This window comes from Podarcis cretensis (genome assembly GCF_951804945.1).
Source record: "Podarcis cretensis genome assembly, chromosome: 11".
Lineage (NCBI taxonomy): Eukaryota > Metazoa > Chordata > Lepidosauria > Squamata > Lacertidae > Podarcis > Podarcis cretensis.
Window position 1 is genome coordinate 43,924,036 of NC_137180.1, and position 72,089 is coordinate 43,996,124.

The 72,089-nt window shown below is 43.7% G+C and overlaps 1 protein-coding gene across 2 annotated transcripts; it reads right to left on the reverse strand.

Moving 5' to 3' along the window:
* Positions 1–22,853: 22,853 nt before the first annotated feature.
* On the reverse strand, positions 22,854–43,703 carry FST (follistatin). Of its 2 annotated transcripts, none has more exons than XM_079995069.1 (6): positions 43,465–43,701; positions 41,156–41,347; positions 38,047–38,265; positions 35,714–35,938; positions 27,005–27,235; positions 22,854–26,207 (listed from the first exon to the last, which is right to left on the reverse strand). In XM_079995069.1, the coding sequence occupies exons 1-6, from the start codon at positions 43,544–43,546 to the stop codon at positions 26,134–26,136; spliced, it is 1,023 nt and encodes a 340-aa protein (XP_079851195.1). In that variant the 5' UTR covers positions 43,547–43,701; the 3' UTR covers positions 22,854–26,133. The 2 variants fall into 2 exon arrangements, with proteins under 2 accessions (XP_079851195.1, XP_079851196.1); XM_079995070.1 differs by having other exon boundaries at positions 25,395–26,495; positions 43,465–43,703.
* Positions 43,704–72,089: the final 28,386 nt, after the last annotated feature.

A 72,089-nucleotide genomic window follows, 5' to 3' on the forward strand; every position in this document is an offset into this window, starting at 1 on the left:
TCAAATATTGTAGCAAGAACAACCCAGGGTTTCCTGCCTAAAATAACTGACGTGGACCTGAGTGAAAACTACATACACAATACTCCTGGTGGCCTGAGTGAGAACTTCAATACATAACAGTTTTCCCCAAAGAATCCTGAGAACTGTAGTTTATCACTCACAGAGGTTTGAGTCCCAGTACCCTTAACAAACTACAGTTCCCAGGATTCTTTGGGGGAAGTAATAATCTATGGTGTGCCTACAGTCTTCAATTCAAGTGGAATTGCCGTAATCATCTTAGCCTTGAAAAGCCCATAGAGCTGAACGATGAAGTGTGAAAGAGTGTCATTTGTTCAACTTCCTCCTTCAGCTCTATCAGCTTTTCAAGGGACAGAAAGGCACTTCCCCCTCACCAGGTCACAGCAGTGGGTTGTCACTATTGCTAATTTTTTGGGGGGAAGTTGGTCACTATCCTTCCCAGAGCCCTTATTAGATAATAATTATTACCAATGGAATACATTCTGTTCACCAGATATTTGCAGTCACCTGCAGTTATTATACCTACTGCACTTTGTAAACCTTTTAATGACATCTGCTCTTACTCAGTTCTCTGCATGTTCATTCAAAAACAAGACTCCCTGTGAGCCAAAGAGCTGATGAGGCGGGAGGGGGGAGGGGTGGACGCTATTTGTTACGGCCTGCTGGACTGCATATGAAATTTACAATGAAGTCAGAGCTGTCTGGTTTTAATTCCCCCCCCCCTTTCCTTTTGTATGAGTCTTCAATAAAACATCACAGCCCATGGAGAAAAAGAAAAATTAAAAACAGGCAACTTCTGCTACATTGTCCGTTTCACATGCAACTAAACAGACGGCACAGACCTACAGGGAAACTCCACCTTTCCCCCATAAGTCTGCAGAAAATCATTTTTAACGGGCACTGCTTTCGTGCTGGCTATTGATAATGTGGTTTGAAATCTACTGTTTAAATGTTACTCTAGACTAGAGGCAAGTAAGAATTCCAGTCAAACCCCTTGTTATCAGAATGAGTCAGGGTAGATTGTTTGTGTTGCAACTTGTTTCCTGTGGCTTCTATCAAGCCCACCCTTTGGGCTGTAATCAAGAGAGGGCTCATAATTCTTTTCAATGCAGCTTGAGATTGTTGTTACTCCTGCAAGTGACAACACTACAGTTATAGCGTAGAGTCCATCACTGATAGGCCAGGAATACCATGAATGCCTTCCTTGCATCACTGTTGCTGTTACAATTGCTCACAACTCCTGTGATATTTGGTCATAGCAAATATTGATATGATATTCGATACAAGGAAAGGTCCTAGAACAGATAATTAAATGGTCGGTCTGTGAGCACGTAGAAAAGGATGCTTTGTTTACTAAGACCCAGCATGGGTTTCTAAAAAACAAGTCATGCCAGATGACTCTCATTTCCCTTTTTCGTAATGACAAGCTTGGTGGATCAGGGGGAATCCTGTAGACATAGTGCACCTTGATTTCAGTAAGGCTTTTGACAAAGACCCCCATGATATTCTTATAAGGAAGCTGGGCTGGACAAGGTAACTGTTAGGTGGATTTATAGCTGGTTGACTGACTGAACCCAAAGAATACTCAAGTACAGTTCCTCCTCACCCTAGAAAAAAGTGGTAAGTGGGGGTGCTGCAGGGTTCTGTCCTGGACCTGATGTTCAACATTTTTATAAATGACTTGGTTGAAGGTATTGAGAGGATGCTGATCAAATTTGCAGATGACACCAAACTAGGAGGGCAAGTCAATGCCGCTGAAGTCAGAACTGGGATTCAAGATGACCTTAACAGATTGGAGAATTGGGCCCAGACTAACAAAATGAATTTCAATAGGGACAAATAAAAGGTTCTACACTTAGGTAGAAATAATCAGTACATGTGAAAAGTATCTAGGGGTCTTAGTAGACCACAAGCTTAACATAAGTCAACAATGTGATGTAGCAGCAAAAAATGTGAATGCTATTCTAGACTGCATCAACAGAAGTATAGTGTCCTGATGAAGGGAAGTCATAGTACTGGCTCTATTCTGCCTTGGTCAGACCACACCTGGAGGGCTGTGTTTAGTTCTGGGAACCGCAATTTAAGAAGCATATTGACAAGCTGGGATGTGTGCAGAGGAGGGCAACCAAGACCATCAAGGGTCTGGAAACCAAGCCTTACGAGAAACAGTTGAGGGAACTGGGTATGTATAGCCTAGTAAAGAGGAGACTGAGAGGATATAAGATTTCACATGGGAGGAAGGAGCAAGCTTGTTTTCTCCTGCTCTGGAGCTTAGAACCCAAACCAATGGACCTAAACCAAGAAAGGAGATCACAACTCCATCGTGTTTTTATTCTTATTCTTATTCATTTAGTAAATTTATATCATGCCCTTCCTCCCAAAGGATCTCAGAGTAGCAAACACATCAAATGCATGGTTGTTAGGAAACTCCTCATGGAGCTAAACCTACCGAACACCTGTAACAAACTACAGTTCCCAGGCTTCTTTGGGAGAAGCCATAACATTGAAAGTGGCATTATAGTGCTTTAAATGTAAGGTGTTGACTTCTATATGTCTCCCAGGGGTTAGTAAGGCTTTGTTTGTTTGTTTGTTTGTTTGTTTGTTTGTTTTCAGAGACATTTTAGAATTGAATTTATTTTGCTTCCTGGCACAAATAAATAAATTGTGTCACACAGTTTTATTGTTCTTTGAAGTAAGATTATTGATTATTTTACCCAGGTTTTCTTTGTGTGCTTATGCACATCACCTTGGGCACACACTGGAAAAATGATTAAAATATTCTTTTACAATTGCTTACCTAGCAGACAGGGAACTGTGATTTTTTTTATCCCCCACCCCACCCCCACTTTAGAAACCTGCAAGATGAGTGGAAGGCAGGGCTGCGAAGCCTTTAAAAAAAATAAAACTCATTTCAGGTTTGTTTAGCGGCCAATGCTGTTAAGAAAATGTTCATACTGTTTGACGTAAGCAGGGATTTTCTTTTCTTTTCTTGTCTTGTCTATGCAAAAGCCCCCTTCTTTTCTCCACCCCCACCCCCCACTTTATAGTGTCTTCTGTGGGTGTAAAATTGGTTATGTTTTCCATGAGAAGAAAGAGGTAAAACAGATTTTTGTCTTTGAATTTTTATAGCCATATGCTCCTATGTTCTTTTTTTTCAGGTTTTCCCCCCCTTTAAAAAACTTTTTAAAAAATATTGGGTGTGCCTGACTGATGCTTGAGCCTTGTGAAAATAAAAAAAGGGTGCTGTTCATAATGGCTTGAGTGCCTCGAGCAGGATAAATCAGACACATCTTGGTAGATAATAATGTTAAATGCTAATCATCCTTTGCTGGGAAGAAAATGTCTCTTTGTTGTTCTTTTTGAAGTCTGGTGGTGAAGAGAAGCAGGGACTTTTGAGGCTGGTTTAGCAAAGACCCCACATATTGTAAATTTGATGGGTGCCTTGTCTATTAGATCTCACTGCTCAAAGTTAAATAGGCCCTCTTTACTTGTTCCATCTTTAGAGTGTGTCTAACATTCTCAACAGACTGTTGCACACACATACACTCTGCCTTCTCTCAAGTGGCGTCTACAAGTCTTGAAGACAGGAGTGCTATGAATCCTGAAATCTGGTATCCCCCTAAAAACTCATGCCAATGGCTTGTGCTAGTTTTCTGAAGTCATATACTACCACCACCAAGTGGAGGCCAATATAACCAGAGTTCCTGGTTAACATCCTCCTCACCCCCCAAAACAACCCAGTCATATCAGTTCTAAAACTAAACATGCCAGCTTTGGGGAGACTAAGTTTCACAAACATCTTTCTGTTTATTAATTATTCACTGATAGTCTTCTTTTCCCCAGTGATAAAAGAGGGAAACAGTTTTTTTCTCTCTTATAAAGTGTCTTCATGCTGTTTCCTCAAATAATTTTATGTCATTCAAAAGTCACAAATAGCAAGAATCTTTTAGCTTGCACATTAACTTTTAATTAGGATAACCAGTGCAAAATGTGATCAGCTCAGTAGACTGAGTATTTCAAAGAATCGGCTTCATACAGCTACAGGTATCTTAAGCTCCCGCTTGGATATCTTCTATGTGCTGTAAATTAGTCGGTGGGGAATTATTTCTCTTTATTATATACCAGTTTCTTGTTGCTCAGACCATTGTACTCCTTCCACGTCATTTTTTCTGATGATAGTCCATATAATGCCCTGTGGCACCCCTTCCCCCCCAAAAACCCCACCCCAACAGTACCTTTGAGGATATGTCATCCTACTAAGATTGACCTAGATTGATATCTTCCCAAGCTGCACAATGCACTGGCCATCACTGGTCACCAACTTTTATGAGAGCTGCCATTTACTTAAAATGGCTTTGAAATGGTACTATGTCCTCATGAGGTGTCACCACAAGCAGTGGCAGACTCAATTTGTTACAGAAAGAAAGCCCATGGAAGTTGGGCTGCCACTTGTAAAGCTGTCTACCACCAGTGGGTGAAATTTTTATCTTGACTCATTCTAGGCTCAATTTTTCCAATGTTTTCCTCACTTTTCAAAAAGCATTTTTTTTAATCGCTTAGTCTTGTCTGCTTCCTGGAAGCTGTCATGCCTTTAGCATCTCCAGCCCATTTGGAGCCTAATACTGGACAAACAGTATTATATAGAGCTCAAAGTATGATGAAAACTTTATCAGTACAGTGGTACCTCGGGTTAAGAACTTAATTAGTTAGATCCTTCTTTTACAGGAAGAACTATATGTTATCAGATACATAGGCTGCCACATAAAACACCAGTTCTGCATCCAGTTTTCCCTGTCCCAGAGGCAGAGCTAGCGAATGTCCCAGGGGGGTAGGGTAAGCGTCCCAGGGGGGTAGGATGGCGATGTCACCCCCCCTCAGGGATGACACCTGGGGTGGACCACACCCACTGCACCCATCTTCTTCTGCCAGTGCCCTGTCCCCTCTATAATACATGTATGATTTAATCAGTTTCCTGAAATCATGATGCCATACCCTGCAAGTGTTCAGAAAAACCATGGCAGCCATTTTGGGCGCCATGATACAATCTGATCTGGTGTCAAGATCTTACCCTGCAAAAGCTACACATCTAGCCTGGTTTTGGGGTGTTGAAGGGGCAAGTAAAGGTAACCTGAGAAACCTCCATTATATCTTTAATCCATGTTCCCCCCCCATAAAAATATTTCTATACTATTGTTCCATAAATATATATATCACAGCTGCTTAGAACAATATAAAAACACACAACCAAACAATAAATTAATAAAAAGTTTAAAACACATTAAAAGCAAATAGAAATTAAAAACAAACATCAATAGCCCATTGTAGAGGTTGTAGAATCATGGACGTGTAGAGTTGGAAGGGATCTTGCAGGTCATTTAGTTGAACCCCCTGCAATGCAGGAATCTGCCCTCAGCTGTCCCTGGGTGGGCTCCAACCACCAACCACAGGAGGCATAGGATACTCTCAATTGCCTTCATTGGCCTGGCTGAAAGGTTTTCTGCAGGTGTCTGAAAGTTGGCACAGAAAGCACCCATTAAATCTCTTATAGCAGGGTGTTATACAGGTCTGGGCTGGAGGCTCATTTTCTTCTTAGAATCATAGAATCATAGAGTTGGAAGAGACCACAAGGGCCATCGAGTCCAACCCCCTGCCAAGCAGGAAACACCATCAGAGCACTCCTGACATATGGTTGTCAAGCCTCTGCTTAAAGACCTCCAAAGAAGGAGACTTCACCACACTCCTTGGCAGCAAATTCCACTGTCGAACAGCTCTTACTGTCAGGAAGTTCTTCCTAATGTTTAGGTGGAATCTTCTTTCTTGTAGTTTGGATCCATTGCTCCGTGTCCGCTTCTCTGGAGCAGCAGAAAACAACCTATCTCCTTTCAAACAACCTTTCAAACAAGCTTCACCAACTCAAGGAGTGACCCAAGATGCTCCTGCAGATGATCTCAGTGATCATAGCCAACTCCTAGGGGCCAATGTCCCTTCAACCCACCCATAAAATATTTGAGGCCCCCCCCCCAAAGTTAACGAGCATTGCCATTCAAAGGGTGTCCATTTACCACACCAAGTGACCAGGGTGGGGCTTACTTGTCCCCCCCACCCAATATTTTATTCAAGTTGGCAACCCTGTCAGTAATCGAGCTGGAATATAAGGATTCAGGCAATCCCTGAGGTATCCTGGACCCAATTTGTTCAAAGTTTTGTACATCAACCCTGAACCAGGCTCAGTAGCAGATTGTAAGATAGGTCAACCAACACGATTACCTGCTAATGTGACCTGTTTTCAAAGGCAAAGAAGCAGCAACAGCCTGTAAAGCAGGTGTGGAGAACCCCCAGCCCTCCAGAAGCTGCTAAATCACAACTCCCACCAACCCTGGCCATTGGGCATTCAGGGTGGAGCTGATGGGAGCTGTACCCCACATCTGCCCCTGAACTTTAATTGAAACATGGGAAGTCAGCGAGGCTTGGCTACCAAGCAGTTGCTGATTTTGTTTTTGACGGAAACCCTTCCTTCTACCATGAAAAAAAAAGAGAGTTCCACACTGATTTCTTTAAAAGTAGAATTACTTAAAAACAGCAACAATTGTGTATACACGATTGTTATGATGTTTAAGAAGAAGAGTTTGGATTTGATACCCCACTTTATCACTACCCGAAGGAGTCTCAAAGCAGCTAACATTCTCCTTTCCCTTCCTCCCTCACAACAAACACTCTGTGAGGTGAGTGGGGCTGAGAGACTTCAAAGAAGTGTGCTTAGCCCAAGGTCACCCAGCAGCTGCATGTGGAGGAGCAGGGACGCGAACCCAGTTCACCAGATTACGAGTCTACCGTTCTTAATCACTATACCACACTGGCTCTCAAGAAAGCCCAGCTGAAGATGTCAAATGGTTTTCAGGAAACCCCAGAAAGCTGCCAAGTGCAGACAAGTGGAGAGGGGATTTGAAGAATAAGGGGCAAAATGGGAATGTGCCGCTTCCCCCTGCTGTCACCCTGCCCCCTTGTTGTCACCCCAACGCCAGCGTCACACCTCTTTTACCTGCAGCGCAAGTGGTATCCCATCTGTGAAGTGCCAGCAGCAGCTTCTGGCAAGATATCGCCGAAGTCTATAATTTGGATAAAAAAGTTGGCTTCCAGGTGGAAAAATCAAAATTGGAAACAGAATTGTTAGATCCCAAAATTAAGAATTTGTCAAGAATGTATAATTTGCTGTTGAAATGGAACACTCAGGATGAAACGGTGAAATCTGCTATGATTAAATGGGCACAAGATGTTGGACAGAACATAATGATGGCTGACTGGGAACAGTTATGGACCACAGGTATAAAATTTACGGCATGTAATGCCCTAAGAGAGAATTTAATGAAAATGATTTATAGGTGGTACATGACACCAGTCAAGCTTGCAAAAATTTACCATTTGCCCGAAAATAAATGTTGGAAATGTAATGACATGCCCAAGGATTAAGACATTCTGGGAGATGATTTATAATGAAATGAAAAAGGTATTTAAATATACCTTTCTGAAGAAACCAGAGGCCTTTCTCCTGGGCATGGTCGGCCAATTGGTGCCAAAGAAGGACAGAACTTTCTTTATGTATGCAACAACAGCAGCAAGAATACTCATCGTGAAGTATTGGAAGATGAAGTTGATGCACTATATGGAATTGGCGGAAATGACTGGCAGAATCCGAGACCAGGGAGAAGAGTCGGTGGAAGAAGATTGGAAAAAATTTAAAGATTATTTATAGAAATATTGTAAAATTAATGAGCTTTAGAAAAATGGTGGAATGAAGTTATATGGCTTTGGCAGAAATGTTATAAGTAACTAGGTACAGATAGATTGTTAATGTATTAAAGGGAAAAAACAAGGTTAGAATATGTTAAGATTAATTACAGGACAGAAAACAGAGGAAGATGGAAAGGAATTGCTGAAACAGTTAATTGAAGTGGAATACAAAAAGGGAGGCATGAGGAAGTCAATGAAACAAGTGAATGAAAGATAAGCTTGAAAATATTGGAAGTGTTTTTAATTGTTCTTGTTTTGTTTTCTTAATTCAATGTTTTATGTAGTGTTTTTGTTTCTGTTTTTGTATTGTATTATATTGATTTGTTTAATTCTTTTTTTCTTTTTGTAATCTTTAAACTCTTAATAAATATTATTTTAAAAAAGATATCGCCGAAGTCTCGTGAGATCTCACGCATTCCGTGGGATCTTGTGAGATTTCAGTGCACCAGAAACCACTACCACTGGTGGTAGAGACAACAGGGCAGGTGATGGAGGCAAGGTGAGGTGAGGCAGGCTCCTCACCCTGCCCCATCAGTGGCCGCACCTATGTAGATATCTTTGTAGATGAAAGGACATGTATAGGTTTGCACTGTTGGTCTGCAATCCTATATGCACTTGCTCAGGATTAAGCCCCCTTGACCTCTGTGGAGGCTTACGTCTGAGCAGCCTTGGACTGTGCTGTATTAGAGCTTATTTGCTGGCAACTAGAACCACATTGTGCCCTTTGTCAGTGGGGTTTTCACCTGTCCAAACACTTGAAAATCCCTCAAACCATTCAGATAAATGAGGTGTACTCCAACATCATGAATTTCTGACTGAATTTTTATAACGCGTAATAGACACATCACTAAAGCTTGCAAATAAAAAGCACCTCTCTATATTAGCTTATTGTGGTGGAAATCTAAAGTCTCAAAAGTAATTGCTGATGATGTGAATTTCTTGTTTCGGTAGTTGCGTTGGGATTTCCACTTTATTGTTTAAAAATAATATTATCTGGCTAACCTGATAAACAAAACATTTTTTCCCAAACAACAACGGTTCTGATATTTGAATAATAAATGTTAAAGTCATTATGCAGCAGAACTCAGGCCTTTAAAAGAAATTATAATTTATCTTAAATTCTACCCAGTTGGAAATGTTCAGATTCTTCAAGCCAAATTATAAATTACGAAGGACTATTGCAAAACTGGGGAGAACAGGATGGTGGTATCCCATGCCATTAAAAGGCTTAGCATATTAATAGCCCTTTGACATTATCAACCATTCAGCTGCAGGATTCTGTCATAGGAAAGAAAAGGCTTCTTACGCCAACAGGAAGCACTGGCAAAGCAAAAGTGACATTAATTCCCTGTCAAATGAAACCTAACTCTTGTTTCTGAGATGCACAATGCATGAAAATGCTTGCTTGTTTGTTATTATTTTTTATGTCAACTTCTTCATATATTAAGAAGCTCGTCCTTTAATTCTGAATCACTTTTTTATGAATTGTGTTTTCATCCTATTAAGTTTTGCAACAAAGACATTCCCATTAGCCATTACAGTTCAGATCACAAAATGTCACCTCCAGCAGAAATCCAAATGTGCGCCCCCCCCCCTCTCTCTCTGTGTGTGTGTGTGTGTGTGTGTGTAACACATCTATTGAGGCTTTCTCTGCCCAAAGTCAATACTTCCACTTATATGTCATGACAAAAATTAAAATCCAAAATTAAATTACTCATCAGGATCCATGGATTGCTTGTGTTGCTGTTGTTTTATAAGAGTTTAAATTTTGTGTTCCAAAGAGGCTGTGTGTGCTTGTTTTTCTTTGTTTTTTGTTTGTTCCAGAGCTGTCACTCTAAATTTGGTGGTAGTGGCGTGTCTTTGCACAGTGAAAACTTGATCCTTTGCTAATTTTGTTTACGCGTGTATTATTTTTACACACCCGCTCCTACGCTGTGCTATACACTTTATATTGTCAATTATTTTTTCTTTCAGTTAACATTTCAAAAGAAGGGAAATAATCATTTAAGGGAGATAATCTCTTCTGTAACAAAGAGAGAGAATCAGATTTAAATGAGGCAGAGTTCATCAAAGAGACTTGTAATCCTTATTGTGTCTGTGTATTCCTCCCATCAATTCACAAAACGTACTTTTAAAAACCATAACACAAATCGCAGCAAACCTAATACATCAATTTATATTCACACACAATGTTTGACGTTTTCATATATTGCAAACTTAAACATTACTTTAAATATCTTATTCTTCCTTGCCTTTTCCATGCACCACATGGAAGCTATGGGTGCAGAATTTAGATTTTTGTTTTCTTCCATTGAATTTAATTGTATCCACAAATGTATCCGTAACAAAAGTAAGAAACATTTTGTTGCTCTAGACAGAAGTGCACCAATAAAATAAAATAAAATAAAAATTAAGGTAAGTTTGGAACCCTAACCATATCTATTCAGGCATATGCCCTATTGAATTTAATGGATTATTGCCAGGTAAGTAGAGTTAGGATTGCAGCTTTAGGCATCTGTATTCTATATGATTTTTATTCAAATCTTTTGAAGAGAACTAGACAATCTGATAAGGGAAGCTTTAATTTTTCTTGAACAGCTGAGCTGATTTGCAACCAATGTGATATTAGTGGTTTAATTTGCATCAAGCTAAATAGATTAGAATTTCATTATTTTATATAAATCTTTTTTATATCTCCAGGTAGTTCTGGTAATTCTTATTAATCTAAAACTTGTTTCACATACTCTTTTATAATACTTAGGTAGAGAAAGCAATAGAACTAGGCAATATTGGAACTATAGAAATATACATGTTAACGACACATTCAGTTTAAAGTTTTCAAGTCCAAAACAGATACAAGTATAATCCCCTTTAAAATTCTTCATTCTACATACTTTTAACCATTTACCAAAACAAAAAAAAGCATAGGCTAAGATTTAGATAGAAAGCAGTGGAGCTGTATAAAACGCCACATGAACAGGTTCCCAGAATAAGGTACCCTACTTAAAGAAAAACTATTAGCTCCTATTTAGACACTGGCTATGTTCACAACAAGGGGCGCGGGTGGTGCTGTGGGTAAAACCTCAGCGCCTAGGACTTGCCAATTGCATGGTCGATGGTTCGAATCCCCGCAGCAGGGTGAGCTCCCATCGTTCGGTCCCAGCTCCTGCCCACCTAGCAGTTCGAAAGCACCCTTAAGTGCAAGTAGATAAATAGGTACCGCTTTATAGCGGGAAGGTAAACGGCGTTTCCGTGTGCTGCGCTGGTGCTGGCTCGCCAGAGCAGCTTCGTCACGCTGGCCACGTCTTCGGACGGCGCCGGCTCCCGGCCTCTAGAGTGAGATGAGCACACAACCCTAGAGTCTGTCAAGACTGGCCCATACGGCAGGGGTACCTTTACCTTTACCTTTATGTTCACAACACGGGTGACACTGTGGGTTAAACCACAGAGCCTAGGGCTTGCCGATCAGAAGGTTGGTGGTTCGAATCCCCATGACAGGGTGAGCTCCCGTTGCTCGGTCCCTGCTCCTGCCAACCTAGCAGTTCAAAAGCACGTCAAAGTGCAAGTAGATAAATAGGTACCACTCCGGCGGGAAGGTATCCACAAATGTAACTAACTAACCATGTGATTCATGTAGCAAGGCAGAAGATATTAAAGTGTCCCTGAGCTGGTAAGGGACGCGGGTGGCGCTGTGGGTTAAACCACAGAGCCTAGGACTTGTCGATCAGAAGGTCGGCGGTTCGAACCCCACGACGGGGTGAGCTCCCGTTGCTCGGTCCCTGCTCCTGCCAACCTAGCAGTTCAAAAGCACGTCAAAGTGCAAGTAGATAAATAGGTACCACTCCGGCGGGAAGGTAAACAGAGTTTCCGTGCGCTGCTCTGGTTTGCCAGAAGCGGCTTAGTCATGCTGGCCACATTACCCGGAAGCTGTACGCCGGCTCCCTCGGCCAGTAAAGCGAGATGAGCGCTGCAACCCCAGAGTTGGCCATAACTGGACCTAATGGTCAGAAGTACCTTTAACTTTATGTTCACACCACACTACAATTTCTGGAGTGGCTTAACATCCAATCCCATTTCAGAGAACATTGGGAGGGAAATCAGGTCTTAACAACTCTCAGTACCCTTAACAAACTGCAGCTCTTGGAATTCTTTGGGGGGAGCCATGAGTGTTTAGTGTAGTGCTTTAAATGTATGGTGTGAACACGGCCATCTTGTGGTCCTGGAATGGCAAAGTCCAGTGCAATCCTATGCATATTTACTCTGTGGGACCAATTCCCAGAAAAGAGTTACAGGATTGACAGAAGCTGTCATGAAACGGACAGCAGCTGTCTAGGGTTTCAGACAAGGGTCTTTCTCAGCCCTGTCTGGAGATGCCAGTAAGGTAAAGGTAAAGGTACCCCTGCCCATACGGGCCAGTCTTGACAGACTCTGGGGTTGTGCACCCATCTCACTTAAGAGGCCAGGGGCCAGCGCTGTCCGGAGACACTTCCGGGTCACGTGGCCAGCGTGACATCGCTGCTCTGGCCAGAGCCAGAGCCGCACACGGAAACGCCGTTTACCTTCCCGCTGGTAAGCGGTCCCTATTTATCTACTTGCACCCGGAGGTGCTTTCGAACTGCTAGGTTGGCAGGCGCTGGGACCGAGCAGCAGGAGCGCACCCCGCCGCAGGGATTCGAACCGCCGACCTTTCGATCGGCAAGCCCTAGGCGCTGAGGCTTTAACCCACAGCGCCACCTGCGTCCCTGCCAGTACACAGAGTCTAATCAAACTCTCATCAGGGCACATGGCACAGCAGTTGTAGTATGATTTTCATGTATGCACATGCTACGTTAAAATATCTGCAGAATATTTTTTGAAATACTAAGCTTTGGTTTAAGGCAGTCTGCCCCAACCTGGTGCCTTCTATATATCTCTGAGCTACAATTCCAACCATTCCTGACCCTTGGCTTTGCTTGTTAGGATTGATGGGAACTGGAGTCAAAATACCAATTCAGGCATGCACTATACTGGGGATGGGGTTTTTAACTTAAAGCATGGGGATTTTAATTCAAGGCACTTCTCCTCCTTGCCATAACATGTGAACGTGGGGTGAAGAACCTATGTCTCTCCATATATTGTTGGGCTCCAGTTTCCATCAGTCCTAGCCAGCATGGTCAATAGTCAGCAATGATGGGAATTGTTGTCGTTCAACAGCTAGAGGTCCACAGTTCCTTATCCCTGGTGCAAGTAGTAAACATATCCTGCAGTCTCACATGTTGTGTTCATGTACGTCTTGGCCTCCATGCATCTTGATCCAGGACCGGCTTCACTTTTGAGAGGACCCCGGACAAATTGTCCACTGGTTGGTCCTTCTTTTGTATTGGCAATGATCCAAGCAGTGCTGGGCAGCTTGGTCTACCCATCCTTTAAATTCCTCATGACCAATGGCCATCCTGGCTTGAGTTTATGAGAATGTAGCCCAAGATAGCTGGCGGCACCAGATTGGGGAATGCTTATGAACACATTCTTTTAAAAATGGATAATATGCAAAGCTCAGCTCAGAGTACGATAGTGAAGAAGAGGAGGAAGATGAGGAAGAGGAAGATGAGGAGGAGGGGGAAGAAGAAGAAGAAGAAGAAGAAGAAGAAGAAGAAGAAGAAGAAGAAGAGGAGGAGGAGTTTGGATTTGATATCCCACTTTATCACTACCCAAAGGAGTCTCAAAGCTGCTCACAATCTCCTTTCCCTTCCTCCCCCACAATAAACACTCTGTGAGGTGAGTGGGGCTGAGAGACTTCAGAGAAGTGTGACTAGCCCAAGGTCACCCAGCAGCTGCATGTGGAGGAGTGGGGGATCGAACCCGGTTCACCAGATTACAAGTCCATCGCTCTTAACCACTACACCACACTGGTGGTCACGGTTTACAAAATTGCGTTTGGGAGGAAAATGGATTTCCTATTGCTGAAATATGATGCCATGCAACCATGTAAAGTTCTGCCAACAATACATTCAAAGCATCATCAGCAAAACCATATTTCTTAATTATATCTAATGGATGAAGTAGAATTAACAGCAAAAGTTGACAATTTAACATTTAATCATTGTCAATTTAACAATTTAACCAATGTCTCTGAAATAAGGATTCAGTTCTCATAGACTTGTTGCTATGTATTTAAGAATGACAGTATTAAAATTAGCAACATGTTTCCTGCTCCGTGTTCTGCCTCATCACAGTTTCCTTTGACACGATCTATTCTTTTTAAAGTCTCTAAAATGAGACAGGAAATGTGTGTGCGTGAGTACAGGGACGGGGGGGGGGGGGATGAACACCACTGATTTGGATCCTAACTTCATTTTGATTTGTCCGTCAGTTCCCTGGATTCAGAATCTTCCATCACAATTAGCACTTCAGTGTCCGGATTTCCTTCTCCTTGAATGCCCACAAGGTTCTGCTGTGATGGCTTTTCAATGTGAAGACCTGGAACAAGAGGATGAATTCAATAGCAACCCAAACTGGTGAATGAATGGTATTCCCAGGCCATTGTGCTGGTTAGTCGCATGTGGGGAGGTAATAACAAGGCATTCTAGTCTTTCTTAATGTCTCATCTACATATCAGTCTCATGGGACCTGAAGCCTTTTCAGCCAAAGCTTTCCAAAATAAGAGCTAAGAGGTGTAGATTTCCCAGGACTGCCAGCATGAACATCAGTCATCTGAAATACGCAAGATCCCATCTACACTTCACTCCCTTTCTCTTTCCCAACCCCCAAATGCTTGGGATATCTGTAACATCAAGTACTAGCCAAAGTTTGAATATATTTAGACAACTATAAAACTGGAAACCCAGCCCCAGCTTAATGCTGAGCATGGGTATTTTGATTGAATAACATGTTTCAGTTCGCTTTTGAAATGGGCAAGCTCTCCCAAAGTTACCTCGGATTAACTCTGAAATTCTCTGAACTCTTCTGGGGAAATAAAAAAAAAAATCCAAACAATTTTTCTGAGCCAATCTGAGAATTTGGAAAACTTACCTGTCTGTCTGCTGTAAAGGTAAAGGTAAAGGGACCCCTGACCATTTGGTCCAGTCGCGGACAACTCTGGGGCTGTGTGCTCATCTCGCTTTATTGGCTGAGGGAGCCGGTGTACAGCTTCCGGGTCATGTGGCCAGCATGACTAAGCCGCTTCTGGAAAACCAGAGCAGCGCACAGAAATGCTGTTTACCTTCCCACCGGAGCAGTACCTATTTATCTACTTGTACTTTGACATGCTTTTGAACTGCTAGGTTGGCAGGAGCTGGGACCAAACAACAGAAGCTCACCCTGTCGCAGGGATTCGAACCGCCGACCTTCTGATCGGCAAGCCCTAGGCACTGTGGTTTAACCCACAGCACCACCCGCATCCCCGTCTGTCTGCTGTATTTTATCAAATTGCCCATTGGAAGAGAAGTTGCTTTGCATGCAGCAGGTCCCGGGTTTAATCCTTGGCATCTCTCTATAGGGCAGGGAGTGGTACCTGTCCGAAATCCTGGAGAATTTCTGCCAGCCAGTGTAGTCAATACTGACCTGTGATCCAACTCAGGATGAGGCAGCTCCCTTTGTTCTTAACAACATTCAGCACTGGCTCACACCCCCAAAACACGTTCTTCCTCCTCCCTATCCTCAACTGTAATTGGCCAATAGGGGCTGCCATCACCTGCCCCCACCCCACAAAATAATGCCTCTGGGAATGATACGACGTCATGGCGTGGCTTTGTTCTTTTCAAAATTACAAAGTGGAAAGCTGCTGGGATCCTGAGGGCAGGAAAGTCCCCACCCCTCCGTGCTGGGAGGGAGGGGGGCTGGTGCAGGTTTGTTTTTAATTTATCCTTTTTTATTTTTTAAATGTATAATCCACTTTTCATCATATCGGCCCCAAAGCGGCTCATAAAATACATACAGAAAATATACAAAATGAAAACTATAAATTAAACTCCAGAGGATTAAAACACCGGTGCAGCATTTGTGGTGCAAAGGCGCCTTGGAATAAAATGGCTTTAACCAGGCGTCCGAAATTTAGCAGGGATGGTCCCTGGCTGATTTCTACTGGGAGAGAGTTCTGTAGAGTTGGGCCAACTGTACTGAAGGCACAGCTCCTCATTGACATGAGTTGCGCTTGTGGTCCATGGGAGACAACTAACAAGGCTCCACCAGATGATTGGTTTTAGACCTACCAACAGCCCAAAACATCTGGAGGGCAGCACATTGGCGTAGGCTGATCTAGGGGGTCCTTCGGTTTTCCTTCATTAAGTCTACACAGTCTTTCCCCTCCCAGACAAGCACATTCAGAGCCTGCCAGGACAGTCAAAATGCAGCTTGCTCCTCTGCTCAGTTTCTTCCCTGTGTGCAGAAAGTTATTGTAAGTACATGTGTTCATGTTTTGTATTGCTTTATGATTTATTGTACCCCTTGATATTTAATATGAGCTGGCAGTATAATAATATTTTTTTATGAATAAATATCATATTGATTCTCACAGGAGCAGAGAATTGTCGTGGAGGGAATGTTGCTTTGAAACAGGAAATTTAAAAGGTGCAAATCCTGCAGAAAAGAGGTTGAAGGCTAACATTTTTGTGTGTGCGGCATGAACTTTCATATAGTTCTGTGGCTTTTAACTACCAAAGCTCATACTGCTGTGTAAGTGTGCTACCCTTTGAAGGTGCCACAAGGCTCTTAGTTGCCCTCTTCTGTGGAATTGTATCTTTTTACACTCCCTGTTGCAAAGTATTCTGTAAATACCTCTATGTGCCATACAGCAAACTGAATTTAACAAGTCAGTTTCTTTCAGAATAGCATATAACTGAAGCACAGCACTCCTGCGTCCAATTACTCCCCTTGATTTTCCCAGCAAAATTCACACAATCACGGTATGAATATGAATTCAGCATGGAACAGTTGGCAAGTTAATACATTTATGCGCATTAACATGGACACCTCATATTCAATGCATCTGCAGCTTTGTTACTTCCTTTAATCTGTCTTGCTTATGCATTCAGTTAGTATCCCATAGGAATAAATGTCTCACACATTCCAAGCATTTCTGAAACAGACTGGTATCTCTTAAACATATGGCAGACTTGATTTCATAATGGGGCTCACCCATTCTAAGCTTCACATCACCTACCAATTACTATGTAACTTAATTGCTGCTCTGATTATGGAATACTTTGTTTTTTTGGTTGTAGTAATATGAAATATAATTACAAGTTATTTGGCAGGGGGAGGTGGAAGAAGAGGTGATAAATAGAACTTCTTTTGGTTTCTCATTTTCCATATAAAAATGAAGCTCCATCAAGCATACTTTCAGGGTAACGTGCTCGTTTGTTGGTCCACAAAAGGGGATAGAGAGAATGGGTCAAGCGACTGTGCTTTCATATGACATATGTCCTCTTTTTCCAGGACATGCCCTCTTTTTCATGGATACAGTCATACCTCATGTTACAGATGCTTCAGGTTATGCCTTTTCAGGTTGCATCCCACTGCGACCCGGAAGTACCGGAAAGGGTTACTTCCGGGTTTCGCCACTTGCGCATGTGCAGAAGCGCTAAATCATGCTTCACGCATGTGCACAAGCACCGAATTGCGCCGCACACCTGCGCAGCTATGGAGCTTCAGGTTGTGCTCTTTTCAGGTTGCAAAAGAGCCTCCGGAACGGATCCCGTTCGCAACCAAAGGTACCACTGTATATAAAAGGAAAGTCATCATAAGCAGTCTGTAGTTAAAGGCAGAAGTCGGCAAATGTGTCTTCTTTTTTGCTCTTCAAAATACGTCAACCCCATCATAGGTCCATTTATTGTCTCAAAGGCTGTGGCTTTCTTCACGTATCAGATGCTGGCCTATCTCTTCTTCTATTCTCTTCTTGGGAACCTTTCACCAGCTACACCTGCCTATGTGACATGGGTCTCCATGGGGCCATTTTGTGAGATGCATTCTGCAACTTGTCATGGGCACAAAAATGCCAAGAGAGAAGTGGTGGTAAGAGTGTGAGGATGGCTGACCCCTGAATCGGAACAAACATCAATCTGCATAAAACCCATTTGGGTTTTCTTTGAGAAAGCAGCAGGGCAAACAAAACTATTGGACCGATGCCTAGAAAGTATGGGACAAGCAGATGTGGATGAGCGATCAGTCTCAAACTGGACACATAGTGTTGTATCCCCATTCATGCAAGGACTTCCACATGTGCAACAGAACTTCTCCTCCCTCTCCTCCTGCACGCCCCCCATCTGTTCTAGGGATTCCCCCAACTCTCTGGAGGGGGGGTGCAGGGGCACATGGGTGGGGGGGGGACAACCGATATAACCCATTGCAGCAGCTTGGAATGAATAATCTCCATCTAGAGCAGAAATGGGGAAGCAGTGCCACTCCAGATGTTGGGGGTGCCAGTTTACATCAGTTCCAGCCAGCATAACCAATGGTCAGAGATGATGCAAGTTGTAGTGCAGCATCAACTGGAAGGATACAGGTTGCCCACCCCTAATCTAGAGCCTGACAGAGGCAGTGAGAGTCTGTTAGAGCTTTCGGATCTCTCAGCATCTTTTGACACAACGGATCATCAAAACTTTGTAAGCTGGCTGAAGAAGTCGGGTGTACGAGACATAATTGTTTAGTGGTTCCATTTCTAGACCAGAATTCCATGTCTGCATCAGGACCAGTAGCAGAAGGTAAAATCGGATGAGTACTGCTCTGCCTCATATAAATGGAATGAACAATAATTTGGAGATATAGATACAGATGTTAGAATTCCTGCTCCATGATTGCAGTCATGGGATTTTTGTCTGTCACATGACAGTTTATATTTTGACTCCACAGAGTGGGAAGTGATGGAGACAGGATATTTGTGTTACTGTGTTCCGTGAAGTGGGACTATTGTCCTTTGCTCTTTCTCTTTGCTGTCTGGCACTAGAGAGAGAGGGAGCCATGTTGCAGTGCTCTGTGTGTGTTTATATGTAAATAAAGTAGATTAGCCAAAATGCTGGGTTGCTGAGGTCTGTTACGCAAACTGTGAACACTTTGCGGATCCTAAGTTTGCCGATGTCTGTTGGCATCAGTCACTGTGACGTTTGGGCTGAAGAAAGCTTTTGAAACTCCCAAACAAAAGACCAGGAGAGAGAGAACATGCCAGTCGGGCATGTGTCTCTGCCAGGGTCCTACTCGAGCTCCTGACAATAGATATGTCAGGTTATGTATCCACAGCAGTAACCAGAGGAGGAATAACCGCTGGGGGAAGTGCAGAAAGAAGAAATGCCATGGTACACCTGTAGCAGCTGTAAGGGATGCGGGTGGCGCTGTGGGTTAAACCACAGAGCCTAGGACTTGCCGATCAGAAGGTCGGCGGTTCGAATCCCCGCAATGGGGTGAGCTCCCGTTGCTCGATCCCTGCTTCTGCCAACCTAGCAGTTTGAAAGCACGTCAAAGTGCAAGTAGATAAATAGGTACCGCTCCGACAGGAAGGTAAACGGTGTTTCCGTGTGCTGCTCTGGTTCACCGTGCTGGCCACATGACCCAGAAGCTGTCTGCGGACAAACGCCGGCTCCCTTGGCCAATAAAGCGAGATGAGCGTCGCAACCCCAGAGTCGGTCACGACTGGATCTAATGGTCAGGGGTCCCTTTACCTTTACCTTTTTACCTGCAGCAGCACAACTGGGTGCCTTCATCTGCTCCAGCTGCAACAAATCATGTCTCTCCCATATTGGTTTCTACGGCAGCAGCAGGCACTGTAACTCTCCAACGGTTTGACTTCACCCTCAAAGGCACACTCTTCTGAGACAGACAGATGCCAATAGATACAAATGAATTGAAGTAGCTTTGGAGGAAGCCTAAATCCTGAGCTGAAGCAGGGTGCTTTGGAGCAAATTGGGACTTGTCTGAGATGAAGGGGATTCAGTACAAGGCACCCCAACTCAAACCAGGAATCTCTGCTAAGCACCTTGCAGTGCTTGAATGAATCAGATGCCCCTACCGACAAGTGTCTGCTAAAAGTGGAACTCATTTCTCTAACCTTACCTTATAAGGAAAACAACAGAATAGAGGAAAAAGGGGGAGATAGGGCAAAAGGGAGATTGTAGGGGAGATTGTGACTGTCAGGTCAAGCTTGTAATCAGGAGAGATGATTTTACCCAGACACTCCAATCCCAGTATTTTCAGAAAGGAAAACCAATAGATTTTAGTTTTGCCTCTCTCTGAAAATCAACTATAATGGTAGTCGGTGCTAAGACTGCTGGACCCATTTGCTTGCAGTTGTCAGGTTTCTTAACTAGGGGACCTCTCGCATGCCTGCTATATTCCAACCAACTGGTTGTTGTTGTTGTGTTTTTTAAAAACCAAACATTAAAGGTGTCATTGGACATGCCTGAAAATTTGATCTAATTCTGCCAAAATTAAAAAGTTATAGAAGGTACACACACACACAAACACACACACACGTGCACACACACACACACACACACACACACACTTTTAAAGACATCTAGCACAGCACACACCCCGACCTATTTGTCTGTAATTTGGCATGTTTCTTTCCTCAAGGCACCTCTCCTATGTCTGGTATTTGCAGACCAATTGCCCACAGATCACTTGGGGAGATTAAGTGAATCCTTTTTATCCACTCCAAGGCTACAAAGGCTGCCCTTAAAGGAAAGCACCGCCACTATCCTTCTGAAATTTGGCAGGATTTATTCCCTTAGGAAGGGCTACCATGTCTGCAAATTGTATCCCATTTCAGTGTGTGTGTGTGTGGCAGGCACCACAACCAGTTTCTGCAAAATGGCCTTGTTTCTAGGGAAGAGGGGTGAGAATGTGAACTCCGAAAAATACCTCCTGAGAAATTTCAACTTGCACTGCCTCTAAAGTGTCAGAATTGCAGTCTTGGTTGGTATCCTGCTCTGCTGCTAGACAGACTAGTAGCAAAAGTAGCCAGGATGGCTGATTACCACCTTTGATTTGTATTATGATCCTCTCAGATCACGAGCTGGCATCCATTCTGCATACATTGATAATCTCCTGTGGATTGCTGTAATGCACTTTACGCAGGGCTGCCTTTAGAGACGACTAGGAATGCTTTGATTATTGCAGAAACCAGCTGCTCTTTTACGGAAGAGAAATCATAGTCCTGCTAAGATTGGCTGCCTGTTTGCTTCTAGGGCCAATTCAAGTGTTAGGTCTTACCATTAAAGACTCAGATGGCCTGGTTCCTGCCTATCTTCAAGAGTTCCTCTTCCCATATGTGCCTTCATGGTCTTTCAAATCTACCCAAGACGTCTTGCTCTGTTTTCTATCATTATACCAAAGAGCACAAAACAAGGCCTTCACTGTAGCAATGACCCTTGTGTGGAACTCCCTAAAAATTCAACTGTTACCATTATAGAACTGCTCGGGAGGGCAGGGCCTGAACCAATGGCTTCAAGATACAGGAAAGGAGATTCCGACTAAACATCAGGAAAAACTTTCTGACAATAAGAGCTGTTTGACAGTGGAAAGGTCTCCCTTGGTTTGCCTTGGACTGCCCTCCCGCAGAGATTTTTAAGCTGTGATTGGATGGCCGCCTATCAGGGATGTTTTAGCTGAGATTCCTACCTTGCAGGGGCGAGTTGGGCTAGATGCATAGCTGTTTTTGTGTGTGTGTGTTTAATTTATTTAATCATTTTTTCAATACAAACAGCAACCACAAAAAACACATACAACAAAAACCACAGTAACACAATTTAACAATTCAGATTTGAGTACTGATATACCTATAACTACACCTTTTTAGCAGTATATTTCCCCACCTCTCCTCCCCCTACTTCCCTCCACTTTCTGCCTTATCTCTTAAGTACGGTAATCCTTCCAGATTTCTTCATATTTATCCATTCTTAATTTGTGTTAATATGCAATTCGTTCATATGTAACTAGTCTGTCCATATTGTCAATCCATGTGCTCAGTGGGATCTTTTTGCGGCTCTTCCAATTCATCAGAACAAGTTTTTTTGCTTCTAATAATGGCATGGTATATCCATTTTTTTTGACCCCTTGTAATCTCCCACGTTTCTGGTATATAATTTAGAATTAAATTCAAATCCCCTAAATAACATTTTTTGTTATTAATCTTGCTATATATATCCTCACCTCGCACCAAAATGATCTTATCATCGGGCAGCCAATCATCATATGTACTATGTTTGCATTTTTACTTCCACATCTCCAGCAGTTGTCTGCATTTGTTATTTTCTTCTGGTAAAGTTTTGCTGGAGTCCAATGGACTCTGAATATTATTTTCTGCTGAATAAGTCTTAGTCTTAGATCCATAGAAGCTATTTCTGTTGATTTTATACATGATGCCCATATATCACTTGTTATCTGCACCCCTAACTCTTCACTCCATTTTTGTCTATCATATTCTAAATCATACTTGCATAGCTGTCAACTTTTCCCTTTTCTTGCGAGGAATCCTATTCGGAATAAGGGAATTTCCCTTTAAAAAGGGAAAACCTTGGCAGCTATGACTAGATGACCTTCGGGGTTTCTTCCAGCTCTACAATTCTAAATACAAATGTCACAGATCTCCTGGACCTCTCGCATTTCATGGCTTTTTGGCCTCACTGTTTACAAAATTAGTTTCCCTATCTGTCTGCCAAGGGAGGATAACAGTTCATGCATCCGATAAAGCTGATACTTTCCCCCCTGAAGCTTGTGCCAAAATAGACCTTGAAGGTGCTTCAGAAGACTAAATTGTTTTTGCTGTACCAGACTAATCTGACTACCCTTCTGGAGTTCCCCAGAAGTTAGGCATTCTTTATTTGATAAGGGTTTTGCTGGCATTTTGCTCATTGCACCAGAGTGTTCCAGAGGCTTCCACTGATGGAAGTCTTATTGCCAGCTGAATGACAGTGTTGGATACAGCCCAATGGTGTCTATTCACATATTTTTGTGTAGACCACCAAGTATAAATGAATCCAGCTATCATTTTAGGTTTGCATAGAACTACTAGGTGCAAGGAATTAATTCCTCAGCAAGTAGACCTGTTAATACGCGATTAAAACTTCACGATCCCAGTGTCCACCAATAAAAGCTTTATTGTATGCAGGCAAAATACATGGTTATATTGACATTGTATGGTTTTACAGGATAAAGAAAGAGTCCCTGGAAGGATTCTTGAAACTGAACTAAGCTCTTAACGACATAAAGAGGAACAAACGCTGTCACTGTTGCAATATTTATTACAATATTTCAGCCTTCCTTCGAGAAGCTGAGGGCATTGTATAACCCACATTTTATTCTCACAACAACCCTGTGAGTTGAGTTTGACTGAGAGAACGTGACTGGGCGAAGGTTCACCCCATGAGCTTTGCGGCTGAGTAAGGATTTGAAACTGGATCTATGACGTTCTAGTTTAACATTCTAAACACTACTGCACACTGGCTCTCAGGTGCCTCAATATGAGACGTTGGAAGTAAGTTAGAGTACAATTTTCTAGAATCTAAATGTGACTTTGCACCAGAATGGAACGTTTATTCTGTGTGGAACAACCCTTTTACTCAATCGTGGTTGAATAAATAATAGCAGATAAAATTATTTGACCTGTGCTTGTTTACCACTTTCCCATAACTCTAATAGATCACTTTTAAAATGTCAGTATTGCCGCAAACCCTATTCCTTTTACCGGTACATGCACAGTGGCATAGGGAGGGTGTGTGTGGAGAGCCGGGTGCCACTCTGGGAGGGGTGACAAGATGGCCCCTGCCTCCCCTCAGCTGTAGAGCGAGCGAGGGAGCCCGCAGTCTGTATGGGCGCCACTCACGCACCGTCCGTACGGACTGTGCATATGCGGCATTCTGTAGGGAGTGCGCACACATGGGATGCTGCACATGAGGAGTCTGTATGGGCTGCGCCATCCTGGTTGCCGGAGAGGGTTCCTCCGCCACTGAATATCCCCCGTGAACTAAAGTTCAGATTTCATTTCTTCAGGTTTACTATGGCTCAGAGCTGTAAAAATGGGAAACCAATGGTTCCTGCGTTGTTGGACCTCAACTCTCATCCTACAACCTCTGTCCACAGTCAGTTCAGCCAATAGTCAGGGGTGAACAGCTACATCTCTGGAGGGATGCAGTCCTATGCTAGGCATTTTGCCAGAGGCCTGCAATCTCATGGCGATTTCTAATGATCTACTGGAATCCACTATGTGAATTTGTACCATCACACAGTGAATTTTTTCCTTTGCTTTCTGCTACTGATCATCACCAATGTGGCCCCAAATCACACGGTGAGTTCAGTAAGTGATATGGCTGGGAGTAGTAAATTCACCATTTGAATATAAGGTTTAAAGCAGTGCTGCAAATAAGTCTCCAGAAGACCACTAGTGGCCAGTGTAGTGGTACGGAACTTAACTTGAGAGGGCAGAGCAGTGGGGTTGTAAACATTTTGGGGGGTGGCTCACTCAGGTGGGAGTGCTGGATTGCCTCCACCATAGCCCTGCCCAATCCCCATCCAGGTTATCTGCAGCAACACTGGTGTTTGGAAGGTGACTCCACCCTTCCACACCAGCCAATACTGCAAAAATTACTTAGCCCACAGATTATTATAGTCCACTTCTATTTGGTTCATCTGAAAGAAAACCACCACCACCAGTTTCCCAGCATATAAATGCTTCCCTTCCCAATCATGTGACGCTTATTCCTGCTCACCACATGTGATGAGGCAAGCAGCCATTTTGAAACCCTGTCAGCACCAACTCTTGGAGTTCATCCAGCACTAGATTGGGATATTTTTTTCACACCCAAAGAAAAGTACAAATTTGCTTCCATGATGGAACTCAAAGTAGCATATAAGGGATTTTAATGCTGTATTGTTTTTAATACTCAATTGGGAGCCACCCAGAGTGGCTGGGGAAGCTCAGCCAGATGGGCGGGGTATAAATAATAAATTATTATTATTATTATTATTTACCTTGTGGTCTTCCATTCAGACACTGCCCAGGGCTATACGTCCTTAGTTTTAAGTTGACAGGCCTTCAGACAATTCCCGGGGCTCGAAATAACAACCTGCATTTGCAAACTTGGTGCCCTCCAGCTGTTTTGGACTGCAACACCCATCCCTCCCAGCCAGCAAAGCTAATGGTGAGGGATGATGGGAATTGTAGTTCAACACCTGAAGGGTACCAAGTTGGGAAGCCAGCTCTGAAACTAACTCCCTCCACATTCAAAAAGCCTTGGTGGTGGTGGGGAAGAACCACATTAAGCAACCAATAACTGAAGCCAATGTATTATAGGGAAAAGAAATCCATTTTTTTTATTTTTTTCACTCATAATTTATTTACAAATACACATTATAACTTTTATATACATTGCACATTTACATGGTAGAAAAGTACAAAACTATATATTTAAATGAATTTATATTTAACTCGCCATGTTTGAAAATATAAAATTGCCTCAGAAAAAAAACGTAAGCAAGAAACTTGAACTGATAAAGCTTTGATATAATATTCTGTGAACACTTTGAATGAGAAATGAAAAGAACTTTTAAAAATGGAACTGCAGGACTATCTTAAAGGAAACATCAAATAAAACGTTGATGCATGTGACAATGTATTTTTTCCCCAATAAAAAATTATGCTCTCATTACATTTAGCCATATAGCTATTAACGGCCTTCATAATCCGATCTTTGGGTTTGGATTCTCATAGTACAGTAGAAATGTCCAGTACACTGAGATCACCTCAATAACATGAATCAATCAGAAGAACACAACCAAGGGATAACCAAGGGGAAGAGGTTTCCTTAAAGAATGCCTCATTGCACCCCGAATCTATAGTTAAGTCAGTTTACAGCGCCTTTTGGTCAGTCAAGATTCCTTGTAAACAAATACCCGAGGGATTGTGGATGTATGTACAGAACCGGCAAGGAAATGCAATAAATAAAAGTGTAACAGGAAACTGACATGCAAAGTTTTGTTAAAGTGGAAAAGAGTTAACACTGGCAGAAACAAGGCTATGAAGAGTTGTGACGGGGATGGGGGGGGGTAAGCTCTAAGGAATGGATTTATAGTTTACAAGAAAAAAAAGAAGAAGCTTTACTATACAGGCAAGAGACCTCACAATAAATAACACTGTTCATCCCATAACGATTAAATTTCTTCCAAAAAAAAAAAAAAAAAGGTGTACAGTCAATCGGACATTTTTTATGTATAAATTATAAAACATGACACAGTATAAATAAATGTCTACAAGATTCAACTATATGTATACTTTTTTCTTCCCCAAATAAATAAGCATACATTTATGTACAGTATGGACATTGTATTTCTTGCCCAATGGCTGTTCCAAAAGTGATGGAAGTTTTACCACTGATTGGAAGATAAGCTGTAGTCCTGGTCGTCGTCTTCTTCGTCTTCTTCAAGATCTTCATTAATGGCTAGATAGGAGAATACAGGGGAGCTGTTGTTTAAACACGGACAACAACAGCGCAGAAGCAGCTCAGAGCATGTTTTCAAAGCCCCCTGCATAGCCGTGATAGAGAGTTTCATTTTTACTCTTTTTTTGTTTTGTTTTTTTAAGCGTGGCTTGTAGTGAGATGCGCTTTGGCATCTGCTGTTACGCAATAAAGTTTTTGTGTGCATGTGTGTGTGTGTTACATAATCTATGAAGTCATAACTGCAGCAAGTTCTGAAGACTCAATGGCTCAGGTTTTATTGGCAGATTCCTGAAATTAGATAAAAAGTGCTCTTGTGTTCTAGGTTTTTTAAACTGCTTTTTTATTTTTATTTTTTTGAGTCCTTCATTCAGAGGCAACTGCAAGGAGACAGCAGCCCACGTGGTTAAGTGTTAAGCTAGGGGGGTCGCAGGAGGGAGTGGGGAGGGAGGGTGCGATTAGATTGTAGCCAAGTGTTAATAAAGCAAACAGCAAAGCACACTGAAGCAAACGATATTAAGAGAGGGCAGGAAATCGCCCGAAAGATGCATTTAAGGCAGCCCTCTGATGTTAAGCAGACCCTTTCCTACAATGAGAAAAGGCTCCCCAAAATGTCCGCTGTTGGCTATCTGTTATGCCTTACGAACCACAAGACGTCTGTATAATATATAAATCTTTTTGCATAAGATCTCTCTCATGTTCCCTTTCATGTTTAATAAGGGTGTCAGTCTTCCCTAAACTGGGGGCTGTTTTGCCTTCAGAAGATAACCGTTCCTGGGAAGGTTAAAAATCTCACTTACAGTTGCAAGATCCTGGGTGCTTTACTTCCAAAAGCACACCCAGGGAACACGCTGCCTCCTTCATAGCACATTCACTTGGGTAAGTGGTGTTATCGCTGGCACAAACAGATTCATCCGATTTGCTTTCGGGACAGAGCTCGTCGCAGAGGGCACACCGGCCTCTGCCCACTTTTAAATCCCACAAACATTTCTTCCCGGTGCTGCATTGGATGTCTTCGCAAGATTTGGCCTCTACAAGAGATTTTCATTAAAAAAAAAGAAAAAAGAGGGGAAGGGGAAAGAGGTTGACGTTTGCTTGCTTTTTTTTTTTTTAAAAAAAGAAGAACAAAAGCAAAGTAACTGTGAAATTATATTCTGACAATTTCTGCAGGGTCACAAAGATGATTCCAAAAAACAACAACCCTGTAACTGCCCAACAGGAGGCAGTGAAGCTGGAGGTGTGGAGAGAAGCTAGGACTTAAAATTGAGTTTTACTTGTCTCCTGGTTTTCTGATGGAGGGTGGGGCCCTGGCTGAAAGTTTTAGCTAGAAGAGGGAGAGTTTCAGCTAAAGGCACTGGAGGCTGTGAGTGCAATCTCAGAGAGCTTTCCTTATCCAACACTCTCAATCAGCAGAGGCTGATGCCCCTTAGGACTGGCAGGGAGGCCAACAGTAGATGCAACCAGAGTCAACGGCAGGTAGAACAAGAGACAATGATAGGCAGGGCCAACTAATTCTAGTTTTGTCTCCATCCTCCTCCCTACTGAATTCTGCAAGTAGAAGAGATGAAGGCGGAGGAGGAATCTGACTGCTAGTGCCACTCTCTGGACTGATTATTAGGAGGTGGGGGCTGACAGAGGACAGACTAAGATTGGTAGAGCAAAGCTCCATTCATCCCAGCAGACCAGCCTCCAGTGCTGTCTGTTCAGGCTAGGTAGAGAGACAGGGTCACGATGCTGGATACGGAGAGGCACAGCAGTCAGGTGATGGATGACAGAGCTGTGTGGGCTACCTAACCTGCCCTGTACCCCATAAGCTATACTGCTATCCTCCTGTTTGGTGCAGAATCATGCTCCTTCTCCTGTTTTGAAACAAGATTCATTTGCTAGCCTGATCTACTTTCTGAACATGGAAGGTTGAGGAGTGCCATCTGTTCCTCTACTTGCCTTTGGGTGTAATGGCTCAAGCTGAAACCCTTGCCATGGCCAAGTCCAAATCCTATAAATCTGATTTATCGGCAACAGCCACCACAGAAAGTGTCAGCCCTTAAAATTGTGTTGTCTGGGGTGAAGGACAAGGTGGTGACACTCCTCTACTCCACACACAGAAACCAACTGTGCTGGTGGTTGAATTCTTACTTCCACACTAATGACGGGATAATACTCTTCACCACACTTAGAGAGGCCAGGAGAGGCTGTGTGGCAACACAAGGGAATGGCTGCAGAGCTCAGGAGGAACTTTGGGTGGCTGCTGCTTCTACCCACCAGCATCTGCCGCCTGAGGCGGGTCCCTCACTTTGCCTAGTGGTAGGGCTGGCCCTGACTATAGGGAAGCACTAGGGGTGAGTGTCAGCTCTCTGTGTGGGCTGGATAACCAGGTGAATCAGAGTGATTCAGGAGTCTTTCCCTCCCATACTGAAGTGCCACATCAAAAAGAAAGACAGGCCTGCCCACTCAGGATTATGGATGAAAATGAATCGTTTTTATGTCCCTCACAAAAAACCCCCCACTTGGATCAATTTATCCACAATTTGACAGGCATAATCCACTCTGGAAGGACTACTGTGCCTACAAATTTCATCCACTCTGGCCAAAATAGGGGAAAAGTTTTAGCCAATGTTGGATTCCCCATTACAAGTGAATGAAGAAACACAGAGTTGTTTTAGACACAGTGCCTGGGAACTAGAAACACAACTCAAAGCAGAGAGAATTCAGAGTGACCTTGAAAGGAACCAGGGTTTTAAAAAGGCACAGATTCAAGGTGAATTTTTAGGCCCATTCCCTATGAATAAAAGAAAACACACATGACTGCCTTCAAAATGGCCCTAGGTTGCCTGATAAATGTGTGTTGGTGACACACATTTGCCACTGAGATCCGTAAGCATAAGCATACTCTCTAGGGAGCAAATCCCATGGAAACCTGGAGGACTTAGAAGTGGGCTATGTGGCTCTTGTGTCATACTGATCTTCCAGGTCAGAGGTAGTGGCCTACTGCCAATGTAACAGCTTCCACATGAGCTGCTGAGCCAACTCTGGGCACAGGGACAGCTCCCAGTGCTGGCACAATGTTATAAATTAGTAATTGCTGCTGGTCCCAAGACCCCTGTGCTTGATCTTTGAGACCAAAGATCAGAATAGGATTTTTAAGGGAAAGGCATGCGAGAAGAGAGGGAAGGAGGGAGGGTGGGAGAGGCATCTTGCTTTCTAGGGCTCAATTAGTCCTCTATTTTTATAAACAGTGGCAGACCCAGCCGCAATGGTCACACTGAATGACTAGCTCTGCATTCTCAGAAGGGTCAGATAATGTAGCAAACCACTTATGACACCAGAAGGAGTTGCAAAACCAGCTCGTGTTACAGCAAGGAGCCCAAACAAGATCAAAGTTTTGTCTCCCACTCTAGGTGTTAGGTTAGCACGGCAAAGCAAGGGGAGATTGCGTGATCAGAAACCTCTCTGCCTTGAACGGTTACTGTATTCATTTTGCCTATGTTTGAATTTGCATAGAAATGTCACAGGCTGTACATTTTGCAAGTCAAGGTCTTTTAGCTTCAATGTTTACAGCCAACTGAGGACAACATTTCACGCAATCAGTACAATGGCTTGTGGTGCATGAACACTAATACCAGGCTAAATTTATTTACCTTGAAGGATCCACTGCAGTCTTTATTGTTTTAGCATGGAGTGTATAGTGTATGTGACTGTATAGGGCAGTGGTGAGGCAGGGCAGGGGGAGAGCTGCTGTTAAAAAAAGTTAAAAATCTAAGATCTTGGCCACATGCAAAGTGCTTTTTAGATTGTAGCTGTTGCCTTTCTTTCTGTCCATAAATTCAGTACAAGATATATAATTTGCAGCTGTTTATCAAATTAGTAAATTATATAGGGAATCACATCAGCCGTTGGCTTCAGTTGTACAACCTTCAGCTGAAATTTGTATTATCTTCTTTCTCTGATGCTATGGCTATTATGCACTCTAACATGGCTGCACTGTTATTCCCCCACTATTGTGGGAGATCTAGATTCCCCCATGCTGTGTCTAGCACTGCGGAAATTGCATTTCTCAATGGTCCAGGCATAAGAGAGGTGAATATGAATGAAAGTCCCCTTGTTTCGTTCATCTTCTGTAGTTCCCCAATTGACCTCCTGATTTGCTTGTGCAGTGTTTATACAGCTTTGTGTTAATTGTTCCTTCATCCCACACTTTTCAGTGTACTTCCCTGTCACTTTCCTAACTGCAGAAAGTCTGTTGATAGTTTTTTTAAGTGGATTTGTTACACTAAGGCCACAGAACACTTCAATCTTCTTTAATTGTGCTAACCTAAATGTCCAATATGTGCTTTAATCCCTTGACCAAACATAAATGGAAGGATGTAGGGTTGCCATATTTCAAAAACTGAAAACCCAGACAAAAAGGTTGTTGAGCTTTTTTTGAAAAAAAATTATTTGCCAAAAAACCCCACACTTCTGATATGGACTGATAGGGGTTTTCCCAGACATATTGACTGATTTCCAAAAATGCCACCTGGATGCCATTTTTGATGGACGTATTCCAGACATATGGCAGCCCTAGAAAGATGAGAATGAAAGTGGGTGGGGAGGGGGAGATGACTTGAAAGCTCACTGAAGCAGCTGAGGGAGGGACCAGAACCTGCCATGCTCTCAGTGGTATCATCAGGGGGACAACAGGCTCAGCTTATTTTTTCTGAATTTGTTTTCTCCAAGCCCAGCGCCATGCATGACCAGGTTTGGTAGTGATGGTTCCCTGTCACTAATTTTGACACTGGCAGATATCACCAATTGGCTGATTTCCCAAGGTATGTTCAAATAGGGTTCTGCATTTTTCACTCGTAGAAGTCACAGACTTAAAATATGAAGTTCTTTGCTTTTTATCACCCATTGTAAATGCTCACAAGTGATGCATTCTGGACTAAAATGTGCTTTTAATAGCACTTAGGAAAGCTGCCTGGGTGGCAGAGCAAGACAGAGTCCTTTAATGTAAGGGAATGTAAGTACAAAGGAGCTATTGAGGTGTAGTGTCTATAGAGTGCCGGATTTAAATAAGTTAAACATACATTCAGAACCCTGCTCAGCTGTGATGCACACTGCTTGATCTTGGGGGGAAAGACACAGGATATGTTGCTAATCTAAAGTCTGAACCCAAAAATGGCAGATGAGGTGGTAAAACTTTGCCAGGACAATGCCTCTTGAGACTGTATATATGAGCTCAAATGGCTGAATGCAAAAGAGAGAGAGATCCCTACAAAAATCCCTAGGAAACTAGAACGCCAGGAAAAAAGGTAGAAGTTCTCTTTTTGATCTACTTTTCTACTACATTTATTTATTTATTGTATGGAGAAGCATTTGATCATGTAAGTCCATAGCTACAATCTGAATTGGTACAGCACTGAGAGTTTAACGTGTTATCCACTGTTTGTGAGAATGAGGTTAAAAAGCCCTTTCCCCAAAAGCCTGCCCTTTTTGGAGAAAGGGGAGAGCACAACTTTAACAAATGACCTGAACTCCCAAGTTTCCCCAATAGGACAGAGTTATAAAGCATCTCCAGGGTTAATGAGAAAGTTTCTGGAAGATGGAGAGGAGCATGTCTTCTGTGGAAACAGGCAAAAGCTGTCTCCTATCACATGCAACCCCACCCCTCTACAGTGGTACTTTGGGTTACAGACGCTGTAACCTTACAGGTTACAGACTCCGCTAACCCAGAAATAGCACCTCGGGTTAAGAACTTTGCTTCAGAATGAGAACAGAAATCGTACTCCAGTGGCATGGCAGCAGCGGGAGGCCCCATTAGCTAAAGTGGTACCTCAGGTTAAGAACAGTTTCAGGTTAAGAACGGACCTTCAGAATGAATTAAGTTCTTAACCCAAGCTACCACTGTATCTTCAAGTTCCATACTGTAATCAGCAGGGAAGTGGGTTTTGTAGCAAAATTATAGAGTTAACTAGGGCTAGAAGTATTAACTGCTTTTGACTGTATTTCTGCCAGTGACAAAAGTCTCAATTCTGGGGGGTACTCCTTGCAAAAAGGTTTATTTCAGTTGCCCTCACTTATCCTGACCCTTAGCTGCCGTGTGTGATACGAATCTGACTGGCTTTGCAAAGTTGTAATGATATCTCATTACTTAATTCCTCAGTGGGTACGGTGATCTATGAGGAAGATGCAAGAAGTTGCAGCAAGAAGGGGAAATGGCAGAGATATAGCAGCCAGGTAAATGGAATTAGAAAAGTGGATTTTCTGTAGAAATTTCCATGCCACTGAAATGGCTAGTCTTGACCAAAAAGAGAAAAACTGGTGCACCCCTTGCGCAACACATTCCATTCCTCATCTTCCACACCAAAACCACAGCAGAAGAAAATGCTAAAAGTTCCAAAATTACTTAAAAACCAAGTAGGAATGTATTCCTGGAATCCAGAAATCCAGGTTTTAGTTCAAGAAAACTTTCTATTTAATTCAGCTGACAATTACTGAGGACAAATCTTTGGCCCACCTCCCATTGGAACCCCTAATACATGAGGATACCAGATCTTTGAAGATGTTTTCAGACCACATGGCTTCAGTGTTGAAGTCAACTGGATTCCAATAGAAACAACTGCCTGAACAACAATTCATGGGGAATATTATTTTACATGGACTGAAAATAGCTTTTCTCCTTTAAAAAAAATCTAGATCTCTCACAGGAGTGGGAAAATAACAGTTTGTAGTGAAGCCATGTAGCGTGCATAGCCATAGCATCAGAGAAAGAAGGGATGAGAAAAACCTTTTTCCAGCCTTGGTGGAGTGATAGGATGGAAGGGAAGACTGAAGGTCTTCTTGGACTCAGGTTAAAATCTGAACCGGAGAAGAAATTTAGGGCTCATAATACCAGCCTCATATTGTAGTTACCCAAATTTGCGTTTTTGGGCTCACAATACTAGTCTCCTGTTGGAGTTACCCAAATCTGCATTTTTCAAGTCTGGAATTATGAATTTCAGCACCAGCCCAACTCCTGAGTCTCTCCCCTTGCTGTCACTTAAACTGCCATCTGCTCCTCTTCTGTTGTAAAGAGATTGTATTAGAATGATTATGGTTGCCGGATGAAGGAGAAATTTTAGGGGATTATTATTACATGATAGTTTAATTGATCAACAGTGCAACACTATAGATGTCTACTTGTCACCACCACATCCAAATACTAGTTGGATCAGCTCATGGATCGTGGGGGCAGGGGACCTTGGGGGATGCACAGGGCTTTGGATCCAGTGGCTCTAAACTGGGTGGCTCCCCACGATGGAAAGCCCTATTTTAGGGCTTTATGAGCTTTTGCGCCCACTTGGGCATAGCACTGACCCTCCAAGTGTCCCTATTTCCCAAGGATGTCCCTGATTTAGAGAAGCCATCCCGGTTATCTGATTTGATCCCAGAATGTCCCACGTTCCCCTAGGATGTCCCTATTTTCATTGGAGAAACGTTGGGGGTTGTGGAGTTATCTGACCCTCGAGCTGTTTGAAGGCAGTCCTATACAGTTGTATCTTGTTTTGTGACTGGGATCCATTCCGGAGCCCCGGCTGCTAGCCGAAAAGGACGCAGGGCAAAGTGCTGTGTCTGCACACACACACACTTCTGGGTTTGCCGTGGACGTTTGCTGGAATGGACGCTAGATGAGGCGGATATTTGCAGAGGTATTACTGTATAAGGAAGGGTTTTTTTAATGTTTAATGTTTGGTTGTGTTTTTATATATGCTGGGAGCTGCCTAGAATGGCTGGGGCAACCCAGTAAGATGTGTGGGGTATAAATAGTAATATATATATATATATATATATATATATATATATATATATATAAAATTATGGAATGGGACCTCCCTAATTTCATTGGAGAAATGTTAGGGGGTATGATAGCATGGGACCTCTGCCACAGTGGAGCCACCCCATACTAGTGGTGCAGAGGCCAGCATGGAGGAATCCATGCAGCTTCCTAACATCTCAAGTCATTGACATGGAGTATATGTATTAGGGTTGACCCATCAATTGATGTACATTTTCCCATGAGAGGAAAAAAGCCACAGCAGTTCTTAAGAGGGAAGCATGCTGAAATTTGGTTTGACTGATGTATACATGCATTGAAGCTGGCAGAATTTTGTAAGAGGCATTTCCTTTTCACATAGGAGAGAATGCCTCTTGCAAGATGATAGTTTCTATCTGCAATAATTTTCAAGTTGACCTCAGGGCACCTTTTTAGTCAATATAATTGTTTAAAATAGATTCACCAAACATTTTAGCAACTAAATCAGGTGTGGAGAACTTGAGGTTCCAACATTGTTGAACTCCAATTCTCATCAGCCCCAACCTACACAGCGCAATGATGGAATCTTTAGTCAGCAGGTTCCTCACCCCTGATCTAAACCTTGCCATCTTAATTGTAACAGAAATGTAGTTTAAGGGCAGGCAAAGGTGGTTTGAAAAAAGATTCCTGTCACAGAATCATCAGGTAGCCTTGATCAAGTCTCTATCTCACACCCTCTTTCTCTCACAGCCTTTAGTTCTTTAACTTTAAAATGTAAATCATACCTCACAGAATCATTGGGGGGGCCAGTGTGTGTAATGTAAATGAATATATATTTGCCTTGCTGGCTTATGCCACCTATTTCTGAGGGGCACAGATACCCTGAAAGCAGCCTCTCTCCACTCTGGAGGGTTCCTCTGGCTTACAGGTTGCCCAAATCCAGGTGTCTCATCCAGCCAATATTGAATAGACACTCTCTGACACTGGCTGTTGTATGGCGCTCATTGCCCTTCTTGTTAAGGTGACTGATGGAAGCTCTCTGGCTCCCAATAGGGTAGCCCCAGAACCATTTGCCGTTCCACACATTGGTAAACTTCCCCGTGAGACAAGAGGATGCAGAATGGGGATTACAGTAACAGTAAATGGTAATATTTAAAGTTTATAGAGCACCTTTTGAGTGTTCAAAGTCCTACATTCCTGCACTGCGGTTCTATAAAACAGTATTTGCATCACTGTTCAGTAGATACAGTTGGCCATCACTCATCTGAGGTGAACTCAGAAAACCTACCAAGATAACTGGTGGAGAGCCCACACAGAAGAGGTTCTGTGTGTCCTCAGATGGGGGACAATCTATTTAAAATGACCTGAAGAGGAGAACTGGTCTGGGTAAAGGTTAAACACAGGATCATAGGAAGTGGCTTATGCCAAGTATTGTCTACACTGACAGACAGCCGTTCTCCAGGAATCGAAACCGGGTTTTCTCCCAGCCCTGCCTGGAGAACGGCTGTCTGCCTGCAGAACAGATGCTCTAGCACTGAGCCAAGGTGCTTCCATAAACACTCCTTCCACCTGCCAGTTCTCTCCTGTGGCTGCCTCTCCACTAGACACCGAGCAGGGAGCCCTGTGTTTCCCTCACAATATCTGGTTCCACCCATGAGGCACAGATCCCAGGTTGGATGGTGTAGCTTCCTTCGTTCAGGCCTCTCAGGTTTTCCCCTCCCCAATGCATGGTACTTACTGATACATTTTCCTTCGTAGGCTAGACCGATGGATCTTCCGAGCAGGCAGGTCGCTTTCCTCAGATGACAAGCGCTTGCATATGTGATCCCGTCATTCCCACAGAGATACTGTTCAGGGGAGGTAGGCTCTGGGCAAATCCGATTGCATGTCACACAGTTGGCGTTATTGTTTTGATCAACCACACAGGTGGAGCTGCCAGGGCACAAAACATCCCTACAGGTTTCTGAAAGAATAGACAGGGAGAACGACCTGTTAGCAACAACACGAGCCACCTTCACCACCAAGCAGCCTAGAATAACATGTGGCACCAACAACAACCATTGAAAAGTTGTTTATTAGCTTTTTATGTTAAATGGAAATGAACACAGCGAAGAGATAGCCACTCTGTCTCAGTGGTGGGGAGTCTCTGGCCCATCTCTGGCTAATTAGGCCTATTTTTCCTCAAACTATTCTGGCCCACCTGCTCCACCCCTACAAATATATCTGTCTGTCCCACACATCAGGGTTTGTAAAGTGTGAGCAGGCAAAAACAAGCCAGACTGCTTAGTCCTCATCGAGTGGGCTCCCACTTCCAGTTTTTGAGGTTGCATATGCATGGTGTTTGTTGCAATCCAGGTGAATCCTCTAGTTTCTTGAGGTAAACTGCTGTTTTTCTCAAACCAGCTTACAACAATAATAGTAATTTGTTACTTATACCCCACTCATCTAACTGGGCTGCCCCAGCCACTCTGGAGAGCTTCCAACAGGATATAAAATTCTGTTACAGGACTGCCTTCAAATGTATTTAGCAGGTTGTGTAGTTGTTTATCTCCTTGACATCTGATGGGAGGGGGCCACTGCTGAGAAGGCCCTCTGCCTGGTTCCCTGTAACTTCACTTCTCGCAGTGAGGGAACCGCCAGAAGGCCCTCAGTGTCCAGACTGAACAGTGGAGGTGGAGATGCTCCTTCAGGTACACAGAGCCAAAGCAGTTTAGGGCTTTAAACATCAGCACCCACATTTTGAATTGTGCTAGGAAACGTACTGGGAGCCAATGTAGATATTTCAGGACCGGTGTTATATAGTCCCGGCAGCTGCTCCCAGTTCCCTGTCTGGCGGCCACATTCTGGATGAGTTATGAGTTTCTGAGTCACCTTCAAAGATAGCCCCGTGTAGAGCTTCAATATGACTAGCCGCATTTACTTCATACTTAAGAAGGATGTGTATGTGTGAGACAGCCACCACACATGAGGCAGATGACAGCTGCAAGAGCAGGAATTCCAGGTGGAGAGGGTTGCAAAGCCATGCGCATCCAGGCGAAGACACATCTGCCTCCTGTCTGGTGTGAACAACACCATGCAAATGTGAATTGAAACACAGCGGGGTGGGGGTGGGGCAGGGAATGAACTTGCTGTGTTTTAAGTCTCCCTTATCTGTGGTGACAAAGGGGACATAAGGATCCGGCCCATTGGCCTGATCCAGTTCCCTACCCCTGCTTGGTTTACTAGCCACAACATGGAAAGCACTGCTGTTTTCAAAACATCATCTGCATCCCAGTGCGTCTTGTGGTGAACCCTTGCCAAGCCAAGAGGGCACAAAATAATAATAATAATAATAATAATAATAATAATAATAATAATAATTTATATGGGTCCCTATTGAGAAGAGCCATAAAAAAGCAACTGTATCAAAAGGAATTATTGTGAAAATAAGAAATATTTAGGCGGGGAGGGCTGTGCGCCAAATTTTGTTCTCGCCCAGGATGCCATGCTACCAACATCCACCCCTGTTATGTGGATGAGTGTGACACTGTGAATGTTCTCTTGTGGAAAAAGTAAGAGCTCCCAGCACATGAAAACAACTAGGGCATCAAGGGGCAGGATCAGCTTTAACTATTCTCCAGGATGATTCTTGCTTTCTAATTGCACATATGTTTTAATTGCACATATGTTAATTGTTTTTTGGTTGGGGGGAGGGTAATTTTCAAGTGGCATTCCCCACCTATAGCCTGAAGAGGAACACTTGAGCCAACTGCCTGAGGACTCTACCACCTCATTCCATTACACATGGGTTAGGACAGACTTCTCGGCACCCTTAACAAACTACAGTTCCCAGGATTCCCCCCCCCCCCTTTTTAGAGGGGAAGCCATGTGCTTTAAATGTATGGCCAGTACACAGTCCTTCTTGGGGGAACTTGAGTTAGAATCCACAAAGCACTTTTCTGCACTGGTATCTCCTGCGTTATATACCATGATAAGTAGTATACCGGGAGCACCAGCAACTTCTGATTTTCCAGATATACCTTCTCCCCCACCAGCATTGCAACCCAGAGAACAGATAAGTTGCAAACTTACTTTTGCATCTGCCCTGGTACTGGACTTCAAGTTCAGGCTGCTCTTTACACCTGGCTTTCAGAAGGGCACACTCATTCTTGTAGGTTTTCCCATCCAAGCCACACACTGGGCCCTTCCATGTGATATTAGAGCAATCTGGAGCACAGACACACCGAGGTTTGTTCTTCTTGTTCATTTTGCATTTCTTCCCAGGCCCACAGTCCACATTCTCACAGGTTTCTAAAGAGGAAACGGAAAAGGGAGCAGGGCAGTGTTGGGGGCGGGTGGAAGAAAAACCCAGAGACATCGCTTTAATTAAACACCCAGAGTCCTCACCACAGCTTCACAAACAACCACAGGCTGACCCAGAATATAAGGAAGGTTATCCCCTCTCCCCTTCGCCGTAGCAAAAAGGCCATAAAAGAAAAACACAGGATCTTCCCGTTTGCTGAGCCGGATGCTTTCAACGTGACACACAAGTCCGTATCCACTCCACTCCTTCCCAAATGCCCCTTATTCTGGTGCTAGAGGCACAAAATAATGTCTGTGCACTCCCCAGTTATTAGCCTGCAATATAGCAAGCATTGGGCAGTAGCAACAGACATTAGAGCCCCCCCTCCATTGAAAAGGTGGACCATGCTATCCTTTTAATCGTCTGATTGCATGCCAAAGGGGCTAATCTCCAACGAGAAACTGCATGCGCAGGACTAACAAGTGAGATGCATGTCAAAGATTGCTTCTTTGAGGAAATCTGCCTCAGCTCCTCCCTTTCTCCAGTCCGTTAGAATAATAGAATTGTAGAGGATCATCTGCTCCAACCCACTGCAATGCAATATTTTGCCCAACATGGGGTTCAAACCCTGAGATGAGGAGTCTCATGCTCTACTGACTGAGCTATGCAGTATCTTCTCTGCTCATCCAGCACTCCTGACCTGTTGGGTTTTGTTCTCTACCCTCTTTCATTGGGGAGGTCATTTAAGTTACAGACAGCCCAAGGTTGCACGTGCCTCTCTGAAAAGCCCTGGCTGTGATCCATTTCTTTTTAAAATTATTATTATTCTAGAATAATCCTGTCCAAGATACTTGGGTAAGTGAGTTGCTGCTACACCTTAAAAGGTAAAGGGACCCCTGACCATTAGGTCCAGTCATGGCCGGCTCTGGGGTTGCGGCGCTCATCTCGCTTTATTGGCCGAGGGAGCCGGCGTACAGCTTCCGGGTCATGTGGCCAGCATGACGAAGCCACTTCTGGTGAACCAGAGCAGCGCACAGAAACTCTGTTTACCTTCCCGCTGGAGCGGTACCTATTTATCTACTTTGACATGCTTTTGAACTGCTAGGTTGGCAGGAGCAGGGACTGAGCAATGGGAGCTCACCCCGTCGCGGGGATTCGAACCACCAACCTTCTGATCGGCAAGTCCTAGGTTCTGTGGTTTAACCCACAGCGCCACCCGCATCCCCTGCTACACCTTAGTTCTTTATAAAACAGCCTTTGCCATCCTGCCACCCTCCTTACGTTTTGGACTACAACTCCCATCTGCTCCGGCCAGTGCAGGAAAACACCTGGAAGGCACCAGGTGAGCAAAAGCTATGGAGCTTTACACACTGTTGCCACTAAAAGAAAGTTCGTAGTGATTGCCGCCTTCCTCCTTCATGCTCACTCACACACCATGTTCCCCCATGTAACCAGAGCTCAACTTGAGTCTTCATCACAGCATGCTTTGGACTCCAGTGGTCAGTAAGAGGAACAGGGGTGTTGTTGTTGTTCCTGGCAGGGGCCCCGTGGCCATAATAGCCATGTGGCAAAAACTGCTCCCAGCATGAAGATGAATTGGCTGGGAAAGGGTGGCCTGCCAAACTTCTGCTTGTTGTGCAGCTGTTAGAGGCACAGGGGGAACTGCTGGCAAGCCTACCTGCAGACTCTGGTATGAAGAGCACATGCAGAATTTATTTCTGCATAATTCTAGCTGCCCCTAAACACATCTAGAATTAGCTCGAGGCAGTCTTAGAGCCCCAGGAACTCTCCTTCAAAAATAAAATAAAATAGCCACGTCTATTATAAGGAGAAGCTGTTACGGTCAATGCATTTATTTTCTTGTAGAGAAGGAGACACTGGATGGCTAGACTGTTTAGAGACACCAACCTGAGATCTGGAAGCCCTCTCTGTTACTGTAGGGCTCTTGCTAGTCAACAAACGGCAAGGAAAATGCACTCTGTACCAGCTCAGGCAAAGGTAAAGGGACCCTTGACCATTGGGTCCAGTTGTGACCGACTCTGGGGTTGCGGCGCTCATCTCACTTTATTGGCCGAGGGAGCCAGCGTACAGCTTCTGGGTCATGTGGCCAGCATGACTAAGCCATTTCTGGCAAACCAGAGCAGCACACGGAAACGCCGTTTACCTTCCCGCCGGAGCGGTACCTATTTATCTACTTGCACTTTGACATGCTTTCGAACTGCTAAGTTGGCAGGAGCTGGGACCGAGCAACGGGAGCTCACCCCGTCGTGGAGTTCGAACCGCCGACCTTCTGATCGACAAGTCCTAGGCTCTGTGGTTTAACCCACAGTGCCACCCGCATCCCTTACCAGCTCAGGGACACTTTAATATCTTCTGCCTTGCTACATGTATCACATGGTTAGTTAGTTATTCAGCATATAACCTGCCCTTCGCCAGATGATCTCAGGGTGGAAAAGGATTGAGCCCACGGCACTGAAAACAGATGCCTGGGCTCTGAGCCTTGGCACAAATTACGAAGCCCTAGGCTGCGGTGGGTGGGGTGAGAAGTCTCCTTCCTAGGAAGGGGCGGCAACTCAGTTTTAGAGCTTTCTATGCAGAAGAACTCAAGCCCAACCTCTGACTGCTTCAGGGATAAGAAGAGTTCTCAGGTTGCAGGACTGGGGGAAATGTTCTGCCTGTGTGACCTTGGAGAGAGAAGCGCTGCTGGTCAGAGCAAACACTACTGGTCAGTGTGGACCAATGGTGTCTCACTCAGCACTGTGCAGCTTAACAGATTCATTCACACGTTACACTGGACACAGGTACAAAGCTGTCACACAACTCATTGAATGCAACATGTGAACACCCCTGGGGAAGAAATGCAGTCCTTTCCTATTTTTATTTTTAAGAGGCCCCCACCTTTGCAAGGGATACAGTTCGGGGCACCCCCGCTGAAAATCATCCACTTGAAAAGCACGTGATCACTGACGTCCTCCTCGGTCCAAGAAGTGGTAAGCCTGCCGGTTTTACAGCACTCCTCCTTGCTGAGACCATTTTTGTAGAGGACCTGGCAGCGGCCGTTCCTGGCTTGCCGGAGCCAGCAATTCCCAGCTGCATTCAGAAAGAGAGAGAGAGGGAGAGAGAGAGACCCAGCCATATCAATGTCAGTTACCAGTGACCCAGACACAACACGTGCGGCTTTCATTGACTTTTACTAGACTGTTTACTTTTTATTTGTCCGGTTTCATAACCTGAAGCTTCTCCTCTGGACCAAATGGAAGCGCTATTCCAATAACCTGATCAAGCCAATTTGACGTCTTACTTTTCCATATGGAGAAAGCGCTGTAGCTTTGGAGGGGAGTGTGGCGTGTAGGGTAGGGTGGGGGCCCGAAAAGACTTGATTGCACGTGGCAAGGGTGCGAAATAGATCTCAGGAATTATTATTTTTTTAAAAAAAGGAAGGAGAAGATCATAAGAAAAAAAAATGACGCTTATTATCTCCCCCTCATTTGTCTATCCCACACTCCACCTCCTTGCTTAATTCATACATAAAAGTTGGCACACACACAACCGACAGGGAAATTTCGCTACAGTCTTTCCCGTTCCTCCACCCAAAGTATAGGATTTGGCAACGGTGGTAGCAGCGATGATAAAACCGTAGTCTTTCGAAATCATCAAACTTTGCTGATTTCATCAATAGAAGAACTAGATGGCTTGTAGTGGAGTAGTGAGTGACCGAAGTGTGCACGCGTACTGCTAAGCGCAGGAGGAGGGAAGCGGAGAAGAATCGGATTAAGCTACACAAGTTTACACAGGTTTACTAGAGAAAAACAATTGGGGGAACATACGCGCACACAAACACAGGGTTACCCGCAACAACAACCTTGAGGCTATCTGCTGCTGCTGCTTCTGGATCCGAACCAAGAACACTGATTAGACCTGTCGCTCCATTCTCTGAGATTGAAGAATTTGGGGGAGGGGGGGCAGTCCCTCGTGAACCACCAATGTGACTCCTCCAAACACTCAGTGGCAATCGATTCTGCTTCTTTATCCATATGGGAATTTTGCCAGAGCAAAGAATTCAGAAGGAAATATCACACACACACACACACACACACACACACACGACTAACGTGGTCCCAAGCACCAAATCTATCCGCCTCAAAACTTCAAAATAGTAATGGTAATAATAATTATCGTATTTTAGCTGCTGCCAGTCTAAGGTTGCAATATAGCACCAAGGGAGGCATAATCATTCACAAAGGAAACAGAAATAAATGCCCCAAGTCTAAACTGTAGAAGTATCCTAATAACCCCTCAATCCACATCTAATCAATACTGAAGTGGAGATGGGGGCGAAAATACGTGGTTACATTGTGGGTTGTTTTTGTTGTTTTTTTTAAATCACCCTAAGATATCCTTTGCCAAAGTTCACAGAATGGCATAAAACTGGAGGAAAGCAGGGGCACATAAAACAATTATCCAAACTTGAAAAAACTCTTTTCCTCTAGGAGTGTGAGCTATAATAATGAGTTCCTTTCGGAGTCCATATTCCCATCCTCGTCGCGCCAAGATGATTTTAGCAAATTAAACAGCAACCTTACCAAAAAGCTGCAACAACAAAAACAAAACTGCACAGCCTCTCCCTCCCTCCCTCTCTCTCAGGCGCGCGCGGGAGCACACACAGATTCACACATGTTCAAAACCAGACCTTCGTGGTGGTCGAACTCAGAAAAGTTCTGAGCTGGTGCAGCGGCTCATTTAAGCTGCAGCGCGTTAGGGATGCAAGATAAAAGCTATTGAGAAAGGGGCTAGAGCTAATGATGATGAAGGCAATCAAGATTTTAATGATGATTGCGCCTAGCTTCTCTGCCCGATGCGCCCGGCCAAACGCGGATCGCCCTGTCACTTCTGCGCCATTTGTGCCAAGGAGCCCGCGCAGAGCGATCCTAAGCACACGTTTCCACCCAAAAAAGTAAGTCCCACTACGAGTTGAACGGACTTGTTTATTTATGTCCGAGACGGCAGCCGTAGACATGCAAAATGCCAGACACGTCTGCTCAGAGGCATGCCCCGTTGAGTTCCACAGTCAGCTCATCTGACGGGAGTCTCTGGAGAAAAGCGTGGGGGAAGAAGGCAGAAAGGGTAGACAGACAGACTCTCTCTAGGCAGACGGATGACAGAATAGGCACATCTGCACATTAAAAATGCGTAAAAGCGCATCTTACCCTGTGCTGTTTGATCTTCCATGAAGTGGCAGAAAAACAGTAGGAGAAAAACCATGCCCGGGAAGATTCTCTGGTTTAACATCCTTAGTTATTTCCCTCCAGAGGAAAGAGAAGACGCAACCTCTCAAGTAGCAGGAGGAAGACGAGGGAAACGAAAGAGCACGCCAGACAGACAAGCCTGCTTATTGAATGAACGTCAGGCTCTGAATGCTGCCTCTCTTTAAATCTATGGGGTCTTAGCTCTGCGGTGGGCGGTCTCCTAATGTGTGTGTGTGTGCGCGCGCGAGTGTCTGTGTGTGTTCGGAGGTGGGGGGGGGGAAAGAGTGTTGGAGATTTTTAAAAGTTGAGTGCGAATCAGTGTGAAACCCTTTCTAATGATCTGACCCCCTCCCCCTTTTTTTGGGTGCGCGCGCGCGCGGGGGCACACACAGACACGCGCGCCCATCTAGTCTTTACGCTCCGCAAGCCAGGCACTCCACTCGCCACACTGGCGGTTAGACCGACCCGACCTACCCAAAGGGACTCGCCTCACCTTGCTTACCGTCTGCGGTAGCAGGAAGGAGCGTGCGTTGTTGTGGTGGTTCGTGTGCGTGTCTGAAGCCAACAACAACAGTTTCTAGTAGCCTTAAAATAAAAGGGGGGGGGAAGCTTATAAGAGCACCCCCTGACTTCACTAATAAACCAGGGCGCAGGGAAAAGAAGGGGGAGAGAGGCGCGTTCAGACAGGAGACGCTACTTCTTAGGGAGTCTGTTTCGAAAGCCCGTTTCGCTGGTTTGCAGCGCCTGCTTTTCCCACCCGAGTTCCCTAGCCCCTTCCCAACCCAACCTGGCCGGGGGGGGGGGTGATATGCGAGTTGCAAAACAGCGATTGCGTTTGGAACGGAAGAGAATTGTGTGTGCAGAGTTATATGCTTGCAATGAGGTGCAGCTGAGCTAGACGGCGACTGAGCAGTCACGAAGTTTTCCTCCCGAGAGGAAAAAGACGAAGCCTTGGCGTTGTCCTCGTTGTCTGTCTCTCCTGCGCCCCTCTCCCTGTAAGTCTCTCCTGCGCCCCTCTGGACGGGGGGGGGGAGTGTTGCACGGTCTCCCCACCCCTCCCGCCGTCTCCCCACCACCAGCACCGCGCCCCAGATGTTGTGGCTACTCATAAATCTCTAACCCTCACACCTCCAAACAGTAGTTAAGTGTCTGGCGCGCACATATTTCGCCCTCTCTGGGACTCGTCAAAAACAAATCAAAGTTTAATGCCCGGTTCAATACCCAAGTGTGAGTCTTTTCACTTGGGGGCGTCTGAAGTATTTGGAGTTGCAATGGAAGGTGGTGGCGGCGGTGGAGAGAAGAAGAAGAAGAAGAAGAAGAAGAAGAAGAAGAAGAAGGGACTGGCGATGGGGAGGCGACGTAGGCGGTCCCTCTTCCCGAAGAATAAAATAATAAGCCATCCTCCTCTACGACGGGGGAGGCGGAGAGACGGGACGGACGCGATTGCAACAGGCCTAATGAACTTTTGCAGCGTTGCTAGTCTATTAAGCGCTGTCTGGCATTCTTCTCGGCTTCTTTCAAGAAGAGTTGGCGGACTCATTTATAATAACATTTTTTGGCACCGCTGAATGAAACTGAGTAGGCGATATTTCCTTTTATACCAAACGATTACTTAACGGGAAAAAAATGGGGAGTGTTGATTCAAAAATCCGCCTCTTTAAAAACAACAATAAAAAAGCCCACCTCCTCCGAGCCTCGTCCAGTGCCCGGCCCTTACCAAGAGGGCAACAGACAGCAAAAAAATTCAGGCAAACATTCTTGCTTACTGCCAGGTCACTGGGATTTGTACCGAAGTCCGGCCGATCCTTCTTCAGACTCCCCCCCCCCTTTATCCCCCCTGTCTGCCCCTTCTTCCCCCCTCCATCCCCAAGTCTCTCTCTCTCTCTCTCTCTCTCTCACTCTGCCCCCCCACCAACCCCCCTTCCTACAACTGCAAATAACTCAGTGATAACAGATTTTTTTCCACCAACTGCAGGAGATAGTGCTAATCTTTTAATAAAAGATCCCATTACAATGGGATCTGTCTGGACAGACTATAATAGATCTAGAAATACAGCCGTGCTAATATTAGAAGACAGTTGTTTGGGTGCCTCAGACTGGGCCACGGTCCCGCCTTTGAAAAATGGGCATGAATCACAATACCACGCCGAGGCATATCCCCCCCTCTCCCCGTCACACCCATTCACAACCAGACTGGTAAATGACTGACCTCTTCCTTGCAATTTATATATATACACATATTTGGGTGGTGCTGGTGGCGATGGTGAGTATAGTCATTATAATCTTTATTGCCGAGCTCCGGGGCATTTTGATAATTTCAGAAGCTTCTTTGCATCCTCCGCCGCGCGCCCCCTCCCCGTCTCACCCCGTCCCCCAAATCAGTTCAGCCGCGCTCTCCCTTTCCCCCCTTTCTCAATAGCTCGCTTGATGCGGGGTTGAGGAGCGCCCTCTTATGGCGGATGCCGTTATGCACAGACAGGAAGGAATAAAACAAGCCAGGCTTCTGCAGGAACCGTCGTTAAAAATGCGGGATTCCTGTCGAAAACAGGTAGCGGCAGAGTCTAGGATGGATCCCGGTGTTCCCGCACGGTTTTGACAAAGCCGGATATTTTATTTATTTATTCTGGCTTCCCTTAAAAAACACGCGCGCACGTAGCGGGTGGTGTTTTCCCAGACACTGACTCTTTTGAAACTTTGCTCGTTTCCTTAATGAATCAGGCTTGTAAATGTTGCCGCTGAAACGTCCTGCCTCTCCGATTTAGCCTTACGCCACCCCCCAAGGGAAGTCAACGGGGGGCCCTCCAGAGCTGAGGCTGGTGGGAATTGTAGTCTAGAACAGCTGGGGGGCGCCTGGTTGGCTATCTCTGCCTTATGCTCTAAGGAAATAATAAGCCATTGAGAAAGCCTGATAAGCTCGCTGGCTTTCCACCCTCTGCTCAAAGTCACAACGGATGAAGATGCAAAAGGGTCTCTTGTGACCTGAGGCTGATTACAGGCCTCACTGCACCCCCCCCTTTTGCTCTGCATATTTGGCTCAGAGTACTGCACACACAGCACCCCAATAATCTATTGCAAGAGCTGGGCAAAGCGAGCTGGTATTGTTATCCAGATGTTGTGGGGGGATATCCACTGCCTTATCGACTTAAGGCCACTTTCAGCGAATTTGTGGCCAAGGAAATATTTGAACTGGGAAGTAGTCACACAGTTACTATACCAGTCAGTGTTTTTTTTTCTGGGGGTACTCAATGGTAAAAGTTAAAGGACCCCTGGACGGTTAAGTCCAGTTAAAGGTGACTATAGGGTTGCAGCACTCATCTTGCTTTCAGGCCGAGGGAGCTGGCATTTGTCTGCAGACAGCTTTCCGGGTCATGTGGCCAGGATGACTAAACCACTTCTGGCACAACGGGACACCATAACAGAAACCAGAGTGCACAGAAATGCTGTTTACCTTCCCATCACAGTGGTACCTATTTATCTACTTGCACTGGCGTGCTTTCAAACTGCTAGGTTGGCAGGAGCTGGGACAAAGCAACAGGAGCTCACTCCATTGCGGGGATTCGAACCACTGACCTTCTGATAGACAAGCCCAAGAGGCTCAGTGGTTCAGACCACAGTGCCACCCGTGTCACTACCACTACTCAATTGTACGCTACTGCCTTTTTTTCCTAGAAGAAAAACACTGGTTTAAAATGTGGCACTTACCATAACAACTTCATGGTGAGTAATGGCACCTTTTTCCCCCCTAGAAGAAAGCATTGTGTTTGATCCTAACAGACCCTTATCTTGCATAACCCCATAGAACTCTATCTATGACACCCTTTGCAAATATGGTGCCCCCCCATAAACCCCAAACACCACAACATCTGGAAGGCACCTGGTTCCCAAGATGAGAGGGTGTTGGATGGAAGTGATGGGAATACAGTTAACTTTCACTTGTGTATCTCCTGCTGGTGCTAAGTATGAAATGAAATGCATTTGGGGGCCCAGGATCTCAGCTTTAATTCCATGTTGGATACTGGATAGATAGATAGATGATAGATAGATAGATAGATAGATAGATAGATAGATAGATAGACAGATGATACCTGAAAGCCATTGCAATTTGTGTGCAAACATATATAAACTCGAAAGATAAAATTGCCATATTAAATGAAAAATTAGGCAGACTAAAACTCTGCATCATCATGGCCTTAATTTAAATGTCATCTGTTGGAAATTTTGTGGTTTTTGGTGTCACCAGCTTATCTTGGTCTGCAAGGAGAAAAGTAATGTAATGAGAATACAAGACATACAGTAATTGGTGGCAAACATAGTCAGGGACAGAACAGCAGAAAACTAGGCCAACAGGATGGAATAACAAAAAATTTAAAATTTAAATTTACCTGCCTTCATTCTTACAGCATTCTGGCAATTCGAGAAAAGATCACTCCCTCTCCCCAATTCACACATGTAGCAAAGCACTTGGTTACGTCAGGTCAAGGACTGAGCCAGTGTGTGGGATCAGTGTGGATAAAAAGGAGGGTTGTTTGCTCTGGAGAATGGTTCACGTTCTCTCACTGAAGCTTCACCCTGATCATGCTTCACCTTGGCTTCATATTGATCCACTGGGCAAAATGTTTATCCCAATTCTAGAAAGTATTTGCTATTACAGGGGCAGCTTTAACAGCCCATATTCCTGGAAGCAAACCTCATAACAGGTCATAACGGTCCCATATGCGCCTCAGATGTGCATCATCGGCAGATCAATATGATTGCCCTGGTATGGAGACTTGAATCACACCTGTTTTCTGACATCGCGTAAAGACAGCTGCAGTTTCCTTTATTGTTTTGGCTTCTTCAAATGCTAGACATTTGGTTTTGCTCGCACCTAAATGTCGGGGAGCAGCATTGTTGGACCTGAAATCTTCCTTTCATATATCAGCATATTTTGACTGCCCTGCCTCCCTCCTCTTGCTTTGTCAACAACAAAATGTAACTTACAGTAAAGGCAACAATGATGCCCACTCTGTAAAGGAATTGTCTCACGGGACACAAGAATGCTGCTATTCTCAAGCTTTGCGTTTTCTCATTAAAAAGCTAGCTTGTTTCAGAAGCCTATACATTTTAATATGTCTGGCTGCATTCTGAGGAAAATAACAATGAGGGGAACCCGACCCTGTCTCATGGGAAAATGGTTCTTTGAGACAACTTGTGAGGAAGCATATTCAGTATGCCTTTGTAAGGAATGTTATTTTTATTGTCATTTTAATCAGTTTTCATTTTAGTAAACATTGGGAATTTTCTCCAGAGCCTGTTCCAAGGCTTATCTTGCCCTCCAGAAGAATCACCATCACTGTCATGGTTCAGTTTTCCTTGATAATTGTTCTTGTTTCTCTGTTGTTACACTCAGGTACAGTGGTACCTTGGGTTACAGACGCTTCAGGTTACAGATGCTTCAGGTTACAGACTCCGCTAACCCATAAATAGTACCTCGGGTTAAGAACTTTGCTTCAGGATGAGAACAGAAATCGCATGGCGGTGGCACGGCAGCAGCGGGAGGCCCCATTAGCTAAAATGGTACCTCAGGTTAAGAACAGTTTCAGGTTAAGAACAGAACTCTGGAACAAATTAAGTTCTTAACCCGAGGTACCATTGTACTTTGCTTCCCCAAAACATTTAACAGATAGGAACAGTATGTGTGCATGAGGTACTATTTCTGCTTGTTGAATGTTTTGGTGAAGCAAAACACCCGAGCATGTGGTAAATAGAAAATCTTTCCTACTAGAGATTAAACACAGTCTAGGCACAGATTTGGAAAATATTATGGCTTCTCTAGCATGAGACGAGTTTTTTTTTTTTTTTTTGGGGGGGTTAATACTGAGCTAACATTTTCAATATGGTTAGTCCCATTTTATAAATGTCAATTGAAACAAAGAGATTTTATGCTCATATCTGAGATACTTCCCGCAAGCAAACTCTTCTCAGTTTTGTGGGGATCTTTGAGAAATTGTCCTTTGAAGGGCCCCCTCCTAAGTTAGTGGATTCCTGGCTACAGGCTCAGTTTGAAGTGCTGGCCGGTGGCTCCGAGTCTCCCTTTAAAATTCCCCACAGTGCTTTGGAGCAATGCTACAACAGGGGCATTCTGAGAAATTTAAAATGGCAGTTCACAGACTCAGAACGCGCTGTAGCCAGGACTGGCGGGGCAGGAATATCATCTTGTAAGTACTTGGGAGTAGGAGAAAAATAGCAGCTAAGAATAGAAACCCACTATCTTTGGCCAATCGCTTTAGGTCTTTTTCGGCTACCTTAAAATGTTCCAGAAAGGCTGCCCTTTTAAAGGTGTCACATGCCCTGCACTGGCCTTGCTTCACACCCCACATCCTCCAACATCCCACTGATCCAAATAGGGACACTCATAGAATCATAGAGTTGGAAAGTGTCCTGAGGTCATCTAGTCCAACCCCCTATAATGCAGGAATCTCAGCTAAAACATCCATGAAGCAACTCAGGTTTTTTTTTGGTTCCAAGCTTTCATGGGAGCTAGTTGACTCATGCCACAGTGCCGGTCCAAAAAATGGGACATTCTGGGATCCAGTCAGAAGCCGGGATGACCTCATCCCAGTATACCTGAAGGAGCGTCTCCACCCCCATCGTTCTGCCCGGACGCTGAGGTCCAGCGCCGAGGGCCTTCTGGTGGTTCCCTCACGGTGAGAAGCAAAGCTACAGGGAACCAGGCAGAGGGCCTTCTTGGTAGTGGCGCCCTGTAGAACACCCTCCCATCAGATGTCAAAGAGATAAACAACTACCTGACATTTAGAAGACATCTGAAGGCAGCCCTGTTCAGGGAAGTTTTTAATGTGTGACATTTTAATGTATTTTTAATCTTTGTTGGAAACCACCCAGAGTGGCTGGAGAGACCCAGCCAGATGGGCAGGGTACAAATAATAAATTATTCTTATTCTTATTCTTATTCTTATTATTAAATTCCAGATGTCCCACTCAAATTGGGATGGTTGAGCGGTTTGACATCCTTGGTGAGAGGACGTAAATATGTCATTGAACTCTAATAATGACTTTTGCTTGGAGTATAGAGAGAGAGGTGTGTGCATGTATGTATAGAAATTAGCCTACATTTATATCCATTGCTCCGCCCACCTTTGCCTTTGGTCCTGCCCACTACTGTCATGTGACCTCTGGAAGGTTGCCTAGAAGTGAATGTGGGAAAGTGAACTGAGGAAGGTCCTTCCCTCCTCCTCCGTAGACACTCTGGCACATTCTCAGCACATTCAGCTCACGTGCAGAGTTCCCAAGGCAGCACTGTCTGCCAGCAGAAAGGTATGCTTTCCATCTGGTCAGGGCGGTCCATATTGTGCAAAGCTCCAAGTGTTATGGCTGCCATTTGGAGCATCCATGTGAAAGCCAAGCACGTGTTTAAAGCTCTACCTTTGAAATCAGTGGGACTTCAAGGTGCCTTCAGTGGGATTTTGAGTTTGGCTGCATCACACCCTCTTGCATCAATAAATCAGAAATGGAAAAGAGCGATGGAAAGAACTTCCTTAATTTTAACACATAGTACTGTGTTTTTCTGTGTTTAACACACCCCTGTGCATAAGAAAACCCCTATTTACCAAATTAAGGAAATGTGGGTAGATTGCCCAGAGTTTTTGAGCTTTTTTTTTGGGGGGGGGGAATTGCCTACCTGACCGCCACTGCCAATCGCACAACTCGCCAAAGCCACCAATCGTCTTCCTGCTTGCCACCAGCCACCGCCAATTGCCAACCCAATTGCTGCAGTAGCCGCCAATTGCCAGCAGGCCTTGCTGCAGCTGCCAGTCACCCGCCCAATTGCCACAGCAGCAGCCAATCGCCAGCAGGCCTTGCCACAGACACCAATCACCTGCACAATCACCGCTGACAATCTTCTGCTCGCGGTTGCCACCAATAGCCCGCCCCCCCCCTCTGCACTATCCATATATAAGTTAACTCCCAATTTTAAATATTTTTAAATAATAAAAAAATTGTCTTATACATGGAAAAATACTGTACTTTAGTGACAAATATTTGCATTGGTTTTAGAACCAGTTCAAGTAGCCAAATTCTGTTGTCATAAAACTATTGAAACCCTATTGGAAAATTGTTTGTGAGCTTGTCTAGTGCAAATTAGATCTATTTGGGAAGTTTACATTATTTATTTACTTCTATTAGTTAATCATCATCATTATTATTCATTCATCACTTCTTCTTTTTACAAAAAATCTCAAAGCGACCTACAAAGATTATGAAAGAAAAATGGTCATACACATAAACATAGACATGACGGTATTGTTGTTTTCTTTTCCTGGTTTTTATGTATACAAATTCAGGCTGGCCAGCACTCTGTCCTCCACTCTCAGGTGTTCATCAAGCAAACCATCATAAGAAACTTCACTGCACTGTCTCCATAAAAATCTGAATCATTTTGCAGCGGCTTTATTAGACCAGTTGTCTCTTTTGAGTATTTGGTTCATCACGAGCCAAGGGAAGGACTGGGATGGGGTGTTGTGTCTGTGCAGGCTGTCTGTGACCTTAAATACAAGAAGCCTTTTGTGAAGCTTTAAGGACTGTGGTGACTGTGTGTGGTTAGACAAATGCTTTGTGTGGATATAGTTAAAAGGGCATGCGAGCAGGTGGCATTCCCAAACGCCTCCAAATAAATCTGCACATGCTGTATAAGGTCAAACTTACCCGTGCTTGGGGTTTATTGGTAGCTGAAATAGTAATAACAGACCCTTGTGTCCCTACTTGAGGTCATAGATTTCGGCACACATTGTTAACAGTGGGACAGTGGAGAAAACATAAGGGCAGGTTGGAATCTCATAGGGCTGTTTTGTGCACTGTTGTCAAGGGAAGCTATCACAAAATGGGCAGGGAGGGGGGCCAGGAAGGGAAGAGAAGAGAAGAAAGCAAAACAAAACATTAAAAACCTTTTGAATATGACATTTATTTATGCAGATAGCACTTTTATTTTGCCATTTAAGCAAAAAAAGTCTCTCAGAGTAGCTCACCTGTTCCGTAGTTGAACAGCTCCTGCCTTCAGGCTTACAGCCTAAAAGACAGGACACAGAAGGAAAAAGGGAAAGGGAGGGAGAAGGAAAAAGAGAAAAAGCAACCTCAGTGCCACTTCTTAAAGATATAGTTCTAGCAAAGTCCAGCTGTGATGCAAACAGTTCAGGTAGCCTGATGGAATGACTGTTACTAGGCAACAGCTGAGGGAGGGCAAATGGCAGCTCCTCCCTCAGTCAGGGTCCCTGCTTCTCTTCCTTTCCTCTGCTCTGCACCCTGATCTTAAGCTGCAAGTGAGAAAAGGCTCCGCTAGAAGGGCCCACCATAAACACAACAAATGAAAACGGTGCCCATTTTTCATTTTTAAACATGCAGAACCACAGTAGCAACCACATTGGACTTCTTCACCTATTAACGCTTTTCAGATACACATCTAAAAATGTAAAAAATAAATCAATGTCCACCCACCTGCACTTTCTGGGAACATCCCCCCCCCCAAAAAAAAAATCTGGTTGGCTACTATGAGAACATGATACTGAACTGGACAGGCCATTGGACTCATCCAACAGCCCTTTCCTTATATGATATTTTTTGTTCCTACAAGCTATTCCAAATGAACAGGTCTCTGCCATGGGTGTCTATTTTGTATGGTTTTGACATTACAGTGGTACCTCGGGTTTCATATGCTTCAGGTTACATACACTTCAGGTTACAGACTCTACTAACCCAGAAATAGTACCTCGGGTTAAGAACTTTGCTTCAGGATGAGAACAGAAATCGTGCTCCAGCAGCGCGGCGGCAGCAGGAGGCCCCATTAGCTAAAGTGGTGCTTCAGGTTAAGAACAGTTTCAGGTTAAGAACAGACCTCCAGAACAGAATTAAGTACTTAACCCGAGGTACCACTGTAAGCTGCTCTTATTGCCTGTGTTTATTGCACAACTCCCATCATCCCTGACTATTTGACTGATGGGAGCTGGAGTCCAAGAACATCTAGAAGATACTACATTGGTTTTCCTTGGTGGAGGCAATGCAGAATGGGATTAATATGGTGCAGTATAAGACAGTTTCCTTTGAGGGTTTCAGGCAAAAGGTTTTCCCAGTCTACTGGAGGTGTCAGGGATTTTCTTGCATTCAAAGCCATGTACTTCAATACTGAGCTGTGGCCATTCCCAACCATGCTTTGCAATGTATTAATTTCCCTAACTTTTATGGCTTAAGTCTGCACTTAATTAAAAAACAACAACCACAAACCCATTGAACCATAAAACATTTTAGTGTTAGCTGGTTTTGGTGGCTGGAAAGCAATCAATGCCAACATGCATTTGCAGACTATTTCTACGAATTCCATACCAAATCACATGACATTTTATGCAGAAAACAAATGGAAAGCATGAAGTTGTAATGTGACACACACACAACACACACACACACACACACATGCACATGTTCCATAAACAACATAACTAGAAAGTGGCTTGTGCTTTACTTAATGTGTGAAACCCTTTGCCTTTTCAAGTGTTTAGGATTGTAGATTAAGTAGTTTATGGAATACATCTTAATCTGTTTACATGGATATCTTAAAACAGATCATTGAAGGTTCTGATGATTTACAACAGCAGTTGATGTAGCAGCACTTTTATATAGATTCTATCCAAACTGAGTTTCATTTGTGTGTTCCACTGGACAGCATGATGGGATTTACAGAAGGTAGGGAGAAAAGAAACACGCTGCCTCTCTTTGAAGCAGCGATTGTAGAGCCATCCTATGCACATTTGAACAGAAGTCAGTCTCACTGTGCCCTCTGGGTTTACTCACAAGTAGGGATGGGGGAGAAGTTCAGTTCAGTTTGTCTTTAAAGGTGAACCTACACTATTCACACTTTTTGAAACAACACACAAACATACAACCATCCTTTGAAATCAGCATGTCTCTGAATTTTGCAACACACTTCTCCAGCCAAATAGTGTGTAGAAAAATGCACATACTAGGGTAAAGGGTGCATGTATTTGTATGCATGCGGCAGTGAAAGCAACATACAAAAATCCATTATATTAGGTGAAATTAGTTAGCCAAAATGTGCATATTAGATAAAATTCTGTATATTAGGAGAAATCCACCCAGACATGCTGATGAACTTTCAGGAGGATTAAAAAATATCTTGCAAACTGATGTGGGAATGTGGAGAACTGAACTTGAGATAGGAAAAATGAGAAACTGAAGTTGACGGATTTGCTCATAGCAGCTGCTAGCAAAATGTGTATAGACCTGGAGCCTAAAATTCATTGTGGGTGGGTTTCTGGGGTCCAGGATAGGATGAAGATCATTGTCAAAGGTTGCAAGAAGCATGCACAGATTTCTGACCAAGAGAAGCCGTTAGCCTCATTTCTACCTGCTGGGTGTGGTGTTTCTTTCTCTCCGTGTAATAAAATTGTTGTCTGCAGAGAGAGACAGGGAGGGAGGGAGGAGTAAGAAGAGTTAAATGTAAACAAAGCCCAGAAGAGACAATGCAAATAAGCAGCAGACTGGCACCTCCAGGGAACCTTAGCTCCTTCTCCCTGCTGGAACGTATTAAAGACATTCTAAGTCTCACCAATGGTTAATTCACACCCTAGCGTCTCTCTTTTAAAAATTAGACACCACCCAGGCCATTTCCAACATGCACACCATTATTTCTCACTCGGTTTCTAAAAGCAATTTCCCTTTCTTGCAATCCTGCATAGTGTTTGCTTTTTTCTTATCCTCCAAAACTCATTCTGAGAAGCCGACCAACACTCAGTAAGCCTCATTAAAAAGCAAGAAGCCAAAACAACATATGGAAAAACAACACACCCACACACCCCTTTATCTCGGGCCCTCCATGACCTCCTCCAGGTCTTGTGTCTGGCCAGAGTGTGTCCTTGACCTGTGACAATATCTCTTGCTTGTCTGGGTGGGCAGATGGACTTGCAGAACCTCTGACTGTAGAGTCCGGGCAAATAGTCACATCTGTTGCTCCACCCCTGGCAGCCCTTGGAAGGTGGCCCATTCAGGAAGGTGGCCTTTAAACCTAAAGGTTCCCCCACCCTAATTGTCAAGTAAGGTAAGTGGCAACCCCTCCTGAAGACTTCAGGGGAAAAAAATCTTCTTCAGTTCCATGGTTTTCCAGAAAGCTCCACCCATCCCTCCAAAAACCAGAAACGACATTCATGAAATTTCCAGCACAGTTCTAGTTTGTGCACTTCTTAGTTCATTGGTAGCATTCACACTCCACTACACAGAAATAGCTCCAAGTCTTTATTCCCCTCTTCCTCCTTCTGTTTCTTCTTTTCATCCTTGCTCTTTATACCTGAAGTCCCCCCCCCCCACTTGGGTACGTAATGCTAGGCTTTGCCACTTGTGGTTAACCTATAAAGACCGATAGCCACATTCCCTTCTAGGGGCCATATACTGGTGATGGCTGGCCAGAAGCAAAAGTACAGTAAGCATAGCATTAAATGTAGACTTCACCTTTGCACAGTAGGCTAGTTTCTTCACTCTGTCTGCCATTTAGGCAAGCAAGAAGCATCATCAGAGTTCAGTGGCACTTTCAAGCTAGAGAAAGGCACTCAAGGGACAATGAGGAGTGTGGCTTGGGTGTGTGTGGTCTTGGGAGAGTTCTGAGGGCCATACAGAGAGACCTGGAAGGCCACATTTGTCCTGCAGGCCTTGAGTTCTTCATGCTTGCTATACACAGTGACTGAAATGAAGGCTGGCTGTACCTAAGCTTTCAATGAAATGGAGACTTTTTTTTGTTTTTGTGTATGAGAACTGATATTTACTGACACAGTAAAGTGATGGCCAGGATGAAAACTCAACCCCAAATCAGTCTACAGTAAAACTCTCATTTTAACTTACTTTCAGGTTTGTCAGAATGGGCCCTCAGTTACTGCATTTTGTGCCACATAAGGAAGAAAGTGGAGTAGACTGAACGGTATAATCATTAGAAGGATGATGAACAAATGAAGCGGAAAGAGGATGGGTGCTTGTGTGGTTTTTTTTTAATGGATGCGTGTCCATGCATGCATGCATGCAAGAGAGAAAGAGAGACAAAGAGAATAAATGGAAGGGAGAATGCCACAAATATAATTATTATTATTGTCATTTATTAATTTATATGCCACTTGTATGCCGAAGTGGTCCAAACACTCCGCCCAGAGGAATACAACTCTTGACTCTGAAACACTTGCCCGCTTCTGATATGATGGGTCCTTACCATTTTCTTTTCTTACATTAGGATGCAGAGAAACTTCGGCTCCATTAGATACGGCTACAAAGGAGAACTGAGTTTCAGAAGTTTGCCGCGTGGATGCACCGCCCTCCGTTTTCCTATATTTCCACCCTTGTCTGGTGAGATGAAGACCTAAGCTGGAAAGCTAAATCCTGACTTTCTCTTTCCCCCTTTTTTGGACCTCTGCCTCAAGCATAGGCAGTCATGCTTTCTGTGGTGACGGCTAAGGATGACTTTCTTATGACCCTGTCTAAGCTGATGCTCTTGGGTTCTTGAATGTAAATAATCTAATAGACTTTAGCCAACAATTCCCAAAGGAGATGCAGCTGTAGTGCTATTACTTGTGGAATAACAACCAAACCAAAGCTATTCATGCTTGAGGCTGCACTGTATTCATCATATGATACACACAGGGAAACACAATATTGTAGCAAAACATCAGCTAAACAGATACTTGAGGCATAGGTTATGCCCACAGAAATGTAGGACACATATTTCTCCAAATACCATTAACACACATAAGATTTGTTCTTGCAACATTTCCAGTGGGAGCTGATTTATGCCCCCGAATACTTTCTTTTCTTTTACTGGAATTAAAAATGATCTGAGCTGCAGTGCACTTGGGCTGCTAAGTGCAACCAGTTAGGCTGCTTAAATCTCGTTGACTGGAATTGCATTTTCAGGCCGTCTTAGCTGCATGCCGAACCGTACGCCTTCGATGGCAAATAATCAAGCAAGGAAATTATATGCCAACAAATGCACCTGAGCATCCCTCCCCCCTCCCAGTTCTCCCCCGGGCTTTCAGCCATGAAAAGGAGCAATTGTACAGCATCCCATATCGAGAAGCACTGATTTGGCTTCCAGGCAGCACAGGCTTGTAAGAAATGAGAAAACTGAAGGGCTTTCTGAACTTTTATAGAGGATCAGGAGTAAGCTGTTTGGCACAGGTGTTTCTGTAATTATGATACACTGGAAAAATTCATGGTGATCCACAAGCACTCATGCTGAGGCCACAGCTGTTCCAACACATACTTCTCTGTATATGATGCTGTGCTTTAGAGTTAGCACACTTGGTTCTGTGTCATGTTAAAACAAACAGGTTTTTCCCCACCCCGAAAACAGGCTTCAGTGGTGCTAACGGATAGCGGCTGCAGGATGGCGGTTTTTTGTTTTTTTTAATCGCTGTTCCTTTCAGTGCAATGCTGGTATTGGACAGTATCCCTTGCATTCTGCTGGTCTCCACCCATCACTAAAAGGCTTAGAGGCTATCAGGCACCTTCCTGAACTTTTCTGCGCTGCAACAGATCTCATCGTTTCTGTTGCCCAAAGGATGGCATAGAGCTGGGAAGGTGATGAAAGTACTTCTTCACACAGTGCATAGCTAAGCTCTGGAACCACAAGGTATAGCAGGCTTTAAAAGTAGATTTAGCAAATCCATGGAGGCTAAAGCTATCAGTGGCTACTAGCCCTGCTGGCTATGTGATCTCCAGTATTGGAGGCAGTGAATATTCATTGCTGGGACCATGAGAACCCTATTGTGCTTATGGGCTTCCCATAGGAATGCTAGACTTTATTGGTCTAATATTGAATAAACAAATAATACTCTGGCAGTTGTCTGGGTCTCAGACAAAGGTTTTCCTTTTCACCAGCTACTTGATCCTTAAAAAGAGAGAGAAAGAAACCTGGAGTTGCCAGAGATTGCACCTGGAACCCCCTGCATGTCTGTGCTTCACCACTGAACGGTGGCTGGCGGAAGTCACTCCCCAACCCTGGTGGGCTGTGTGGGCTGCTTTGACATTCTGCCCGGACACTGAGGTCCAGCTCCGAGGGCCTTCTGACGGTTCCTTCGCTGTGAGAAGCCAAGTTACAGGGAACCAGGGAGATGGCCTTCTCGGTAGTGGCACCCGCCTTGTGGAACGCCCTCCCACCAGATGTCAAAGAGAACAACAACTACCAGACTTTTAGAAGACATCTGAAGGCAGCCCTGTTTAGGGAAGCTTTTAAGGTTTGATGCACTATTGTATTTTAATATTTTGTTGGATGCTGCCCAGAGTGGCTGGGGAAACCTAGACAGATGCTGTATAAATAAAAAATTATTATTATTATTATTATTATTATTATTATTATTAGAGAGACCCTCGCATGGATGCAAATCCGCAGCAGACCTTGCAGATGCAGAACAGCACAGAGCTGGTTTTGGCACACGCTGTCTGAGTGAAGGATGCAGAGCCCTGCCTCTGCCCTTAATTCCACCCCACATTGAGAAGATGGGCTTAGCCTGTATTATATTAATCCTAGGGTGCATTGTGCATCTGCCAGGCAGCACTTGTGCTGCAATTTGGGATAAATCCAAACAGTAGCTGGTTGGCTGGATTTATTCCTATCTGACTTCTTAGAGCAGAAAAGGAGGAAAGTTAGCAATAGTACAAGTATGGTTGACAAAGGGCGAGATAATCCACAGAGGAGAGGTGTCTCAAAGGCTATTTAGTTAAGATTATCAAGGGACTGCAATCTCATGCTTAGTCTATAATTGCCCTGTTTCTATTACGCTTCCCAGGAAACCTCCAGTATCAATTACTCTTAATGACAGGGGTCTTCACCGATCTTGAGAGGAAAAAAAATTCAAATATATTCTTCTTGTCTGCTTGTGGATATGTACTTTTACATTCTGCTAACTCAGATGATGATGATTATAAAACGCATTGATGGATGATGATGACGACAACAATAACAACCCAGTCCAAGATACAGTAAGCACTTTTAACTGCATACAATGCAATGAGATAAACTGAAGCATGGGTTTAATTCTCTTGCAGAAGTCAGTGAAACTTAAAAAGTGCTAAATTTTGGTAGGAAGATACAGTGGTACCTCGGTTTAAGAACAGCCCTGTTTATGAACTATTCAGTTTACGAACTCCGCAAAACCGGAAGTAGTGTCCCGGTTTGAGAACTTTACTTCGGTCTAAGAACAGAATCCAAATGGTGGAAGGGCACCAATGGCAGGAGGCCTCATTAGGCACAATCATGTGCCTTGGTTTAAGAATGGTTTCGGTTTAAGAACGGACTTCCGGAACGGATTAAGTTCGTAAACCGAGGTACCACTGTACTTTGAAAACAGCATCACTCAAAGCTAAATTTCAAAAGCACAACTTGGAAATTCTGGGAAACTGATGTTTTGCTGAATTTAGGATTTGTGTGGAATTACATTTCTATCCTTTTGGTCATAGCTGGTTAGACTCTAATATGACCCGTAGTGAATATTGTGTGTTCTTAGAGAGACAACTAGTGAGAGCTGCCAATCAATCATTTTATTTGTGTGCCACCTTTCCAAAGCTAAAACCATGCTCGAGGTGGCATACAACATATAAAAAATTACATAAAACTGCAAACATAACAAAAGGAGTCATAAACAATAAACAAAACATCAGAAAGTATACAACTAAATCGAACAATTTCCACATAAATCATAACAATTTCCACATAAATCGAACAATTTCCACATAAATCATAAGATCTAAAATTAAGATATTAAAAAATGACATCAACAGTGACAACAACCCCCTAAATAATACCCCAGGCCAGTTGTATGTAAGGAGTATGGCCAACCGAACTTCATTTTTGCTTTGTGGCAAATTGGATTAGCACAGGAGAGAACTGTGGTCTTGCCTCTGGTTCATCAGACACTGGAGCACAGGTGAATATGGCTCCCAGTCTCACATCCTTCTCTAGAAGGATGTCCCACATAGGCTGCATTGCAGTAGACAAGCCTCTTTGAGGCTACAAAGATAAGAACGATAATTAAGCCACAGAAAGTGCTGCAAGATTGAAAAACCTATCCAGAACTGCTGAAAAAGCATCACAAGCAGTATATTATTATTAGGTAGGCAGAAACAATCGTCCAATGCACATTTAATATTTATAAAAAGCTGTTACTCATGCCACTAATAATTTGTCTGGGAGGGTTAGACTGTCAGTTAACCACATTCCTTAGCGAAAAATGAAGGCAGGGGAGAAGAAAGACAGAGGGAAGTTACAGTTTTGTAACTTGCTTTACCCGGTACGGATAGTCTACTCTTGTGGCCTGGCAATGTGTTATTTTGTACTCTTGAATCTTTAATAGGCAGCTGTGCTAAAAAGAAAAGGTCCATTTTTATTTTATGCCCTTATGGCACATCTGTTCAATTAACAGCATCGTGTAGTTTCATTGCAGCTGGATTTGGGAGGCTGCTGATGAAATCAAATTCAAATTCAAATCTCTCTCACTCTGTTTCCCCCTTTTCCTTTCACATCCTGTGTCCCTGCAACAGCCTCATAAACCTTTCGGCTGAACAGTTTAAAATCTGTTTTAGAACCCTGAATTCCACGTTCCAATAATTTGTTTTCTCAAAGCACCCTGGATTTTAAACAACATGAGTGCCGGATCCTGCTTGGTACATGGGCCTCAGGTGCTTGCAGTGATTATTCAAATCAGGATAAATAAATACGGTAAATGGACAAAAGTACAAAGATTCACAAAATGTTTGGGCTTTGCGTACCCCTGCGTACCCCCAGAAAAAAGCACTGGTCTTATGATACTGATGGAAATGTACAGCTACTTGCAGCCATTGACTGCAAACCCTCTAAGTGTCTCTATTTTCCAGGGATGTCCCTGATTTAGAGAAGCTGTCCCAGTTTCTGATATGATCCCAGAATGTCCCACTTTTCCTTAGGCCAGGCATGGTCAAACTTGGCCCTCCAGCTGTTTTGGGACTACAATTCCCATCATCCCTGATCACTGGTCTTGTTAGCTAGGGATAATGGGAGTTGTAGTCCTAAAACAGCTGGAGGGCCAAGTCTGGTCATGCCCGCCTTAGGCTGTCCCTATTTTCACTGGATAAATGTTGGAGGGTATGGAGTTATCTGACCCCCGAGCCATCTGAAAGCAATTCTGTATAGAGAAGGGTTTTTTTTAATGTTTAATGTTTTATTATGTTTTTTATATACGCTGGAAGCTGCCCAGAGTGGCTGGGACAACTGCATTAGATGTGTGGGGTATAAAAAGTAAAATTATCGTTATGGAATGGGGCATCCCTATTTTCATTGGAGAAATGTTGGAGGGTATGTGATTGTTAGAACCCTGCTAGAACCCTGGAGATTATTTAATCATCTTGGAAAGGTAGTTTAGTTACCAGACTTATCTATCAGTGGCTACTAACCCTGATGGATGTGTTCTACCTTCACAGATGGAGGCAGCATGCTTCTGAATATCATTTGCTGAGAACCGCAGAAGGGGAAAGCTCTTCTTGGCCACCATGAGAACAGGATTCTGGACTAGATGGGACGCTATCTGGATCCAGCAGGCTCTTATGCCCTCACCATAAAACCATAAAAAGTGTGCTACTGCTAGGAATGGGAAAATCTATCAGTTTCTCATTTTTTCCAGTTTTTAGTTCAATTCTCCACATTTACATAGCAGTTTGCATTTTTTTTATTATAAAAAAACTGTAATTCTGAAAATTTCCCAGCATTCCATTGCAACCTTCTTCAAATCTTCTGATATACATAAAAATGTAAGGTTGTTGTCATCATGGTGTAGTTCTTGTGGCCATCAATAGGTGGCCACACAAACTACAGTACAATATGGCAGGCCAGCAAGCAGCAGTGTGGGTGGAAGGCAGCCCAGGTGAGCTGTTTAATGGGGTGAGGTGGTGCTTCAGAGAGCTCCTTCCCCCACCATTAAACCCAGTGGCAGTGATGAATAACAGAGGGGGAGAATATCCTAACAGGCTGGTCACATGCAAAATGAAGAAGGGTTGCCTAATGAGGAAAAGGGCTTGGCAAGTAAGTGAAGTTGGCGAAAAGAACAAGCAGAGGCAGCAGCCCCTGGGATACACATATTTGTATGGAATTTTGCTGAACACATACATTTTTGCAGAGAAGTTTCCCCTAATATAACACATTTTTGGAATAGTTATATTTGGAATATATATTTACACACACTTAATCCAGTGTTAGAAACTGGGGTAGAAAAGCTAGGAGCCAAATGGCTTCTGGGACCTGGGCTGTGGGTGCCAAAACAGAATGTCTAGTCGTCACTGGGGAACTATTTATTTATTATTTTAATAAGCATGAATTAATATGCAATTCACATAAGTGACACATTGTTAATATCACATTTTAGCAGAAATGCATGTTTAATTTGTTGTTTACAATAAAAATGTTGATACCACACTTCAGTTTTCGAAACACTTTACTCTTTATTGTTAAACTCCTTAACATATTGTCAATCCTGAACCTATACTTGCAGGCTTAAAAGCACATGCATTTCAGTAATCCTTGAGTGTCGGCCAGGTAGAAAAGATGGTACCCAGACTTTTTGAGGTGCTCACAAATGGAGAATCTTTAGGCACAAAATGCACCTGATGCCCTGCTAATTTAGAACTCTGACAAACCAAATATATTATTTTGGTACACATTCCTTGGCTGGAAAGCCGCAAATTAATTAATTAAAAAGGGATGTGCAAATTTTGAAGGATCGCTATGTTTTAGGTCTCATATTGTTTTAGAAAGTGTGCATTAATTAGGTTCACCTTCAAATGCAAGCTGAAATGAAATGTTTTTCCATCTGTAGTTACGCCCATGCCTGAGAAGTTTGCAGAGAATTTATCCTCCCCCTGGGAAAAATCAGGGAAATGGTCTCCCCATTTCTCTGCCCTCAGTTAGGGTAGAGAATTTCAAGAGGCTGTAGAGGTCTATCGCTAGCCAACAAACGGCAGCTCTCAAACTTGAATGACTGAAGTGTTATTCTGGTAACTACTCAAAGTGTATTTGAAATAATGATATGTGATGGTGTTGTATTAAGAGTCATGAGAAGGAAAGACAAGAGCTATAGCTGCAAGGTCAGAAAGCATCAACAAGCAAGAAAAGGTAGAAGGAAAAGTCTGAGCATCATTTGTAGGGACCTCAATTTGGAGATGAGATGTTTTCATCCAGTTTTGAAAAGATAAAAATAAAGAGTTCGGGAATTTGTTAAATGGCCCCAAAGACTGAAGCCATTGCAGAAGGTGCCTTTTCAACACAAATTTGGAGGCTACAAAGAACAAGGTAAGAGTATCAGAGGTGAGAGTTCTTGCTGATGAGAGTGGCAGACAAGGATGAGTGGAATGGACATATTTTTAGGCATGTTGTTATCTAGACAAAACCAACAGGCTAAGAAAAGAGTCTGCATGTGAAAAGAAAAACAGAAGGATACAAAAACTGGGAGCTTAGTAGGGACAGTTTACCACCCATCTCTTGTGTCAGGCAAAATATAATTGTACTGAAGTTCCACTATATTATATAGTCAGTAAATGTCTGGGGTATTCACTGTGGTTCCAGTGAAATGAATATTTTGTGGTGTTCGGAAGAGTTTCTTAGTGCCGTGGCTCTGGGATTGAGATTCTCCTGTTTCAGGGGATGCCATCGGGGGCTCCCAAGTCAGAAAGGGAATTGCATGCAGGGTCCCCCAGAAGAAGTCCAACATACAAGCCCATGATACTAACTCCCTTCCAGTTTGAGGTCACATTCTGTCCTGACTCAGAATTCCCATCTCAGAAGCCCCGGTACAACCAGGGTCTTTCCTGCACTATCAGAGTGAAAGATACCTGGAGTCGGCTGAGCCCCTTTAAATGAAGAGGAAGTTTCCGGTAAAGGCAGAGCTTACAAGTGAGACAGAACTGCTGCTCCTAAGTTAGCCTAAGTCCACACTTCTGCTCGTCCTGTGTCTAGAAAGCACAGTCTGAGCAGTTTCTCACTTGACCCTCACTTTCTAGGCAGGAGTCTGAATGGTTTTCCGCTTGCAGCACCACTCTTTAAATTGCTTGTTCCGACTAAGCACTAAAGTGTGGGTTTTCCCAGGGGAAAGCAGTGAGATGAAGCAACACCAACATTCTGCACACATGTAGCGTTCAGTCTGAGCCCTGCCCCAGATAAGGTCAGTGCTTGCATTGTAACACATAAAATGTGCCCCTGGGTCTGAGGAACCATGGCATAAACAACAGCCAGCTCCTCCTCCTCCTCCTCTTCTCAGTGGCAGAACTTTATCCGCCAGTGCCTCCTCTTGGCCACTCAGTTGCTCACCTCTCAGTCTGGGCAGTGGTGGAGGTTTGTCCCAGCCTGGGTGCAACCTCCAGCATGGTCCAGAGGGTTTAGGACTGGTGAAGATGCAGGTGGTAGCTACCACTGCCCTTTCTACTTGCTCACTAACTGTCCCATTCTCTTCTAGGCCACATGGAGAGGGCAGGTAAACAGATAGGAAGGAGGATGAGCAGAAACTATGGGGTTCTAGCACTCAAAGGTAACCCCTTTTCTGGGACTTGGGGACTCAGCAAATGCCTGACAATGCTGGCCGTTGAGGCTGTAGGTCCTACTGAAATGAAAGGATGCTGATCTCATCAGTGATACCGTAGTAAAACAACGTATTTTCTCCTGTAAGGTCTTAGGGCTGTGTATCTGCATGTCACTTCATTACTTAATAGTCCTCAGTGCTACTCAACCTTTCTGTAGTTAATTTTTGTAGTGTGCCTTCTGCTATTGAGTTTATTCTTTCTTTTAAGTTTATGGTGTGTTTATTTTGGATTGATCTTTTAATCAGTTTTTAGAATATTCATTGGTGTGCTTTAATACAGTGGTACCTTGGGTTACAAACGCTTCAGGTTACAAACACTTCAGGTTACAGACTCCACTAACCCGGAAGTAGTACCTCGTGTTAAGAACTTTACTTCAGGATGAGAACAGAAATAGTACGGCTGCAGTGCGGCAGCAGCGGGAGGCCCCATTAGCTAAAGTGGTACCTCAGGTTAAGAACAGTTTCAGGTTAAGAACGGACCCCCGGAACAAATTAAGTTCTTAACCAGAGGTACCACTGTACGTTGTTTACCCTGTGATGGTATGGTGAAGGGTGTAGAAAGACCTAAATAAACAGGTAAATTAAATGAGTAAATCTCTCCCTCTTCCTATTCAACAATGGTTTTCTTGATGGCAATCTTCCTCTCCCCTCTGCTTGTTACCTTTTAACTCAAAGTAAATTAAAGTAGTATTCTGGCCTCATTTTACTAGCAAGTTCACTCTGGGCTGCCTAATTCACCATATCAGTTCCTAGAGATGGTGTGTGTGTGTGTGTGTGTGCGCACACACACACAAACACATTTTAATTTGGAATCAGTAGCGGGGGGAAAACAAGGAAGAAATAATGAGAAATACCAGGGTAGGAAACTGTAACAAGAATAGAAGCAGAACAGGCGGTGGTGGTGAACTACCAGACATTTACTGCATTATTCTGTAGCAAAATAAAGTTTTAAAAAAATTACACAAAACATTTGCTTTCACATTTTTAATTAGATTTTCTGGAAATGGAAAAATAATTTGCTTTAATGGAATTACTATCAGCCTGTGACCCAAAACCTCTTTCAATATTTAACTGTATTAATATAAACCAGTCATTTCGAGTTAAGTAAAAGAATATGTTCAAAGTGGGAAATAATCCAGACAATCTACCAAGCTCGCTTTCTTTTTACAAGCCTCAAATAGCTTCCATTCTACTAATGGGCTTAATTCCGTTTTCAAAGTATACATAGGAAATGTTCGCGGCATTTAGATGTCTTTATCCAAAACACGTATTACTCAGATTCTCTCTCTGTGTGTGTATCAGATAAACCACAACGCCAGTATTTTAAAACCCTAATAGTATTGGCAGTCCTTGAGAAATCTAAAAAGGGTTGGGAGGTTTGTCATAAGCTTATGTGTCAGGGAGGCTGGGGCTTAAGAGAGTCAACAATGCTTTTATGATACATGGTTCCTCATTTCCCCCCCCCAGCCTCCTGAAAACACATGGGTTAGGCAATACAAATGCACAAGCCTTTATTGGTGCGCCAAGTTATGTGTAACTAGGTTCAGAAGTTGAGGAGGCTGGAAGGCAGTGGATGTTGAGAGAGATTAATGCTTTATTGATCTGTTGTACCAAGGATGGGAAACGTGGAGCCTTCCCAATGCTGCTAGAGGACAGTTCCACCATCCCTCATCATTGGCTATGCTGGCTGGAGCTGGTAGGAGTTTAAGTCCAGCAACAACTGGAGGGTCACAACTTCTATATCCCTGGGGTACACATAGTATTCTGTACTGGAGATATTGCTCCACTGAGATACACCTTTATTTCTTGCAGTTATACCTAGCTGATTTGTTGTTGTTTTGTTTCTGAGTTATTCTTTTTTACTTGGTCTGTTTTCCCCCTTGCATCAACTGTACTTTTTAAATAAAACCCATACAGCACCCATCACAATGTTTTCTGAAAAATCTAAAATTAAGTTCAGATGTTTGCAACTCACTCAGTGGGGAGAGGCCCGAATTTGTTCAGGGATACAGACGCAGAGAGGAATCTTAGAGCTATAGGATCATAGAGTTGGAAGCGACCCCAATGCAGGCCTCCTGCCCCCAGCCATCCCTGGGTGGGTTGGACCACCAACCTTCTGGTTAACAGCAAGACACAATGACCCATTGTGTCATGAGGTGGTGAAATCCCAGAGACAGTCTGCTGTTTCCCTGTGGCAATGAGAAGGCCATTGCGGCAATTTTTTCAGGGGGTATGAACATGCAAATTACCACTGAAGAAATAATATTCGGACTGGGGAATATGCCTTGTCACAGTACTTGTGGGTTTTGTGTTTCTTTAGCAAATTGTGTGGGCTGTATCCATTTGGCCTGTGTATTTCCTCCCGGTGCGTACTGTCACCGGATGCCCAAACAAAACAGACAAAATGAACCACCACTATAGAGAAGTCTGACAACCGGCCATATGAATCAATTAGGTGCAAGAAGCAAGACTCAGAACCGGCCCAATGCAATGTGAAAGGTCCCAAGTTCAGCTCCCTGCATCTCCAGGTAGAGTTGAGAAAGGACCAGTCTGACACTCTGGAGAGCTATTGCCAGCCAGCGTAGACAAGGCTGAGCTAGATAGGTCAATGGTTGTCAGGGGCTGGACTAAGGAGGAATGGTGGGCCCGCCCTTCTTGCACCTTCCAGAGAAGAGGAGGACAGTATAGATTTAGAACAGTGGTTTGCAGAAGGTCATAGTTCAGAGGCTGCAGAGGGGAGAAGGTGGGAAATACAGTGGTACCTCGGGTTAAGTACTTAATTCGCTCTGGAGGTCCATTCTTAACCTGAAACTGTTCTTAACCTGAAGCACCACTTTAGCTAATGGGGCCTCCTGCTGCCGCTGCGCCGCTGGAGTACGATTTCTGTTCTCATCCTGAAGCAAAGTTCTTAACCTGAAGCACTATTTCTGGGTTAGTGGAGTCTGTAACCTGAAGCGTATGTAACCTGAAGCATATGTAACCCGAAGTACCACTGTATTGGAAGAGCAGCAGGAAGAAGCAGCACCAGGGGAGATACAGCTGACAGACTCAGTGTCTCTTGACAGCATTCCTGACCCTCCCTCTCCGAGAAACAGGCGTGCCTTGAAAGTAGAAAGCTCAGAGGCAAAAAGTACAGCTCAGATGGCACAGGGGTGACGTAGAATAGGAGGAACTGAGGATGTGGGGCCTTACTTGGAGCCACACCATTATCTAAGAGAGACCGCATTCCTTCGTCTCTCTATGTGAATATTGAATAAATTACTTGGTCATTTATTTCTTCTTGTTTTCCTGCTTTTTGGCATCCCACAGTGGGAGGGATAGGATTCCCTGAAGCCTTGACAATGGTCTAACTTTCTGCACAGCAGTTTTCGAAAGTCACAGTTAAGTTTTGTTTTAAAGAAATCCATCGATCCATTTTAGACTATTCTTGTTCTTGGGAAACACATGCAAACATTTGGTGATGATGCACATATTTGGGTGCAGGGCTCTTCTTAAATTCTTTTCATACGGAGTCTTAACATAGTTTGGGTTAGACATTCCACTCACTGTGTGTACACTGTGTGTGCAGGGCCTTCAAATATGGTCCTTCTTGTATTCATGGACGGAATGAGTGAAAGCATCTTCTGATATGCTCTAAGCATTATCTAATGTGACCCCAGAAATGCAGGGCTGAGTGATACAGAAGAATAGGTGGAGCTTTGCAGATGGGAGCAGGCAGTAAAGGAGCTGTAATTTGGGACAATTGATTTTTAGGTGGGTACGTTCTTTATTCTAGATACTGGATTGACTAGCCCCATTTGTCCCACCAAATGGTGTCCAGGATTGTATCATTTATTCCCATATAAGTGAATTGCTTCCATACACAACTTTGGAGAACACCAAAGTTCTGCAGGGGAACAATGGCACAAAGTTGGCAAGAACACTGCCTGCAGTCCCCACTATATATGAATATTCTCTCCAAAATACACTACCTCCCATAATAATGGACATTTTGCTAGTGAATTACAATTTCAAGTAGAATTCTAATTCCATGCAGGAGGTATTATTATGCATAATCTCCCAATTGTGTGTGCTTCTGCAAATTACAGCCACAGTTTGGCACTGTATTAGGTACACTTAAGCCCCATGAAGTCAATGAGCTTAAGGCACAACTAACTTTGCAGGATTCTGACTTGTGAGTAAAATGTCAAGAGTGTGGCTTTCCCTTTTCTACTTTGGAATGGCACCGGCATTTTTAGGATTGTTGCTGAATTGCTATTGGAAGTCGGAGTTGCTGCACCTGCTCGATAAATGCAGGTGTGATTAGGTAACCAGCCATGCAGTTACCTGGTTTCATAACTGTGTTTCATTTTGCAGGTTCCAAAAATGACCTGATTATTTTAGATTGCTCACAGTTTCACTTAACCTTGTGACTCCTCGAGAGCTGTCTGTGACATCATGTGGGAAAAATGCCATTTTAAAGTTCAATCCCTCAAATCATTGATGCTGCCCTGTTTGGTTGCAGATACTCTAAGCAGCAGTGGCCACCATTATTATAGTTTGCTTGTTTTGTTTTGTATTGGATTGGATTTCTCAGCCACCCTGACAATGCTAATTTGGATTTTTTAAAGAAAGAAAGAAAGAAAGAAAGAAAGGAAGAAAGAAAGAAAGAAAGAAAGAAAGAAAGAAAGAAAGAAAGGCAAATAAACAACACATTAACTATTGATTTAATAAAAGGTCTAGGGCAGTGTTTCCCAAATTTGGGTCTCCAGTTATTTTTGGACTACAATTCCCATTATCTCTTACCACTTGTCCTGCTTGTGAGGAGGGATGATGGGAATTGTAGTCCAACAAGAGTTGGAGACCCAAGTTTGGGAAACCTTGGTCTAGGGGATTCTCAGTCCAGGTTTCTTCACTGGTGAGGGAGAGGACTTACATCATTTCCTATGCACACTTCATCTCTATCTGCCCATCTTGTTCTCCCTCCACTCATAACACCAAATATTAACAACCAAACGTTGACGATGGAAAAAAGAAAGGTGGGAGAAGCAGTTAAATTTTACAAGTCAAAACCAGAGTTAACACGGACACTGGCACCAGAGCCTGCAATAAACCCAGATGCCAACATTGCTGCCACATACACCCGGACAACACCATTACTGGCCCCAACAACATCACACATACCATCTCGGGACTATTTAATTGCTCATCGTCTAACATTGTGTATGCCATCAAATGCCAACAGTGTCCTTCAGCTCTCTATATTGGACAAACAGGCCAAACCTTACGCCAAAGAATAAACAGACATAAATCCGACATCAGGAACCACAAGACAGAGAAACCAGTAGGAGAACACTTCAGTCTCCCAGGACATTCTATACAAGATCTCAAAGTAGCTGTTCTATTACAAAGGAATTTCAGAAATAGACTGGAAAGAGAAGCTGCTGAATTGCAACTTATTACCAAACTTAAAACCATAGAGAGACCTGGTCTGAACAAAGACATTGGATTCTTATCTCATTATACATGACAAAGCCATTTTTCACCTTCTCACCCCTTGCTTTTTCCTGTAAGACCTATTGCAGTCGTTAAGAGTCGTCAACAGGCTCATCACAGCTATCTGCCAATCACCCAATCCCACCACCCTTCTGAGTAATACCCCTCCCCACCTTCTCACTATATAGAAGGGTCTGGTGACTTCTGTTTCAGTGTATCTGAAGAAGTGTGCATGCACACGAAAGCTCATACCAAGTACTAACCTAGTTGGTCTTTAAGGTGCTACTGGAAGGAATTTTTTTATTTTGTTTTGACTATGGCAGACCAACACAGCTACCTATCTGTAACTGAAATTTTACAAGTGTGAGAGTAGAGCAAAACTCTTCTCATGTTCATACAGTGACTGAAGAATGTGGACCTGCCACTGATCCTGCCGTTAGCATCAGGCATGCGTTGGTGCTTGGAGATGTCTTCATGGAGGACATCTATACGTGAAGAGCTCTTGTGTGTCCCGTGCAACTGGGACCCCCATAAACCAACAACAGCCATTTAAGAATCATATAAACATTTAAATTTAAGAGCGAGATTCCACTGATAGTGTATCTTCAACAGATCTTTCAAAATTATATCAACGCAATTATTATGTTCTTATGTTGGATTGTAAGACAGGGTTAGCCAATAAGGTGGCCTCTGGATGTTGTTGGGCCAGAGCTCCCAACATCCCTAATCATTGGCCATCTGGTCACTTCCCTTTTTCTTTTCTGTGTGCTTTTAGTTGCGCTATGTCAGAAACCTAACTGAATGACTCATAGAATTTTGGGATATGCCCCCCTCTCTCTCTCACTGATTACAAAGAAGGGCCCACAAGTATAGCAAAACCATAACAGGGGATGTTTTCAACATTGCTGCCTTTCTTAATCACTCCTTAGCTTTTGTAAATAATCTGCGCAAGTACATCCGCAGGACGTCACAGGGACACCAATGAGTAATTGGCAGTTCAACAGTGAAAACCATGAGACCATGAAAATTTTATATGAATTTTCTCATCATCACAGGCCTTTCTTCCTATTCCTTGGAATTCATCGGAAACAAATGTTTTGAATTGTAGCTGCTTAATGCCAGACACTTATTAATTCTATTTATTTACTTTTAAAAAAATTCCATATCCTGAAGAAGCGTTTACTCAACGAAGCAGGTTTAAAAATATATTTATATAGGAACTAATATACTTAACCAGAATTTTTCTGCATTCCCTGTGATGAATTTTTGCTTGCGCTTTCTGAAAGACTTCCCCTGCCCCCCTGGATTTCAATGATCATTTTGTTGTTTGCTTTTCCTGTTCAATGTTTTGCAGAGAAAAATAAAACTTTTTGCATTTATCACATGTCACATTTTCTTACAATGGATGTGAGAGAGATATGACTAATTCAGATTTAATGGTTTTGATGTGTGATCAAAGAAAAAAAGAGAGGAAACTGG

What these genes read in the sequence shown, in the direction of transcription:
- FST (XM_079995069.1), bottom strand. Translation starts at nt 43,546, where the DNA reads ATGTTAAACCAGAGAATCTTCCCGGGCATGGTTTTTCTCCTACTGTTT. An exon ending in GAACTGTATCCCTTGCAAAG is followed by an intron (nt 38,266 to 41,155) that starts GTGGGGGCCTCT and finishes TTTCCTCTTTAG; the next exon opens with AAACCTGTGAGAATGTGGAC. An exon ending in GCACCCAGGATCTTGCAACT is followed by an intron (nt 26,208 to 27,004) that starts GTAAGTGAGATT and finishes TCTCCTATCTAG; the next exon opens with CCATTAATGAAGATCTTGAA.